The following is a 72,089-nucleotide window of genomic DNA, read 5'->3' on the forward strand; positions in this document are numbered from 1 at the left end:
CTCAAGATTGGATATGTCATTATTTAAACCAAATGGCTCTCAACTGGGGATGATTCTTTCCTTTCAGTGACCATTTGGCAATGTTCAGAGACATTTTGGTCATAATTTAGAGGGTGCTGCTGGCATCTGGTAGATGGAGGCCAGCGATGCTGCTAAAACATCCTACAGTGTACAACGCAGCCCCTTCTAACAAAGAATTATCTGGCCTAAAATGTTAGTGAAACCCTGATTTAAGCAGATATGTATTGACTACTTTCTCTGTGTTTAATATTGTGCTTAGGAGTGTTGGGGGATACAATATAAGCCAGGTAATCAGTACACTCAAGTTGAAATCCCAAAGAAGAACTGGGTTGAAAGTCCAAACAAAGATGATGGTGGTAGCAAATTGATTAATATATCACAAAAAGACAAAATAAAAATCCATGAAGGCTTGGCGGAGCCCAACTCACATTTGTTTGGGGAATTAGTTTTATAGAAATTGTAACAGTTATGTATTCCCCCCCTCCCGACTTTTTCAAAGTAGATAATTCTTGTCCTTGGTTTTAAAATACTAAAGATAAAAAAGAGAACTCATTGAAAAATAAATTTCCCTCTCTGGTCATCCCAATCACCACTTATTTCCCCCCCTTCCTTTTTGTGGATCCTATCCATGGCCTACAATTCCTTTAAGATACATGTATATCACCTTGTATGGATGCATTATAATTTATTTACTAAGATTCCTATTGATAAACATTTAGGTTATTTCACTTTTCTGTGACTGCTAAAGCGTGCTGAGATGAATATATCCTTTTGTACATCAGAGTGCATATCTGAAGGATAACTAGAAGTGGGACTTTGGTTTCAGAATTGATTTGAAATTTGCATTTTGAAGAGTATTTTTCAACTTGTTTCCTGTGGCAGCCAATCTCCAAAATGATCCCCAGTGATCTTTTTCTCAGAAATAGATGCTCCTCTGTAGCCCCCTCCCACAGTGAACAGTGCTGACTCATGTGACCAATAGGATATCAGGGAAATGATATGTGACTACAGAGGCTGGGGCATAGAAGACATAGCAGTTACCACCCTACCTTTTTTTTTTTTTTAAATCTCTGGCTCTAGGGGACTCTAGTTGCCATGTCATGAGAACCCTCAGGTGTCCCAGGGAGAGGCTTGCATATGGAGGATCTGAGGATTCCCACCAACAACCAGCACCAACTTGCTAGCCAGCTGTGCGAATCCCTGTAGGAGTAGATCACCCAGCCCTACCTAATCCAGCCTTGAAATGACTGCAGCCCTGACTAACATCCTGGCTGCCGTCTCACAAGGGCCCCTGCGCCAGAACTTCCCAGTCTAAACTGCTCCCACAGAAGTTGTCAGACAAAATAAATGTTTATTGTTGTTCTAAACCTCTGGGTTTTAGGGCAATTTGTTAAGCAGCAGTAGAAAACTGATAAACATTCTTCATGGAAGCCATTACAATTTAGGCTTCTAATAGCAGTGTATGAGTTTGTCTGATATCTTATACCTGCCCTTTCAGTCAGTGTGGCATCTTTTTTTTTTTTTTTTTAAATGCTTTCCATTGATAAAGGTAAGTAATAAAGTGTCATTGTCAGCTGAATTGCATTCTTTGAATGCTATTGAGCGTATTTTCATGTATTTAAGAATCATTTTTTAAAAAAGATTTTTATTTACTCATTTGAGAGAGAGAGAGAGAGCGTGCATACAAGCTGGGGAGGAGGGGGGCAGGTGTAGAGGGCTGAGGGAGAAGCAGGGGTGGAGGGAGGCTGCTTGATGCTAGCCTCCATGCAGTGCTTAGTCCCCCGACCTTGGGATACAGCCTGAGCTGAAGGCAGACGCTTAATGGACTGAGCCACCCTGGCGTCCCTATTTAAGAATTCTTTAAATCAATATCATATCTATTCACAATTTTGCTAATTTTTCTACTTTTTTTTTTGTCATTTCCTTATTTATAGGAAGTGATCCTGTTTTGAGAAAATTTGCAATTTGTGTGTGATACCAGTTGCAATTTTTTCCCCTTCCTTTGCTTTTTTAAAAGTGATTTTTTAAATTAAAATATTTAAAATTTTTTTTGTAGTCAAAGTCTTCAACATTTAAAAATGGTTTCTGGGCTTTATGCCATAGTTATAAAACTCATCCCATTTTTCAGATGATTTTTTAAATTCTACCATGGGTAGAATTTTTTTAGTATTTCTGGGTGTCCTTTTTATATTAATAAATATTTAAAAATAAAATCAATATATAATTTAATTAATAATAATTTAATATATATTATATTATATATCTATATATAGATATATATCTAATATATTATATATAATATAAATATAATATATTATATATAATTATATATTATATATAATAATTTAATTAATAAAAAATAAAATTAATATATTAAGTAATTAATAATACTTAATTCATCTGGAGTTTAAGTTATAAGGTAAGACTTGTGCTTAATTTTATTTTCTTATTCCAAATGGATATTCATTTTATTGAAATGCCAATAATTACAAAATAACCTTTCTTCTCATTTAAATTTTTTTTCTTTTTTATACTAAATGGCATTGTATTTGATCAGCTTCTGGTCCTTAGAGTATGTTTCACTGATTGAGCTCTTTACCTGTGTCATGCTGGCTTAGGGTTACATTATTGTTCTTGTGATATGCTAATTTTCAGCATGATTCTGACTCTACTTATTCATTTCAATATTTATTGAACAGATTTTAAGATTTTATTTTCCAGATTTTAAGTGGTCAGGAGTTTCTATTTTTGTGGAAATGCACCTCCTAGTAGAGAAAAATAACAGCCCCCAAACAGATCAGTCTATGATAGGAGGAAACCAAAACAGTATACACACCCAGGTTTTTATAGGAGTTTCAATGACAGTGTCTCTGAGGAGGAGTGAAGGTGATTCCACAGAGTATGGCTGGCAGATAGAACACAGAGTGTAAAGGCTGATAGGCTGGAGCTTGAAAAGCTTGTTTGTGGAATGTGACTGGAGAAAAGTGGAAAAGCCGAAAAAATGGAGGAGTTAATAAGTAGGGCGCTGGTAGGAAATGTGGTCAGAGAAAGATCCAGGTACTAGAATGCCTTGCAGACCATGTTAAGAATTTTGGATCACATTTTGAGTGCATGAGAAAGCCTTTGGAACAGGTGAATGAAAGTTGGGATTTGACTGATATTATCAAAGGAACACTGTTCTAGAGACTTGGTTAATGGGTGAGGGGTAGGAGAATGAGGGAGAGGAGGGCCAGAATGGAAAGCAGTCAAGGTAGGCTATTTCGGTAGCCAAAATGACAGGTGGTGGGGGCTTGGGACAGTTGTGAAAGTGGCAAATGTGATTTGAGTCCAGTCAAAACTTGTGGAACAGCTAATGCAATTTGCCTTTGAATCAGCTTGCTTTACCAGAAAAAAAAAAGTCCTGTTTTTATTTTATTGACATCACCTTAAGATTACAAATTAATATAGGGACAATTAAAATCTTCATATTCTTCACTATTTTTTAAAGACTTTATTTATTTGACAGACAGAGATCACAAGTAAGCAGAGAGGCAGGCGGCGGGGTGGGGGGGGGGAAGCAGGCCCCCTGCTGAGCAGAGAGCCAGATGTGGGGCTTGATCCCAGGACGCTGAGATCATGACCTGAGCAGAAGGCAGCGGCTTAACCCACTGAGCCACCCAGGCGCCCCCATATTCTTCACTATTTTTTTAAACTCAGAAATGTAGTATGTATTTTTCTATTGATTGATATCCACAGTAAAACTTTAAATTTTTCTTCATAGGTATCTTTCATATTCCTTGTTCTTTTTTCGTCTTCCGTTGCTCTGACAGGTGGAGCTCTTATGACCATTCGGATATCCTCTAATTTGTTGTGAACCAGCATCAACTGCCAGAAATGTGAGTGAACATGTCTTCAGGTTATTCCTGCCCCAGATTTGGAGACTCCTCACTGAAGACCTGAACACTGTGGAGCCGCACACAGTCATCTCTGCTATGCTTTGTCTGAATTTTTGATGTACACATCTCTGAAGATAGTAAGTAGTTTGGAGTAATTTGTTATGTAGCTATAGTAACTAGAATAGAAAGTTCATTCTCTCTCTTTGGGTTGCAGAAGTCAATAAATAGAAGTTGAAGTCCCCTTATCAATTATTTTTATGGAGGTATATCATTAGGAAAAGGTACCTAACAAATATACAGATCAGTGAATTATCACAAACGAATACCTAAGTCACGCACATTTAGGAAAAGAAGCAGGGTTCAAAAATAATGTTATCAGTTTTTTCCCCCACTCACCCTTGCCTTCTACCAAATGAAGTATTTGAAGGCTCTCACTGCTTCCCTGCTTACTTATTCTTTTTCCCTTATTGTAAAGAAATAATTTTTTTTTTTTTTTATCCAAAATGAGACACTTATTTGGAGACGTATATTCTATCAGCAGTGTCAAGGACACACAGCTGGGGGCATCCTTTCTCCACATTTTCCTGCATTCTGTTTGACCTAGGCTACTCTTCGCAGTCCCTAATCTGTTCTGTTATTTTGTCAACAATGAGATTCACATCCCTGTCCTTTCCTAGCAATTTTTGAGGGGGATTGTGATTTTTTTTAAATTAAAAGATTATTTATTAAGAGGCAACAATAACAAAAAAATCAAATAAGGTGTTATTGTGCCATCAAAATTTGCTTCCTTATTGGTCTGAACTAGAATTTTAAAATACTTGGTGGTAAATTTGCATTAGTCTATAAATTGATGAAATCATAGTAGGTAATATACTTAACTTCTAGTTGAAGAATAAATGTTTGTGAACCTTATATATTTTAAAATGGCAAATTACACAATATTCTCATGTTTAATTTTTTAAAGATTTTATTTCTCTGAGAAAGAGTGAGAGAGAGCAAGCAGCAGGGTAGCAGAGGGAGAAGGATAAGCAGGCTGCATCCTGAGCATGGAGCCTGGTGCAGGGTTCAATACCATGACCCCAAGATTATGACCAGAGCCAAAATCAAGTCAGACAATTAACCAACTGAGCTACCCAGGTGCCCCTACTTAACGTTTTTTTAAACTTTTCAAAATTGAGGTATAATTGACATGCAGTATTATGTTCCTTTCAGGTGTACAACATAGAGATTCAATATTTGTACAGATTGCAAAATGATAACCACAATAAGTTTAGTTAACATCTGTTGCCATATGTTGCTAATGAATTTATTTTTCTTGGAGTAAGAACTTTTTAAGATTTACTCTTAGTAACTTTGAAATACGCAATAAGTATTATTATCTATAGTCACCATGTTATACATTATATCCCCATAACTTATTTATTTTATAACTGGAATTTTGTACCTTTTGACTCCTTTTACCTATTTCATCCATCTCTGACCCACCAGCTTGGCAACCAAACCACTAATCTATTTCTGTATTTATGAGCTTTTCTTTCTTTCTTTCTTTTAGATTCCACATGTAAGTGAGATCATATGGTATTTGTCTCTTTCTGAATTATTTCACTTAGCATATTACTGTCAAGGTCCATCCATGTTGTTGTACATGGAAAGATTCCATTCATTTTTATGGATGAATAATATTACCTTGTATAAATATATCACATTTTCTTTATCCATCATTTGTCAATGGACACTTAAGTTGTTTATGTATCTTGGCTATTGTAAATAATGCTGCAGTGAACATGTGGATGCTTTATGTTTTTGAATTAATATTTTTTTTTATAAATGCCCAGAAATGGACTTGTCATATGGTAATTCTATTTTTAATTTTTTGAGGAACCCCTATATGTTTTCCATAGTGGCTGTACCAACTTATATTCCCACGAAGAATGCACAGTGGTTCCCTTTTTCCCATATTTTTGCCAACACTTTTTAAATATCCTTATAAAAAGGAGGGATCTTGTATTCAAGTGTCCTCTTGTCAAGGAGGTCCCAGTATGGCTAGAGGAGGAATTAGCTTGACTGAAATCATGAGTACCCATGGAGATCCAGTTAGGTTGGTGCCAAGTTCTTGTTGAATGTTAATGTTACTCATTAGCAAACATGTAAGTCAGTAAACAAAGGGAGCATACTGGGGTGAAGGTTGTTAGGTAGTCATTATAGCCTTTTGAGTAAGGGCTTTAGGGTAAATTTCCTAAAAGAAACATAATTTGCCCTAGTAACCAGATACTTCTTTCATCTGTTACAGTGTGAATGCACAATTCACAGTTAAAAACTTTGTCCAGGGCATAAGACATCCTTTGTTTTCATATGATTCAAATTCAATAAGAAATGATTAACAAAAAATTGAATAATATGTTTTGGTAACGTTCGGGCTACTTTCTCTTTAAGGCAGAACAGAAAGGAGAGAGATACCACCTCATATTCTGCTGTTGGGAAAAATTATTTTACTAGTATATGCAATTGTAATGAAACACTTGTATATTTCAAGAGTTTATTTTTTAACTCCATAGTATTTTTAGCATTGAGACACATCATCACTTTGTCAAGAATTGTCGTATGAGTAGATTATTATAAAACATTTTATCCACACTTTGTCTTTTATTTCCTTATAATAGATCTATATATATTTAAAAAAACCAGCAAAATTAGAAACAAACTTCCAGGTGTGCCTGGCTGACTCAGTCAATAGAACAGGAGACTATTGATCTTGGGGGTTGTAAGTTTGAGCCCCATGTTAGATGGAAAGATTACTTTAAAAAAAAAAAATTAAAAAAGCAAAGCAAAACAACAAAGTTCCAATCCTTATAGCTATCTCTTTCATGGTGGAACTCAGTTCAGTGTTTCTTTTTTACTCATTTAATACTCACAATTTATCTCCTGTTTAAAAAGGAATAGTCCTGGGGCAACTAGGTGGCTCAGTCATTGGGCGTCTGCCTTCAGCTCAGGTCATGGTCCCAGGGTCCTGGGATTGAGCCCCACATTGGGCTCCCTGTTCAGTGGGGAGCCGCTTCTCCCTCTCCTACTCTCCCTGCTTGTGTTCCCTCTCTTGCTGTGTCTCTGTCAAATAAATAAATAAAATCTTAAAAAAAAATAAAAATAATAAAAAGAAATAGTCATATTTATGTTGCTTTATATATTAATATACATTAGCTTTAGCATGCTGTGTTCAACTCAGACTCACATTATAATCTGATACCTTTATAATCCTGTACTATGATAAAGATACAGTTCCATGTCTGTACACTTCAGCTGTTAAATAAACTGTTCCACGGTCATAAGCAGTAAGACGTCCATGAATGTCTGATATACACTCTGAGTCCCTTGCAGAAAACATGTTTGAATGGTCCCAATAATTTAAGGTCATTCAAAAGAGGCACATTTCTTAGTTTCCACCAGCTATGGCATTTTCTGATATTATTTTTTAAGACCTTGAAAGTTTTGAGGATTACTAGTAAGATATTTTGTAGCACATTCCCCAATTTGAGCACATCTGACGTTTTCTCATGATTACACTGAGATTCTGTGTCTTGGGGAAGAATACCACACAAATGAAATGCCCTTCTCATTGCATCCAACCAAAGGTACATGATACCAATATGCACAATGTAAACTCAATCTTATTACTTGTTTGAGATTGTATCTACCAGCTTTCTCCACTGTGAAGTCACAGTTTTCTTTTCTTATATATTATTTTCCTATGTTCCAACTGAGTCATTAAATCCAGCCCATACAAAAAAGTAGGAGAATTGAACTCAATTCTCTGGAGGGAGGAATATCAAATTTTGTGTCTGGGTTAAAATGACTATAACAATATGTATGGGGAGGGTATTTTGATACCATGCAATTATCCTGTTTTACCTTAAAATTTTGCCATCTGTCAGTGAATCTTGTTTGCTGTAATTATCACTGTTGTGTTCTAATGCTGATTTTCTATTTCTCACACTTCTATATTTAATCTTTGGAATTCTTCTGTAAGGAAGGTTTATCCTGCAGTGGTAGAAAACTTTTATCATCCTCCCTAGGTTCTTTGACTACTCTAATAATTAAATTGACATAAGACAGATTTACAAAAGAAAAACAAATTTAATTTCATATAGTATAAAAGCACCAAAGACATGAGAGGCTCCTGGATCCTCAGGCTAATTGAAGTTTATGTATTATCCTGAGCTAAGGAGAAGGGGGTGGGGGGGTGGGGCTTCAAAGGCCTGGAAGACAATTCATAGGAAAATGAGAAATGCAAATGTGTGGTAAACAAAAGTTTGTCTTGCCACGCAGATAAGTCTTCCTGATATTAAAAGTCATCTCTGGGGTTAATAGCTCTTCCTGGTATGGGGCCTCTATAAAAATTCTCTTAGGCAGTTAGAGGGGAGGTTAAAAACAACAACAACAACAAAATCAACTTTCCTGAGTCTGCTGGGTCCTAGTTGCCTTTGTTTCAAAGCAATCCATGTGCCAGTGTGGCATATTTTGGGGTGATGTACTCTTCTCCCCCTTAGTCCTTTCTCTCTCATTTGTTTATTTATTGTAGGAGCTGGAAAACTTTTTTTGATAAGAGCCAAATAATAAATATTTTAGGCTCTGGAGGCTGAATTTTGTAGGAAGAATGAAAAAATATCTACTTACTAACTTACTTGGAGACCTTATTCCAAAGTTTGTTACCTTTGTGATTCTGGTTCTGTTAGTCTACTGTTAATTATGTATCTGCAGAAGAGTATTTCATAATAAGATCTTTGAAAAAACTGAGACATTTAGGGGCGCCTGGGTGGCTCAGTGGGTTAATAAGCCTGCCTTGGGCTCAGGTCATGATCTCAGGGTCCTGAGATTGCATCGGGCTCTCAGGCTCTCTGCTCAGCAGGGAGCTTGCTTCCTCCTCTCTTTGCCTGCCTCTCTGCCTACTTGTGATCTCTGTCTGTCAAATAAATAAATAAAATTAAAAAAAAAAACAAAAACCCCGAGACATCTAGACATTATTTTAATAAATGGAAGGTAAAATCTACTCTTGGGTGAACTTGTTGGTATTTAAACATTTGACAATTGGGCGATATCTTTTCTTACTGGAAACACAATCTTAAAACTTAGGCCGACTTCAGAGGTCGGTTCTTATATTTTATAGATTATAAAACTGAGGCTTGGAGGACTTAAGTAAATTGTGTGAAGTCATGTATAGGGCTGGGACCAGAATGTAGACTCTAATACTAGTGAGTTGTTTCTTCCATTACCCTTTGTTGCCAAATACAAGAAGAAATGAATATGTCAGATAAAAAAAATGTAGGGTTAAACTATTCTTTAAAAAGTTTTGCAACTAAAATGATTTAAAACTGACCATTAAATATAATATTGGAAAAAGAAAATCCTTGTCTATTTGGTCTTTATGACTGCTTGCTCACTGCTGTGAAAGGTGGCGAGCAATAAAAAAAGTTCACAGAAATAAAACAAGCGCTCTGGCTACCATTTATTTAGGCAATTGTCAGGAAAGATGAATTAGCTGTACAAATTCCCCAGAGGTGGCATGATGTGTAAGACTAATAAAACGATACCTGATGATTCCCTTGGAGAAGGAAAGCATAACCTCAAAGAAGAATCAGAATTAACAAGAAATGAGACCAATCTTTCACAGCAGCATGAAGGTTAGAAAGATAAAGCTATAGTACTCTAAAAGCCATGAAATTACTTCTAAAGGCAATAATCGATTTAGTGGGAAACATTAGAAAACTACAAGTCAAAAAACAACATCAACAAGAATGGTAAGCCCTGGAGGTCACAGACATGGGAAAAAGTGCCTGGTAAATCCTGTTTCCCTCCCCCTGCTCTTCAGCTAAGATTGATTCTGTGCTGAATCCTGAACCTGAAACAACTCTGCTTCCTGAGGAGAAACCCTTTTAACTTACTATGAGTTACTTTTCCTTCACTTGCTCCTTGCAGAAAAGGAAGGAAGAAAGGATGAGGGGGTGGGGTGAGGTGGGAAGAAGGGAGGGAGGGGGAGAGAGAGGGAGAGAGGGAGGGAGAAATGGAGCAAGGGGGAAAAAAGAAGAAAGTAAGTCTACCACTTTCCATTTCCTTTTGTGATTATTTTCTTTACTAGGTTGGTTGATCAAAAAGCCTTCAATGGAGTAGATTAATGGCCCATTCTTGCTTGTCACAAGAATACAGTTGTGTAAATCATCACAGGTAATGGTTTTCTTGATCATTTCAAGTCTTTTCGGAATAACATGCCTTGCTCCGTGGTCTGATAATCTGCATCGACTCTTCTTACATTTGTCAATTGGAAATTTTCCATTTATAATTAGTTATTTAGCTGGCACTTTGTGTCCTGTGGAGACTGAGGTGGAAGAAAGTCTCAGGGTTCGAGCAGAACATGATCTTTAGGTAAGTGGTTCTTAAATTCATTTGAGATCATCATTTCCTGTGTGAGGAACAACTCTAGACACTGGCTAGGGAAGTGTAGCCAAGTTAGAATGATAATTTTCTGTAATTTCTAAGGTTTAAAAAATGAGCACTTATTTTTCTTTGATAATTATAATAATATTAAACATTAAAATAAAGACATCAGAACAAAGTTAGATGATTAAAAATGAGAAAGTGTAAGCTTTTGTTTCTTTAATTTTATTTATACAATTTAACTTTTGTTAAATAATAGTTGTATCTTTTTTTGAAGGACTGATTCTTCTGTACACTTCTCCATGCTCTTTACTCCCAAATCCCTTTACCCAGAGACAAACACTTTAAGTCATTTCATTGCTTTTTTCTAGTGCTTTAGTCCATGTTTCTAAATAAGTACATAGTGATATTTCTGATTTTCAATGGCAGATATCTATTGAATTCCTCTTTAGTTGAGGTTTCATTTTTTCTCTTTGGCTCCTCCTCTCCCATCACACACCTTTTTCCTGCTCCTGTAGTTGTAATACACATACTCACAGTCATTGGTTGAATCAATACCTAAATATCAATCACAACAAAGCCTGTAGATTTTCTAGCCACATAAATATAACTTTGGCTTATCTTCTAGGAAAGAAATTATGTTGGTTGCCTCTCATTGGTAGCTTTTGGTTTCTTCTAGTGGGATCCTTGAAAAAAATTTTTTTTCCAGTCCCTGAAAGTGAATACACTCACAGAGTAGTGAGAAAAACAGATTTTACTAAAGACCCGTTAGAGGTGCTGGGGAGGAAGAATTTCCTCTAGTTTTCAAGGTCCTACCTGGACTTAGAATCAAATTGACATGAGACAGATTAGCAGGAGAAAATCAAATTTAATAGCATCTCTATGGGGGAATCCACAAAGAAATGGAAATTCCAAAGACAGGCAACATGATGTATATATGAGCGAAGGAGAAGGATAGGGGCCTGAAGATGGAACAGGTGAAAGACCATTAACAGCAAAGTGAAAGGAGATGTTTGAAAAACAAAGAAGATCTGTTACACAGGTAAGTTTCTCAGGTACTAAGAGGCATCTCTGTTAACAGCTCTTTCCCTGATAAAGCAGGCAGTTGAGCTTTTTCTGAAAACGCTGGCTTTGGATTGCTTTTGAGTCATAATAATGTTTATGCCAAAGTGGCCCTTCTTGGGGTGGGTACACTTGGCCCCTACAAAAGAGAAGGCTTTAAGGGGGCACAGGTCATATACTATATTAAACCACATAATATTTTTACCTCTCTAAAAATCTCCAGAGGAATCAATTTTCATGTCTTCTTTTCTCACTTGCCAGACAATGAAGATCTCTTTATTTGTTTTTCTCTCTGCAATAATTTATATAATTCTCTATGCATAGATCTCCCTCTGATTCTCCCATTTTTTGCTTTGCCCAGACTATTTCTAACACTTTTATATTTTCAGGCTTTGGGCTTCTCTGCCTTTGTGTTCTTAGAAACAAAATATGGTATGAGGTGGATTTATGTTTCCATGATCATGGCAACAGCAAGAAAGGTGACACATATTATCTCCACTCATATGTTATTAGAAAAAGCAAGTCATATGTCCACACATGTTTTGGTAGGTCCAAGGAAGTGTAATACCCTACTGTGTGCCAGGAAGGACAGATGGAATATTTTTAAATAGTTCTAATGACAACCCTAACCACTAGAGTGAGCATAGAGACTCTATGGAGGCTCCTACAAATAACATATATTTTAAAAAGTTATCGTGAAAATAACTTTTTTTCCATTACATATATTTTGAAAGCTTCTAGGAAAAAGGTTCCAGGGTGCCTAGGTGGCTCAGTCGTTAAGCGTCTGCCTTTGGCTTAGGTCATGATCCCAGAGTCCTGGGATCAAGCTGCACATCTAGCTCCCTTCTCTGTGGGAAGCCTGCTTCTAGCTCTCCTACTCCCCCTGCTTGCGTTCCCTCTCTCACTGTATCTCTCTCTGTCAAATAAGTAAAATCTTTTTAAAAATAAGGTAAAAGGAAAAGGTCCCAATTAACCTGACTTACTTACTTCCATCTAAGTCACCCATTGGATCACATGTTAGTCTAATAGAGAAAGATATTGTTCCGCTTATTTTGAAATGTCTTCAGAAAACATCCTTTTATGAATTTACTTTTCAATTACTTAATTAATGAATGAATTTAAAATATTAGAACACCTTGGGGTATCTGGATGGCTCAGTCTGTTAAGCAGCTGACTTTGGATTTTGGCTCAGGTCATGATCTCAGGGTCCCCGGGATGGAGCCACAAGTCAGGCTCCAAGCTCAACAGGGAGTCTGCTTGAGGGTTCTCTCTCTCCTTCTCCCTCTGCCCCTCTTCCTGCAGTCCCTTTCTAAAATAAATAAATAAATCTTTTTAAAACATATTATAAAAGCTATTTAAGCTCTACAAAAGGTGACACCCTAACTTCTGAGAACTGAATATAAATTTGAGGCAAAATCTTAATTATTATACACATAGTTGGTTTGTCTCTATAAGGGAGGAAAAAATAAATTTACCTTACCCTTGTAGGTTCTTGGCTGAGACATCCCCAACTCCCACCCCCTGTAATAACTGATAGAATAACAGGAGAAAAACTATTTTAATAGCATGTATACCTCTTGTATATATGGGAGAGACTCAGGAGAACTAAGTAGCTTTCTAAAATGACCCAAGCCACTACTTTAAATAATATCTTCAGCTAAAGACCAAAAAAAAAAGGGGGGGGGGAATGTTGGGAGGAAGGGAGAGTCAGTTATGGGAGGTTACCAGGCAAAGTACAATAAACAAGCATTATGTTATGCAGATTTGGCTGTTGTCTTCTCCATTGATAAGAGTTTCTAGGGATTTAGAGTCTTCCTTCTCTTCCTGGTACAGAGAGGCAGAAACCCTAACACAGGAGACTTCCCTTATAAATGTAAAAATGTCTCTTACAAAAGGGTAACTTCTAGGCTTACAGAGCTTTTCCTTTGTGGTTTAAAAAAATAATAATTAGCTTTGAATAATCCTTATGCCAAAGAGACATATTTTGGGGTAGCCAGTTCTGCTCTTTCTTACTGTATCACCTGTAAGTTTTAATTATTAAAAATCTAAAATAGGACTTATTTAGTATTGAGAACATTGAAAATACTGAAGGTAAATTTGCCTCAGTAAAATTCTAGTCTGAAACTGAATACCAGCCAGTATCATCTATTAACTTCAGGGCCTTGAAAAAGAATATTACTATAATGATAATGTAGGTCTTTACTCACAGCGTAATATATTTCTAATTCAAGTAACTATCATTTCAGGTCCAGGAAGCAAATAGAGACTTCCCATTCATTTCATGCAAGCCTCTGAGCTGTCTGCAGAAACAAATGTCTCTCATTGCTGGACTAGGTTGGGTTCAAACTGGTGACTTGCAGGTGAAAGGTTGTGGATTCTGTTATCAATCATCTAAGCTACCCATTCCTCAAGCAGAAAGGCACTGTATCAGACAAGAGAGGGGAGAATTTGACTAAATTCATTAACACATTACACTACTCTGTTGGCAAATAATCTTCTTGAATAAAATAACCTACAAAAAGCTTCTTCCTTTTTTTATTGTAACATATGGAACATATGTGAAGAAAATGTGCCAATTACAATGTTCTGCAAATTGCTATAAATTGTTAGTGAGAAAATTCATTTGTAATTTCTAGGTATTTCTTCTTGTCTGTGACTGTCAAACAGTGACAGTATGATGGATAGTGTCACCACAAGCAGATCTCCTATAGACACAGTCTCTGGCCTCTGTCGGATAACACTACAAACCTGACTTTTATACTCACTATTAGCATTCTTGGAGAACAAGCTATTTACTTTTCTGCTGCACTGTTTTCTATTTATTTGCATTAAATATACATTGTAGAGTAAAAAAATGATTGTTGAGATGTAGCTTGGTTAGTAAAAAATGATTGTGGAGATATTGCTGAGAGAGAAATCAAGAGCTATAGTAGGGTTACTCATGACTTCATGAGGATAATTCACTTAAATAATTTCTTAAAGCAATACAAAAAGACAAAGACAGAATTTAGTTTTGTGGTTAGTTAGCATTAAATTTCCAGTGAAAGTTTGAAATGTACTCTTGCACTTTTCTATGAGATATTTTGGACTTCTTAAAGCACTATGGCAGAATATTTTTTCCTGGAAGGATTCCAAAATGATTTCAACAGCAATTTTATGCAAAATTGGTCAATTACTTACTTTTTACCATGTAGTGTTCCAGATTATGGAAATGAACAAAACCAGGCATTACTAGCATTATGTAACTTATATTCTACTGAGAAGATAGAATATAAATGGATAAACAGATGATAATGATGTAGGCAGGCCTGATCTGAGGACTCAAAGAGGGTGTTCCACAAGACCAGCCAAGAGGATCCTTGGCTTCATGAATGATAGAAATCAAATGCAAGATGAGAAGAAGTGAGAGCAGATTTTATTGAAAACATATAATGTAGATACAGACAGAGCAGAAAAGAAAGGAGAGAGAGTTTTATCTCTTCTTGGGGGTCCAGGGGTTTTCATTGAGGATTCTGTTTTGGTGTACATGTCCTCTCATGCATGTAAGAACTGGTCAGAACAAAAACAAGGGTCCAGGTGTCCTCTGTAAAGTCACTTATTTCTTACAGCCACAGGGTGTTGGTGTTGAGATATCTAATGCAGTGGTCTGGAATACATACAGCATGGCTTCACTTGGTCCTTCCTTAGATGTTTTCTATTGTGCTGGAAGTCTCCGAAGAAATTACTAACACCTTGATCCTTACAAGGAGGACATAAAATGTTATTTCTGCTGTGAGACACATGTAAGGCAGGAGTACTGGTCCTAGCAAGAATATAGGCAGTAAAAAAGCAGTCTTTCCTGGGGTCCCTTAATTTTCCTTATCTCAATAATAATGATAGGTTTTTTTTTTTAATTTTTAAAGATTTTTATTTATTTGACAGAGATCACAAGTAGGCACAGAGGCAGGTAGAGAGAGGAAGGGAAGCAGGCTTCCTGCTGAACAGAGAGCCCAACGCGGGGCTCAATCCCAGGACCCTGGGATCATGACCTGAGCTGAAGGCGGAGGCTTTAACCCACTGAGCCACCCAGGTGCCCCAATAATAATGATAGTACTATATAGTACTATAAAAAATAAAACATAAGGCAAGTGAAATGGGAGTCATGCAGTTTTTCTCTCTTAGATGAGTCATTCATAAAAGGCCTGTATGAAGACATAATATGTGAGTAGAAGTTTGGGAAAGAAGTAATCCCAGTTGTGAGAGTATTTAAGGGAAAATTATTTAAGGCAGACCAAATTGAAGAACTGTAGTAGAGAATTTGCTTGGAGTGTTCAATAACTGGCCAGAAGATCGGTATGGTTGCAGAAAAATTAATAAGGGAGGAAGAGTAGGATATGATTTTTAAAAAAAGTTACTCATGGGCCAAATCATTTGGGCCCCAACTCATATAAAAGATTGGGATTTTCTTCCAAGTCTCATGGGAATGTTTGGAACACTTGAGAGCAGGGAATTGAGGAATGATTTACCCGTTAAAGGATGTTGTGTGGAAATAGACTCTAGAGGGTCAAGAATTGAAGAAAAGAAGCTATCGCAGTAGCCCAGGCAAATGATTAGAACCAAGTGATTATAAAAAGTGTAACTTTTCTGGACATAGCTGATAGGATTTTTCCATTTGAGAGGCACAAAGGCATCAAGAATAGTTCCAAGATGTTTTAACTAATCAGCTGGGTGAATGGTGGGACCATTAACTTCAATAGGAAACACTAAAAGGGAGGCAGATTTGAATGTTAGGGGGATGGATGCTCTATTTTGGACAGGCTTAATTTGTGAGAAGGTGCTTGTTAAATCCCTGTATTTATTTTCTATGCTGCATTAAAAAAATCATCACAAATTTAGTGACTTAAAACAATACAAATATATTATTTCACAGTTTTTGTGGGGTCGGAGTCTGGACATGGTTTAGCTGGGTTCTCTCCAAGCCTGCAAACAACATATCAGCCAGCTGGGTTTCTCATCATGACATGATCCTGGAGGAGGCTCTGCTTCCAGGCTCATTCAGGTTGTTGGCGAACTTCCTTTCCTCACAGCCTTAGGATTTATGGAATCTTGCTTTTTTAGAATCAGCAGGGAAAGCAAGACTCTAGAGCAAGTCAGCTAGGAGGATGGAGACTTATATAATGTAACATGATTACAACAGTGATATCCTAGTATCTTTGTCATATTCAAGTCACAGATCCTACTCATATTCAAGGGGAGGGGACTCTGCAAGAGCATGAAAGCCGGGAGATCAGGATCATAGGGACCACTTAAACATCTATAGAAACCAAAGTAAATACACTGGGTTGGAAATTGAATATACATTCCAGAAGGAACGCCAGGCCTGGAGATATAAATTTCAATTATCAAGGTTTTGATATCTTAAGGCCTTAGGTCTAGATGAACATATAATCAATGTTGATATGGAAATGATAGATACTTTATTCCAATAGACACACAAAATATTATAGTCAGCTAGATTAAAAGAAAGGATGCAGAAAATAATTCTTGGGCCAGTTTTGATACTTAATGGATCAGTTTCTTTGTTTTTGTTTTTTTTTTAAAGATTTTATTTGTTTGACAGCACAATCAGGGAAAACAGCAGGCAGAGGGAGAAGGAGAAGCCGACCCCCTGTAGGGCAGGGAGTCCAATGCAGTACTCAATCCCAGGACCCTGGGATCCTTACCTAAGCAGAAAGCAGACGTTTAACCGACTGAACCACCCAGGTGCCCCTAATGGGTCACTTCTTACTTGCCTTAACAGGGCTAGTGGCCATTATCAGATATTTAGAATGTGCCACACAAACGCTGTGTAAGAGCTTTGAAAAGGTCATCTCACTCTATCCCTACAATAAACTAATGAGATAGATGGTGTTACTTCTTTTTAGTTGATAAGGAAACTACATCTGTAGCTCACATGTCCACTAAGAGATATAGTCAATGAATGTGGTGTGACTCCGTAGTCCGTACACTTAACCCACATCCTGTGCAATGCTTCCCTTTGTGTCCAGCTTGCCTGGATCAAATCCACTTCTTTTTTTTTTTTTTTTTTTAAGATTTTATTTATTTATTTGACAGACAGAGATCACAAGTAGGCAGAGAGGCAGGCAGGCAAAAGCGGGGGGTTATCAGGCCCCCCGCTGAGCAGAGAGCCCAATGAAGGGATTTGGGACTCGATCCCAGGACCCTGGGATCACAACTCTAGCCGAAGGGAGAGGCTCAACCCACTGAGCCACCCAGGCGCCCCTCAAATCCACTTCTGATCATTGATGGTAAACTCTTTCTGTTTGCCTGAGTTTGTCATTCTTCTTGGTTTGTTTTCTCTTGTCCTCCATCCGGATCATGTACTTCCTCCCTCCCTTGGGAGTGGTCAGCCAGTGTCTTTGTCGCCACAACTGCTTTAACATTGCATGATAGACATAATTTTTTTGTAAACATTAGGTTTTTTCATTAAAGACTAAAATATCTGAGGAGTTAAAAACTGAGTTAGTGCACAGGAAAAACAGAAAAATCTGTAATTTTGAACCTGAAGAAGAAGGAAATCCAAGAAGAAAGAGGTAATTTTGAGTTGGAGAGAAAGAAATAAACATATTCATCGCTCTCACAATTATTATAGAAGTAGGTTATATTCTTTATAAGAGGAACAAAGGCATTGTGGCTTGAAGAATGAATTTACTTTTTCAGCATCAAAAAAAGATGATACAAAATGTTTCTCAATTATAGTGGAATGTTTTATAGTAGAAATTTTAGTTGTAAAAAATTTCAGTTGTCCTTTTTAAATTTTTTTTATTTTGCATTTGGCTCCTGCTGAAAGGTTATAATTAATACATACTATAATAATGCATTCATTTCTGTGGTTCAGATTATATGTAGGATGTGGTTTAGTATATATCTTTTACCTAAGTATTGTTATTCTTGACCCAATATTAGCATTAAGATGTTTCTACTTAATATTCAAATAAAGGTGGATAAGAACACATTTTTTCCCTCTCGCTAAGAACAGTCTTAGATAAAACAAATTATTTGAGTTTAAAAAGAGAGAACCCAAAATTTACACTAGCTTTTTTCATAGAAAACTCTAATCCATTTTTCCAGCATAAATAAAATACACATTTTATAGACTGTATGAGAATGCAATTATATCTACTGATGAACTACTCTGACTTATGCCTGTGCTGTCACACATTCCTATTCAGGATTATTTCTAAGGCATGTGATATCCTTATAGACCAGTTTCAGTTTGAAAGAACTCAAATTAAGATTATGGAAGACAGCTAATGAAACACCAGAAAAAGCACCATTTTGCCTTTAGTAAAATATCATGTCTCCCTAGGAGTGCTATATAGCAAAGCTGGATGGCTTGCTGGATGGCCTAAAGCAACACGCAGTTTCTTGTCTTCCAGCTCCAGAGGCCAGAAGTCTGAAGTCAAGGTGTCTGCAAGGCCAATGCTTTCTCTGAAGGTATGAGGAATGGAGCTTCCCCTGCCTTTCTTCTTGTAGCCTATGCTGTCCTGCATTGAAGTAGATTCATCATTCCAATCGTTGGTCTTCGTGTGACATTATTCCTGTGTATCTTTGCCTCCTCTTTCCTTTATTTGTGTCTTTGTGTCCAAATCCCCCCCCCTTTTTTTTTTTAAAGATTTTATTTATTTAACAGAGAGAAATCACAAGTAAGCAGACAGGCAGGCAGAGAGAGGAGGAAGCTGGCTCCCCACAGAGCAGAGAGCCTGATGCAGGGCTCAAACCCAGGACCCTGGGATCATGACCTGAGCCTAAGGCAGAGGCTTTAACCCACTGAGCCACCCAGGCGCCCGCAAATTTCCCCTTTTTACAAGGGCACCAGTCATATCAGATTGAAGCTGAGCGTAATGCCCTTATTTAAACTTATTTACCTCGTATAGACTTTATTTCTAAATAAGCTTACATTTGGAGGTATGGAGGGTTGGGATTTCAACATAACTTTTTATGGATACAAAGTTCAACCCATAACTTCTGTATAAAGTCACACTTTAAAATTATATGTTAAAACATTTGTGCCGAAATACTGAATGCAGATTGCTGTTGAAATTGATGTCCTCATGTTTACTGCTTCATGCAGACTAACCACATTATTTAACCTATTTTTAATTGAATTTGTTCTAGAGTCCTATACATTATCGAAATACATTTCTTTTTCTTTCCTTTTTTATGATTCAACATGGCAGAATATAGATTCAAAGAGAATTTAATAGTACTATCCCAACAATAATCTAGAAAAAAGATGCTATAAACAATATGCAAAAAATATGTATCACAAAACTGTAACTAACAATAAAATGAAGATCTATAATTATGAGCAATACTAGACATTAATTTATATTTAAATACATATTAAATAAATCACCTATGGTTAGGATAGTTTACATGTGATTTTATCTATAGGCAGGAGTTTAAAAAGTTAATTATAGAGTTAAAAAGGTAATTCCCATTCTCTAAGTTTATTTTATGTTCTTTTTATATTTATATAATACTGTTTAGAGACAAATTATTAATGGGGCACATGGGTGGCTCAGTGGGTTAAAGCCTCTGCCTTCGGCTCAGGTCATGATCCCAGGGTACTGGAATTGAGTCCTGCATTGGGCTCTCTGCTCAGCGGGGAGCCTGCTTCTTCTTCTCTCTCTGCCTGCTTCTCTGCCTGCTTTGATCTCTGTCTGTCAAATAAATAAGTAAAAATCTTTAAAAAAATTTAAAAAAATTATTAATGTTTATAACTCTGAAAGCTATTAGGAATTCATTAAGTTGTTATTATGTATGCATTTCATTTGTGAGGTGAACCTCTGAGTACATTCTGCCTTGATTAGGGTTGTCTATACAGAAAGACTTTGAACAATTGTCAAGATATGCGGCTGCTGCTGCTACTGCTCCTACTACTAGCTAACACTTAAGTAGCAGTTTTTATTTCTCATTTAATTGTCATGACAATGCTGTGAGGTAGGTACTATTAGTGTCTGCAAAATACAGATGAGGAAAAGGAGGCATAGAAAGTTAAAGTGACTTGCCCAAGGTCACACACCACAATTTGTCAGATCTGGGATTAGAAACCAGGTGGTCTGAATTTAAGGGCCCTCTAATTGTTAGTTATGACCAAGCATTACAAATAATACATATGTAATTATCATCATGCTTTTTGGTCACGTTTTCCCTAATAATTACTATTTTAAATCTAATATGGTTTGTCTTGACAAAAGAAGTAGAAAAAGAGGCATTATTTTAAAAAATTAGCAAACTTTCCTTTGTCCATGCTTACCTTACTTGATTTTTACATTCTAGCCATAAAATGGAGATTAAAACGTGTATTTTTTAAAAGCTTTTATTTATTTATTTGACGGAGATCACAAGTAGGCAGAGGTAGGGAAGGGGTTGGGGAGCAGGCTCCCTGCTGAGCAGAGAGCCTGATGTGGGGCTCGATCCCAGGACCCTGGGATCATGACCTGAGCTGAAAGCAGAGGCTTTAACCCACTGAGCCACCCAGGCACCCCTAAAGCATATATTTTGAGCTAAAACATGTAAAGATTTCTGACTATGTAAGTGGTCATATTCTAATGAAAGAAGAGTATATCAGCCTCTTAAACTTGTAAAAACTCTCTCTCTCTCTTTTTTTTTTTTGTGGTATCCATTTATCTCATGACATTGCTTCCACAGTTTTGAATCACTTTGTTGTTTTGCATTTTGACACAAAATTATGAGTTGATAATGAGAAAGTTCGCTTAGATTTGTGTCTGAATGAAATTGACTAATTTAGTAATTTACAAATTACCTTAATACAGTAGCATGAGATAATGAATTACCCTCAAATATTTTAATTTTAATGTCTTTTTTTTTTAAAGATTTTATTTATTTATTTGAGAGAGAGAGCATGAGCAGGGGGAGGATCACAGGGAGAGGGAGAAGCAGACTCCCTACTGAGCAAGGAGCCTGACATCTGGGGCCAATTCCAGGACCCTGGGATCATGACCTGAGCTAAAGGCAGATGTTTAACTGGCTGAGCTACCCAAGTGACCCCTTGAATGTCTTTTAATTGTGAATTATCTGAAGAATAGTGAAGTTTAGAAACACCAGCAGTTATTTTATATTGCAAATTCAAATTCACTGGGCTCAATGAGGTGATAGCTCATTATGTTGAGATATTTTACTCATTCTTTATGCAGAAGAGTCTGCTATAATTAAGGGGGAGAAAAATTATCATCTCTAAATCTGTTATTTCAATTTGTATGATATCTGCCCAATTTAATTAGTTCTATTATTTATGGCATTTACTCTGGAATTTATTTTACATTTTATTATGTGTTCTATGAAGAAAATGGGATTGAAGGCTTAGTTATATTTTTTTAAAATTGTAGTCATCTTTTTCTTGTTATTTTTACTTCCAATACTGTTCCAGAATCTTAAAAAGGAAAAAAAAACAGTTAACTCAATTTTTAGAACTATGCACTTGAGAGCTGGTCCCTCAAAAAACACAGAACAACCCTCCACAGATTCATGCTGTATTTGGGACAGGATGTTGCAGGTTGATATGAATTTTCTCACCTTCTAATACCCTGAAGGAGCAGAATGACACTAAATACCACTTAGCCATACTGTCATGTTTTCTAACGTTTGAATCAAATTCTGTGTACTTTCTCACAATGTACTAAAAACAGAGAAGCAATAACAGGTTTAATAACAGTGACTGGACAGTGACCAGCACCTCCCATTTTTTGTATTTTGTAGGAAAATATCAGCGCAAAGAACCACAGCTAGCTTTCTGAATTTTTTTGAAAATTTTTAATCTTCTTCTGATTGTTTTTCCCAAAAGGAATTATAATCTGTTTAAAGGAAAAACTAAAGTGGCTTAAAGAGATTTTTACCTTTATGGGACTTTAATTCTTTAGTGTGGAGGAAAATTAAATTTATATTGCAGGTGAAACTTAAGAATCCAAACCCCCTCACAGAGGCTTTTTGCTTTTTGTACTTCAGAGTCGAAAGACAGTCTTTATTTAGTCAAAGTATTCTACAGTGTTTTCGCTAGCCTTCATATTTGCATATAAATGTCCTTTTTATGGAAACTTTGAAGGTTCTTTATGCCATTTCTAATGCATACAGCAAGCACTGTTAACTCGGAAGTATAACTCGTCTGACACTAAATTAGGGCACACTATTATCTATGTGAAATTATTTAAAATATGTGGTGTGTTCTGATTTCATCCTAGAATTACTGCTTACAAAAAAATGGTGATCTTTAAGCAAGATATGATTGAAAAAGTTTTTCCAGTCTGTTCTGGCATATCTCTTTTAAGTCTGTATTGCTCTTGATCAATGTTTTGAGTTTTTGCTAGAATTATAACTTCATGCTTCAAAGCCCTTACTGTCAAGTTTTTGTACACAAGATTTCAATGCTAATTTTTTATTAATAAATCTTCGCATTATGAAATATTTGTAGGTTTATAAGATTTACAAAGAAAGCACAGAGAGTTCCTGCATACCCTTCATCCATTTTCACTTTATGTCAACATCCTACATAACCAAAGCACATGTGTTAAAATAAGCAATTAGCATTGATATTTTACTATTAAAAGAAAAACACTAGACTTTGTTCAGATTCTTCCGTTTTTTTTCCAAGAATGTCCCTTTTCTGTTCTGGAATCAAATTTCTATTCCAGGACACACAGTCAACAGGGCACTGGAGTTTTATTCATTGCCTTCTACAGTAAGCTGTGATTGGGCTTGCTTGATGGTCCTGAGAAGGTGCTTGTGTTCCTGCTGCTCTTGGCAATTGCACACTCATTTGAACTCCCTTGTTTTAGTAGCTTCTGTGTCCAAACTGTTGAATTAATGTTCTTGGTGGAATTCATAGCCATCAATGACTATAATGATGGTAGAAATGAGATGATGGCAAAAAGAATGTAGAAAAAGAGGTTTAGTTAAGTTGTTTTTAGTAGATAGATCCTTTTCATGAATCAAATCTCAGTTTATAATATATGTCCATCATTGCAGTGTCATGAAAAGACCTAGGACAGTGGTGCCTGGGTGACTCAGTGGGTTAAAGCCTCTGCCTTTGGCTCAGGTCATGATCCCAGGGTCCTGGGATCGAGTTCCACATCGGGGCTCTCTGCTCGGCAGGGAGCCTGCTTCTTCCTCTCTCTCTCTGCCTGCATCTCTGCCTACTTGTGATTTCTGTCTGTCAAATAAATAAATAAAATCTTCAAAAAAAAAAAAAAAAAAGACCTAGGACATTTTAAACATTCACAAGGCAAAAGGAGCCAGGACATCAATTAAAACCACACACTCTACCTTTGTAACTGTAGGCTTAGTTTTCCCAACCATTCAAAAATGGAGATTATTTTTATCTAGAATGTGTCATTTAGAAAGTTAGTAGATTAAAAATCTTAAGGATTATACATTAAAATATTTTGACATATGTCTTAGTTTTATGTATGTATATATATGTGTGTGTGTTATATGTTATGTATATATGTATATGCATTATGTATATACTTAAACATATAACAAATTTTTCAAAATATTTTAAAGTTTAACCCTTAAGATTTTTAATTCCCTTAGCTTTTAAAAAAATACATATGTAGGGGAGCCTGAGTGGCTCAGTGGGTTAAGCCTCTGCCTTCAGCTTAGGTCATGATCTCAGGGTCCTGGGATCAAGCCCCGCATCGGGCTCTCTGCTCAGCAGGGAGCCTGTTTCCCCCCTCTCCGCCTGCCTCTCTGCCTACTTGTGATTTCTCTCTCTGTCAAACAAATAAATAAATAAAATCTTTAAATATATATATATGTGTGTGTGTGTGTGTGTACCTACACACGCATACTTATTTAATGCTAGAAATTTTTCTCTCAGCACTGCTTTAGCTGTGTCCATCAAATCTTGATTTTTTTTTTTTTTTTGCATTTTTAGATTACCATTTGAATTTATGTATTTTTTTTTCCAGTTTTCATTTGTTTTTGACTCTTGGGGCAATGTTATCTTTTCAATATGGAAACAAACCAAGTTCAACCGAAAATAGAAATTTGAAGTATAGGACAGGATAAAACCAAGAGAGAGGATGGGGACGGGGAGGGGGTAGGAAGGGAATAGTGAAAGGAAGAGATGAGATGTTGCCAAAAGACAGAGGGTCTCCTTGTCCCCTCTCTGGTGGAATGGCCCAAGTATTTACATGGTAATACATACCTTTCTATACGTACACAGCAGGGCTGGGTTTTTGTTAAGAAAAGATGGGGATAAAGAGGGCCTTTCTGGAGGCATTAGGGACCCAGGTTAGTCCCTCTTCCCTTTCTTGGCCCCCTTCTCTGACCAGGGGAAAAGGAAGGAATTCAACATGTGAAGAAGGTTAAGTTAGAGAGGGAAGGAATCCACTCAACAGGGTGGGGCAGACCACTGCAAAGGAAACAACTCAGGACAGAGCTTGGAAGAACTGAAAATGGAGATACTACTGTTAACAGCTTTCCTGAAGCTGAGAGAGGAGCAGGTAGATTCCTGGAAATGAGGATTTCTTTCTTTCTTTCTTTCTCTCTTTTTTTTAAGATTTTATTTATTAGTTAGAGAGAAAGATCACAAGTAGGCAGAGCAGCAAGCAGAGGAGGGGAAGCAGGCTCCCCGCTCAGCAGAGAGCCTGATGTGGGGCTCAATTTCAGGACCTTGAGGTCATGACCTGAGCCAGAGGCAGAGGCTCAACCCACTGAGCCACCCAGATGCCCCAGAAATTAGGATTTTGATAGCCTGTATCCCTCTCCAAAACTGCTCTAGAATAGATAACGCTTCCTCTTCCTCCTACGTACCTCTACCTGCTGTGAGTTAGTTTGGTTTCCTTTTCACTGAGTTAATACATGGGCTTAGGATGGTGGCCATCTTTCCAGGTTTTCAGCACATGATTCTAAATGGGATCTGATGAGACCCAGCTTCTTGGAGAATTATCTTAAAAAAGCAAAGGGAAATACCAGTTGGTAGGGTGGGAAAAGTGGACACCAAAAGAAGTACAGGGTTACCTAGATTGGCAGAAATGTAGGTTTCCCAAAAGTGGGAGAGGGGACCTTGAAAAAAACAAAAAATATTGAGCTTCTTTTATGTGCCAAACACTAGTCTAGGACCACACACTCCAAAAAAGGAAACAAACAAAATAAAACAAGGTAGAGGCAGAAAATGCACATTCTGGGGGGCAGTTGAGGAAGACTGCTGAGGGAACTGAGAAGCCTGAGGTGATGGTCTCTGCCTTATTTTTTCTCTTCCTCTGCGGTGGCATCCTGGTACTGCTGGTACTCAAAGACAAGGTTGTTCATATTGCTCTCAGCTTCAGTGAATTCCATCTCATCCATGCTCTTACCTGGGTACTGGTGCCAGAATGTGGTCCTAAACTGCTCTGAGATGTGCCTGAAGAGCTCCTGTGGGGCCATGCTATTTGCAGTAAAGGTGACTGCCATCTTGAGGCCACAGAGTGGGATGTCACAGACAGCTGTCTTGACATAGTTGGGGATCCATTCCACGATATAACTACTATTCTTGCTTTGTGCACTGAGCTTCTACTTCCCTCATGGACATCCGACCATGAAAGTTAGCAGCTGTGGTAAGGTAATGGCCTTGGCTGGGGTCACAGGCAGTCATCATGTTCTTGACATCAAAGACCTGCACAGTGAGGGCCTGATATGCTGGCTTCCATGGCTGGTCAGAGGGGCAGACGGAACCAGGCATGAAGAAGTGGAAAAGTGGGAAGGGCACCATGTTAACTACCAGGTTGCAGAGGTCTATATTATCTTTGACTGTATTTTTCTGTATGGCTGTTTGGTGGTTGTTGTTGTTGGTGTGTGTGTGTGTGTGTGTGTGTGTGTGTGTGTGTGTGATATCTATATATTTGTGTTATATATTTTTTATCTTTGTCCATTCTGTGATATGTCTTACAGTCTTTTGGAGTTATTTCTTCAGCAGTTTAAGTTAAATGTAGACAGCTCATTTCCCTTTATCTCTTTTTATTCTCCCCCATTTATAATTTTTAAAAATATTTCCTTTACATATATTAAAAACCATAACAGTGTTAGAACAGTGTTAGTTGTTTCAACTATCAGTAATTTTAAAAACTAAAGGGAAGGAAAGTCTATTTTATTTACCATAATTTTCCTTACCGTGTTCCTTAGCATCACATTTTCTTAGTTTTCCTTCATCTGATAATATCTTGAATTTTTCTTCATTGTTGAAGGATAATTTTATTGTGTATAGGACTTTTTTATTGTGTATAGGACTCTAGGTTGACAGAGTTTTGTTGTTGTTGTTGCACTAGAAAAATACGGCACAACTCCCTTCTGCCCTCTGTGGTAAAGTATTCTTTTTCTCTAGTTATTTCCATGGTTGGTCGTTAGTTTTTAAGCTTTCATTATGGTATGTCTTGGCATAGACTTCTTTGGGCTTATCCTGTTTAGGGTTCACACAACTTCTTGAATATGAAAGTTTATGTTCCTTGTCATATTTGGGAAGTATTTAGCCATGATTTAGTACTTTTCCAGCTTCCATGAAGCTAGAAAGTCTTCTCTTCCCCTGAGACTCTGATAACCAGAATGTTAAATTTTTTGTTATAGTCCCAGAAATACCTGATAGTTTGTCTGTGGATCTATATCTATCTATCAGTCATCTATTGGTGTGTATATTCTCTTTGTTGTTCAGACAAATTAAAGGGTTAGATAAGAAAAATCCATTAAACATTCTCCCCTGTGAGGTGCAAATAAGACTGAAAAAAATATAGTGATAGAACACAATGTGTCTCTGTAATGAACAATATTTATATAGTTATAATGAGATAAATGCTGTTATGGAATATAAGCTTTTATGATAACTAATATTCAAAAGACTGCAAGCTTAATGTTATTGAATATAAGGAAAATATTACCAACTTTGCAATAAAAGTATAACGTACTGGTGGCAGAAACTGGATGATAGAGTGATAAAAGGTGGAAAAAATTGTAACACTATCATCTGGCAAAGTAAGGAATCAAAAAATCAAATCTGAGAATGATGGAATAAAAAATGAGTTTTAGCTGTTACCTATTTCACAGTAACTGTGTAAGATATGACTTAGGTGCTCATCAAACTGTATTTTTAGTAATAAAAAAACAACTAATCCAAGTTTCTAGCTGCAGCTTGCCACAACTGAGTTATAGACAGTAAATGTAGAAAAATGTAATATACACTATATGTTGACTTCTCAAAATCATATCATGTTTTAATTTTCTACATTTTTCATGCTTTTCTAATACAGCTTTATTTTCTCTAGAATTGCTTATTATCTTTTATCTTTTCTTTTTGAAAGATAAAGTATTTCCCTTCCTCCTCATATCTTTATTATTTTCAGCATCTTATTTAATTATTCTGTTTCTTAGTATTTGTTGCATTCTTCTTCCTTACACCTGCTGACTTCTTACTCTGATTTGAACACTTTACATCATACTTGGACTGTGCCTTTCCTGGATAGCTTTTAAAATTTTTTTCCAGAAAATTCTACTTTTATTTGTTCTGACATTCTATGCTTTTGTAAAATCTGCAAGATTTTCTGAACTTATGAGTAAGAAGAAGTGAATATCTGTGCCAGATTTGCCATCTGAAACCAGAAGCCCATGTTAGTATTATAAATTTTACATGATTCAAATTAATTGCAAACACCAGGCCAGGAAATATATCACAGAAGCAATAAAGTATATGTGATCCATTAATGCATCCTAAGATTTTATCTCATTTTTATTCCCCTTTAAAAAGTTGACAAATATTTTATATTTATATATTTATAAAATATAGTATATAAGATTTAGTGTATCTTGCCCAAAATCTGAATAGAATTGTATAGTCACTAGAAAACAACTTTCAAAGGTTAGGCGGAACAAAATGGTGTCCTCATTTAGGGGAATTGTTAATACCGTATCTCTTTTTTACAGTTACTAATCTTAAAATGCCTCTTATCTCTAATGATCCTTCAAGGCTGGCAGGAAGTGAAAGTGATGGTGGTGAAGACATATCCACGTGTAAGTGTTAGATTGATTAACTTGTAAGTGTTTGAATGCATAAAAATGTTGAAATCAGGCTCTGTATTTTATTAGCTAATGTAAGTTTTCAGTATGACTACTAAATTAAAATGCTAAAATCTCTTAGATTTTATCTTATTGTTTGTCCCTTTATTAATAGAAGAGACGACTGTGCAAGCCAGTAAGATTTACGTAGGCCTATATTAGAAATGCTTAATAGTAACAGTAAGTTAATTTAAAACTTGGTGCTAATGGGGCACCTGGGTGGCTCAGTGGGTTGGGCCGCTGCCTTTGGCTCAGGTCATGATCTCAGGGTCCTGGGATCGAGTCCCGCATCGGGCTCTCTGCTTAGCAGGGAGCCTGCTTCCCTCTCTCTCTCTCTGCCTACTTGTGATCTATCTCTGTCAAATGAATTAAAAAAAAAACAAACCTTGGTGCTAATAATTTTACACTTGTATAGTCTTCCTAAAATTGTATGCATCCTCTGCTATCAATCCAGCAAGATTTCAAATGTTGTGAGATTTGTATGATTCAGCTCAGCACTTAGCAGACCGCTTTGCTCAAGATAAGTATTATACTAAACCTAAATAAGTGGTTGATTTTTGGATTATTGAATTCAGATCTGTGGTTGTAGTATAGTATGAAAAAACCTTTTGAGGTAATTAACCTGGGCTTTATTTTAGAGAAAGGATATTCAAAACCATTTTGGGGTGAGCAGATGGCAGCTTTTGGGTTTATGTGTCTGGAAGAGACATAATGTCAGAGCCTATTGTGTAGAGAACACAGAATTCTAAGCCAAAACTGAAAATTACAGTGGTGGAGTCAGTAGCAAAAGGGATAGATGAGAAAAAATGGCTTAATACTCGTATTGTTTCCTGATATTATTTCCACAACTAGAAATTCCTCTTATAATTGTGAATTTAGCAAGATGTAAGATATACATGTTCAGCCTTTCTTTTAAACATGACATTTTTTTCTTCATGAGAAATAAATTACTGATCACACCCAGATTTGAAAATAATTCTGCTTTATTTTAGATGCCTTAGATGTTCACCCAAAACTGGAAAAGTTTCAGTGAGAAAAGGGCCATCTGAATCATCTACCCGGAATTCTTATAATCTGTAAGAAGGGCAGTTAAAATCCTTGATAATTAAATACTTAATATTCACCTAGCTGTTTAGTTTTAGGTCAGCTTTATGTATTCCTATCTAAGAAATTTGCTTTCTAGTTTTCTGAAATTCAGGAAAACTCTCTACTATCTATTATATACTTAATCCAAAAATATAAGCATAATTTTAGACTCTTCTGCCCAATTTAATTTATTCCACCACCAAAATAAGCCTGGAATCCATTCAGTTCTATGTGCATTTATTGTCAGTGTCCTCAACTAGACTGCAGTCGTGATAGCCGTACTACCCTGTCTCCTCTTGTCCATTCTCCAGTATATGCCCTTTTTAAAATACAGATCTGAATATGTCATTTCTCTCTTAAAATCTTCCAACAGCTTCCAACAGGCCTCTAAATAAATGCCCCCCCCCAAATTCCAACAATCTGACCTTTAGTTTCCTTTGCAGTCTCATATGCACAAACCTACTATTTGCCGAGTTCGTGCCCCCCACTTTGGCTTTCTGTTTGCGCAGACGATGCTTTCTACTGTTTAGGGCTTCCTTGCATACTATTCCATCTTCCTGGAATCTGTCCTTTCTCTTTAACTTATCTAAATGGCAGTCCTCCTTCACATCTCAGTAGGAACATTGCTGTGCCAATAAACGTCTCCTAATACATGGAAATAAGCAAATTATACATTTCCCTAGCACTTTGAAAATCTACTTTCAACATTTTGCTCATAACAGCTTCTCAACAGTTAGTAAAAACTGGTGCAGTTTTCCTTCACTGCTAAATGTTGAGAGTGAACTCCATAAGGAAGGGAACTATTTTGTTAACCAGGTCTACATCTGAAGCATGATATTGTCTGGTAGGTAGCAGGCATGCAATAAATATTCATTAGCCTAGTGACAGATCAAGTAATTTAGAATTTAATACATAGTTTTATATACCTACAATATTTTCTTCCAAGTTTACTTGCATCCCTTACCATGCTGCGCGTGGTCAGGGTAGCAGATGAAGCAAAGGGAGAAGGTTGGGTGTAAAGACTGGATGAGGAACTGCAGAGTGAGAAAGCAATGAGAAGGTAAGAGAGAAACACTCATATTGGAGAACATCTTCTTTAAACATAACAAAACAAGATCCAGAAGGCTTTTCCATTTTTTTTCCCTTTCAACACAAACTTTGCCATAAAGTTGAATATTACCATTTGAAGGTAATTAGAGTATTGTCTCCATATCTTTATTCCTATTGACTTTTGGCATTCATGTTGGTCATTAACACTTCCTCTGCGAAGTGACCATGGGAAGGGAGGCAATTTGCTTCCTGTTGACAGAGTTTGTAATATGATTGATGGGGGCAGAAGGTGAAACTATGTGGTAAAATGAGTTTTTTGCATTATCTGTGGATTTCATATATCAATGCCAGTATTTCTCAAACTGCAGGTCAAGACTCCAGAGGGAAGGGTTACAATATAATTTAAGGGGTTTCATATATGGGAACTATTTGGAAGTGGAAATTGTGGGCTATCCTGAGAATATGAGTCTTTTTTTTCCCCTCAGCTCTCTGTATTTCCTTCTTCCTAATCTATTACAATTTCTTTTAACAAAATCCTGCCAATCAGAGGATAAAAATTGTTTAAGTCATACTAGTCATAGTGTAAACCATTTAAAACGAACATTAGAGTGTGTTAAAATCCCTGGTCTTTACAGTGCTGCTTGCAGAACCTTGCATAGTGCCTTAAAATTAATTGATATCTTTAGGTTGATTTGCTTTCCATTTATTCACAGGAAGATGACTGTTTTATGAAAGAAAATAATAAAGATGTGGAAGAGATGGTCGCTACTTATTTTATTAAATACTGGTTACATTAGAGAAGGAGAAAAATGAAAACTGAAAAAATTATTTTTACTTGATGAAGATGTTTTGAGTTTCTGATATAGTATTAAACCCAGAATTAACCATATTTCCCAGGGTATGTTTACATTTTGTGTTTGATCTCAGCCTTCAGTTTTGCTATTGTGTTCCATTTTGCTATTTTGCATCATCTCTCTATTTTATCTAAGAAAAAGTCTTTTTTTTGTGGACCATGAAGATTTCTATTACTTCTCTAAAATTTTATTATCTAATTAACACTCATGTTGGGTCAAACAACTTTGGTTGACTATTGAACCCATGTGAACATTTTTCTTTTCAGTACATAAACATGGAAAATAATGGAAGAAAATATGAATCATTTTCCTTATCTAAATATTTCCAAAAGAAATAAAAATTATGATAAAATTTAGTTAAAATTATTTGTTATAGGTGATGTTATTATCAACTGACAGTCCACCTTAAGAGCATCATAGGTAGATAAGCTGATACCTGTAGTAATATATTCTATTTTCTTATTATGCATCATTAAAATGAAATTAAAGGAATTCTTTTTTTTTAAGATTTTTATTTATTTATGTGACAGACAGAGATCACAAGTAAGCAGACAGGCAGGCAGAGAGAGAGGAAGGGAATCAGGCTCCCTACTGAGCAGAGAGCCCTACGCGGGGCTCGATCCCAGGACTCTGAGATCATGACCTGAGCCAAAGGCAGAGGCTTTAACCCACTGAGCCACCCAGGCACCCCAGAAATTAAAGGAATTCTTAAAACTCCAGTTAGTTATTCTTTTAAAAATGTTTTAGTATTTTTGTATCAACTTCTAAGGACAAGTTTTGACTGCAAGTGATAGACGCCCTATTCAACCTCTCTAAAGCATGAGAGAGGATTCATTGGCCAATAAAACTGAATTGCTAAGGTGACTGCCAGTTGGAAACTGTGATGAGCACCAGGAATCTCTCAGTTTACGTGTTGGTATCATGTGATTTCTCACACATTGCTTTCTTCACAAAACCAAAACCATGGCATATGATAACACTTTTCTCACATCCTTAAAGATTTGCAAGAAAGAAAAGTAAGAACTTTCCTTTTCCAAATCGTGGGAAGAAAGTCTTGCTAACATGACCTGAATTAATATCCGTGGCCTGACATAACAGGAAGTGGTTGCATTATGATTAGCCCTGTTTGCGTTTCCTGCCTGTTCCCAGGTAATCAGAAAAAGAGAATTTAGTACAGAATGGGGAAATTACTGTGAGTTCTGGAAGTTGCCCCAGTATGCATCTACAAAATTTTCATATGCACTTAAATAATCCAAATTATATAACACATATGCAACACACACACACACACTGGCAAGCCAAAAGCTCTGAAAAATATTGTGTGCATTAAAATCTTATGACACAGGATTGTCTGAAGTAATTCAGTGGTATATTTCATCACTGTTTATTAAATTAAGATTTTTCTCAAACTTAGATTTTAGGTAGTTAAAATATAATGCAAATAAAATATAATTTAGGTAGTTAAAATATAATGTATTAGTTTCTGGAGTAGAAGCCAGTGATTCATTACATAAAACACCTAGTGGTCATCTTAACAAGTACCCTCTTTACTACCCATTGCCCATCTAGCCCATCCTCCACCCACCTCCCTCCATCAACCCTCAATTTATTCTCTGTCATTAGGAGTCTCCTATGGCTTGTGTCCCTCTATCCGTTTTTTTCTTTTCCCCGTTCCCATATGTTGTTCATCTGGTTTCTTTCTTAAATTCCACATATGAGTGAAATCATATGTATTTATCTTTTTATGACTGACTTATTTCACTTAGCATGGTAAACTGTAGCTCCATCCACGGTGTGGCAAATGGCAAGGTTTCATTCTTTTTGATGGCTGAGCAATATTCCAGTGTGTGTGTGTGTGTGTGTGTGTGTGTGTGTATACCACATCTTCTTTATCCATTTGTCAGTCAGTGGACATTTGGGCTCTCTCCATAGTTTGGCTATTGTTAATAATGCTGCTGTAAACATCAGGGTGCATGTGCCCCTTCAAATCACTATGTTTGTATGCTTCCAGTAAATACCTAATATTGCAATTGCTGGATCATAGGGTAGTTCTATTTTTAACATTTTGAGGGACCTCCACACTATTTTCCAGAGTGACTGCACCAGTTGGCATTCCCACCAGCAGTGCAAAAGCGTTCTCCTTTCTCTGCATCTTTGCCAACACTGGTTGTTTTTTGTGTTGTTAATTTTAGCTATCCTGACAGGTGTGAGATGGTATCTCATTGTGGTTTGGTTTGTTATTTCCCTGATGATGAGTGATGTTGAGCATCTTTTCATGTGCCTCTTACCATCTAGATGTCTTCTTTGGAAAAGTGTCTATACATGTTTTCTGCCAGTTCCTTAACTGGGTTATTTGTTCTTTGGGTGTTGAGTTTGATAAGTTCTTTGTAGATTTTGAATGCTAACCCTTTATCCAGTATATCATTTGCAGATATCTTCTCTCATTCCATAGGCTGCCTTTCAGTTTTGTTGATTGTTTCCTTTGCCGTGCAGAAGTTTTGTTTTGTTTTTTTTTTTAAATCTTGATGAACTCAATAGTTCATTTTTGAATAAACTACTAGTTCATTCCTTAAACCAGTAGTTCATTTCTGCTTTTGTTTCCCTTGCCTGTGGTGATATGTCTAGTAAGAAGTTACTATGGCTGGGGTCAAAGAGGCTGCTGCCTGTGTTCTCTAGGATTTTGATGGTTTCCTGTCTCACATTAAGGTCTTTCATCTGTTTTAAATTTATTTTCATATATGGTGTAAGAAGGTGGACCAGTTTCATTCTTCTGCATGTTGCTATCTAGTTTTCCCAGCAGCATTTGTGAAGAGACTGTCTTTTCTCCATTGGATATTCTTTCCTCTTTGTTGAAGATTAGTTGACCATACAATGGTGGGTCCCTTTCTGGGTTCTCTATTTTATTTATTTATTTATTTATTTGACAGAGAGAGAGATCACAAGTAGGCAGAGAGAGAGGAGGAAGCAGGCTCCCTGCTGAGCAGACAGCCTGATGTGGGGCTCAATCCCAAGACCCTGAGATCATGACCTGAGCCAAAGGTAGAGGCTTTAACCCACTGAGCCACCCAGGCACCCCATGGGTTCTCTATTCTGTTCCATTGATCTTTGTGTCTGTTTTAGTGCCAGTACCATACTGTCTTGATGACTACAGCTTTGTAATATGGCTTGAAATCTGGAATCATGATGCCTTCAGTTTTGTTTTTTCTTTTTCAGAATTGCTTTGGCTATCAAGGGTCTTTTCTGGTTTCATACACATTTTAGGATGGATTCTTAGCTTTGTGAAAAATGCTGGTGGTATTTTGATGGGGTGAACTAAGATGTTTTAAAGAAGGAGCCTACTACTGACTTTTAAATTTAGGCACTGATATATTTCAGGTAAGTAAATATATTTGTAAGCTGAGCAGAGGAAGTATCAAAGAATGTAATTTATTTTTATAAAATATTTTAAATAATCTATATGTGAGACAAAAAAATTTCAGAAAAATTCTTCATGCAACATCAGAAATATATTTACTTCATATTTATTTCAATGCATTCATTAGACAAATATGAAATACAGAGAAAAAAATCCCTTATAGCTTAAAACCAGTAAACTGTCAAATATCTTTAATAGAATTACAATGTCAAATCATACAATAAAAGAGAAAGGTCTATAGGATGTATCATCATTAAAGATCTATCACATTGCTTAGAGAGACCAGTATTGACTGGTTATCATAATAAATAGATTCAAATGAGTTTTTTTTTAATATGTTAGCGTATGTAATCTTGTTTTTAGACTTATTTCTGAGGTCCTAAAGGATGATTTGCTTTATTTGTAAACCCATCCATTATTTCATTTAATCATAATATGATTGTGAGTAAAACACTTCTTCCCTGGATAAGAATCATTATGGGCATAAGGAAGCTGCTGAGAAATAATTCTTAACATCAAGTATAGATATCTTAAAGTGTAAAAAAGAAATTATCAGAGTCTCTATTAATACAGACAGCAGAGTATTTAGAACAACGCACTCAATGCAAACAATTAAAAATTCCTAAGAAAAAATATCTTGGCAAACTTCAGCTTTGGGTCAAGATGGAATGACAGAGATTGGATTTATCCTCCTGTCTGAAGAATAAAAACAAAATCTATACAGGATGGTTTTCAAGACAGTGGACATCAGGCAATTAAGATGAAGAGTAAAAAAAAAAACTCTTTGAGAGGGTTTTCAGTTTACAACACAGGGAAGGGGAAATTAGGTGGAGTTCAGTAGACATAGTGAGTCTATGGAACTGAGTGTTCAATGAAACCAAGGCAGCAATAGTTCACAGAATAGATTTTTGGAGAGAAAGGAGTAGCACAGAGAGAAAACTCCAGAGATTTCCTACATTCAGAGGACCCTCCATCAAGAATTCAGCTGATTACCAATCAACACGTGTGTGTGAGGACGCAAGGCTGGGGAAATAACCTTCCAGATATAATGATGCTCAGTGCTCACATAGGGCCAGGGATAGTGTTTACTAAACACACTGGAAAATCTCAATTGTAATGGAGCATTGGGCAGATTACAGAGAATCTTTCCTCAGTAAAAGAACAAATGACACTAGATTGACCACTGCATTGTTCTCATAAAACAAATGTTACAAGAAAGACCAGAAAAGGTAATATTGTTTCCAAGTAATTTAACTGGTTCCTAGAAAAATAATACTTAAGAATATTTACAGGGACAAAAAAATTTTTAGCATCCAACAAGTTAAAATTTACAATAAAAATTTATCAGTTTTTTTTTTCTAAAAGCAGGAAAATGAGACTTATACTGGCAAGATAAATCTACAAAACTGATTAAGGGCTCAAGGACTTTAAAAAAGTTACTAAAAGATACTCCATATGATCAAATTTAAGTGGATATGTAGAAGATATAAAAATGACCCAGATATAACTTCTGAAGATGAAAACTGTAATGTATGAGGTGAAAAACACATGGGATGGGATCAATGGCAGATAACCCTTGGCAGAAGGAAAAAATTAGTGAAATTGACGATACAGTGATAAAAACTACTCAAAATGAAACCCAGAAGGAAAAAAAAAGGAAAAAAGCACAAACTCTGTTAACTTAGAATTCTATACCTATAAAAAATTCCTTTCAAAACAAGGCTAAATACTTTGTTAGCATACAAAAGTAGAAAGCATCTGTAAACTGCATACCTACACTATAAAATAGATTAAAGTAATTTCCTTAGCCAGAAAGAAAATACCACGTGAAAATATGAATCCCCAAAAAGACATGAAGTTCACAGGAAATGGTAACTAGATAAATAAATACTTAAGATTTGTTTCATATTACTTAATTATCTAAAAGATAAGTAACTGTTTAAACAAAAATAATAACAATGTAGTGTGAGGTATATGATATATATATATAATTGAAATGAAAAACAATAGCGTATATTGAGAGAGGGAAATTGAACTATACTGTTCTAAGATTCTTACACTTTCCACGTAGTGGTAATAGGTGAAAAAAGATTGTGAAAACTTAGACATGTGTCCTGTAAGTCCTGAAGCACCTATTTATGACAAAGTTATAGTTAAAAAGCTTATAAGGGTGATAAAATGATAGAAATCTTAATTAATCTAAAAAACTGTGGTAAGAGGAAAACAAACAAGGAAAAGATGGGAAAAATAAGAAAGAAATGGCAAGATAATAGATTTGAAGCTAACCATATTAAAAAAAGATTAAGTTTAAATGATGTAGAAATTTCAAATAAAATACAGAGATTGTTAGAGTTATAAAAGGAAAGAAAAAGGATCTATAGAAAAAGGAAGGAATGGAAAGAGTGTTAGATCTATATAAGGAAAGAGGAAACATCTCAAATCAATGACTTCAATATCTACAATGAGAAAAAAAGAACCCAAAAATGGACCCACAACTATACGGTCTACTATTTTTCAAGAAAGCAGGAAAGAATATCCAATGGGGAAAACAACAACAACAAAAGAGTCTCAGATAAAAAAGTAAACCTGCAGGCTGCCTGTGAGAAACAAATTTCAAACATAAATATAGATAGAAGTAAGTTAAAAGTAAAAGAATGGAAGAATTTATACCAGCCCAACACGTTATAAAACAAAATCTGAGTCATCATTTTAATGTCAGACAAAATAGCATTCAGAGCAAAATATCTTAATTAGAGATAAACAAGTTTATTTTGTAGAGATAAAGAGGTCAATTTACTGAGACTTATGTACCTAGTAGTGGAGCTTGAAAATACATAAGGTAAGAACTGCTAAAACCACAAGAAGAAATAGACTAACCCACAATTATAGTAACAGATCCTCTCAATAACTGGTAGAACAGAAAAAAGAAAGATTATGAAGAAGGTAGAAGATTTGAACAACGTTGTGAATTGACATCATGGCATTGCATTTATGAAATGCTCTACTCAAAACCAAACATTCTTTTCTTGTACTCAAAAAACAAAACATTTGCCAAAATAGACTGCATTGGACCATAAAACAAATCACAAGAAATTGAAAGGGATCTAAGTCATCCAATATATATTACTGACCACAGTGGAATTAAGTTAGAAATCACTCATAGGATGCTCTCTGGAAAAATCCTCCAAAATTTAGAAATTCAGTAATATCCTTCTAAATAACATGAATCAAAGAAAAAAAATCTTTTGAATTGATAAAGAAAATGTATCAGTTTTGTGTAATGGTACTAAAGCAGTATGAAGGGGAAATTTATAGCACCAAAAGCCTATATAAGAAAGAAGAAAGATCTCAAATCAATGACTTCAGTATCCACTATAAGAAAAAAAGAGCAAAATAAAACCAAAGTAAGTGGGAAAATAAATAATCAAGACCAGAGCAGAAATCAATGAGAATAAGTGCAAGATTGCAGAATAAATAGACCCAGCCTTGTTCTCCTACAGAGACATGGACTTAGCAATATATGACCAAAATATCTTTATGGGAACTCCAGGAACCACTTAAGTTGTAATAACCCAAGCAGATAACAAAAATTTAGAACAGCTACATTGAAATGAATGGGAAGAATTATTTAACTTTACTCCCAATTGTCCCACCCCCAAGCCAACACAAGTCAGTGTCATTAGAGAGAACTCTAGCTCATGCCTTCTCCCGGGGGAAACAGACAAGTGGAGCATGTGTCCAATGTGCAAGATTTTTAGAGGGCTGCCTGGGAGACTTCTTTCTCATCTGACATTGAAGCACTGGCTTAGTTGGAACCAGCATAATTTTCCATGGGGGCCACTAAAAGTAAGGGAAAATGGGAGTAGCTTGATCTTTCACTGGAGGACTTGAGGTGGCACAGAGGCCAATGTGACTTCGTGTTATTGGGAAAATGCACCCAACTCATGGCTTCTTTGGGGGAAGGGAGAGGGGAGGAGCTTTCATTTGGATTTACAGAGTGCTGCCTGAGAAACTGGTTTCTCTCTGGCCTCACTTGGAACCCTGATAGGGAATCAGGATACTTGGATGCCTCAGGGTTGCTGAGAACAAAAGGGAGTTGAATAGTTTACTACTGTAGCACCTTTGAACTTGCAGTATTGCACAGTCACCAGAGGGAGCAAGAAATTATGAGTTCCTGAAAAAGAAACTAGCAAATCCCTAATTGGGAAATTTGTAAGCTTACAGACACCATATCCCCACCCCATAAAAGGTTTCAGAGGCTCGCTAGGATCTATAGCTGGGTTAATTGGTGAAAGTCTTTCCCCCACTGAAAGCCAGCCAAAAGGACTGACAGAAGTGCTGTTTGTTTGTTTTTCAAATGCAAATGCTCAGAAAAAAAAAAATCACTGGACACAAAGAAACATAGAAACATTGTCCAGTCAAAGGAACAAAATAAACTTAAAGAAATGGAGATCTATGAGTTACCTGACAAAGAATTCAAAGTAATTGTCTTATGAGAAGTCAGTGATCTACAAAAGAACACAGATAAACAAACAATATCAAGAAAATACATGAACAAAATGAGGACACCAACAAGGAGAAAGTATAGAGAAGAATCAACAAATTCAATAACTGAATTTGGATTCAGTTGAATCAGAATTCAACTGAATTGAAAAATTCACTAGAGGAACTTCAATAGAGAATTTGACTAAACAGAAGAAAATAGTGAGCTCAATGACGGGCAATTTGAAATTATTGAGTCAGAAAAAAAATATAGAGAAAAATGAAGAAAGCTTAAGGAAATCAAAAAACACCATTAAGCAGCCAATATATATTTATGGGAGTTTGAGAAAGAAAAGGGTGGTGAGGTAGAGTATTTGAAGAAATAATGGCTGAAACCTTTCAAGTCTAAGGAAAGAAATGGACACCTAAGTTCAGGAAGCTCAAAGAATTCCAGTTAGGATGAATCCAAAGAGGCCCACACCAAAAGACACATTGTAATTAAACTGTCAAAGAGAAAATCTTGAATCAGAAAGAGAAAAGCAACTTCTCATGGACAGGGGAACCTCCATAAAATTATCAGTATATTTCTTAGCAGAAACCTTCAGGCAGGAAGGGAAGGGACAGCATAGAGCACCAAAAGATGGAAAAACCTGCCAACCAAGAACATTACCTGGTAAAAATGTCCTTCAAAGATGAAAGAGAAATAAAAAGATAAAATAAAAGCTGAGGGAGTTCAACACCATTAGGTCTGTCCTATAAGAAATGAAAGTTGAAATGAAATGAAATGAAATGCAAGTTGCAATGAAAGTATGTCATACAGAAACATGAAACCATGCGAGAATATACAGCTTGCTGGTAAAGGTAAATATATAAGAAAGTACATATTACTATAATACTGTATTGGTATAAAATAAAGCACTTTTACATTTGGACAGAATTTGAAACAAAACATTAAAAATAACTATAGCTGCAAAATCATGTTAATAAATTCACAATATGTGATTTGTGACATCAGTAATATAAAGTGGGTGTGGGATTTATAGAAGAGTCTTTTTATATATGATTGAAGTTGTTATCAGGTTAAAATAGATTATTATAACTTAAAAGATATTTTATGTAAGCCCCGTGTTTATATAACCATAAGGAAAATACCAACAGAAGATACATGAAAGAAAATGTGACAGGAATCAAAGTATGTCAGCACACACACATGAAATCAATGCAACTTACATATCTCCCACAAGAAGTATTCGTTGAAATACTTAGCAAAAGTGAAATGGAGAGGCATTTTCCAGCCTAAACTGAATGCTTTGAGATTTTATTTAAGAAGAGTTTTAAGGGCACCTGGGTGACTCAGTCATTAAGTGTCTGCCTTTGGATCAGGTCATGATCCTAGGGTTCTGGGATCAAGCCCCACATCAGGCTGCCTGCTCAGCAGGAAGCCTGCTTCTCCCTCTCTCACTCCCCCTGCTTGTATTCCTGCTCTTGATCTTTCTCTGTCAAATAAATAAACAAGATCTTAAAAAAGGGTTTTAGGTACACCCCAAAATTAAGAGGAAGGTACAGAAATTTCGCATATACCATTTGCTCCCACAAATATACATACAGCTTCCCATATTATCAACATCCCCCCACCCGCAGTGGTATATTTGTTAAAATTACTGAACCTGCATTGAAACATCATTATCACCCACAGTTCATAGTTTACATTAGAGTTCACACTTGATGTTGAACATTCTACAAATATATTATACCAATGTATTTATATAACACAACTGTATAGTAACGTGTCCATAATTATAGCATCATACAGACCATTTTCACTACCCTAAAAATCCTATTCACCACTCTGACCCCAAACCCTGCTACCACTGATCTTTTTACAGTCTCTATAGTTTTGACTTCAGAATGTTGCACAGTTGGAATCATACAGTCTTTAGCCTTTTTCAGATTGGCATATTTCACTTAGTAATATACATTTAAATGTCCTTCATAGCTTGTTAGGTTATTTCTTTTTAGCACTGAATTATATTCCATTGTCTGAATGTTTACTTATCCATTCATTGGCTGATGGACATTTTGGTTGCCTCCAACTTTTGGCAATTATGAATAGAGCTATTGTAAACACCCATGTGCAGATTTTTGTGCGATAATGTTTCCAGCTCCTATTGGTAAATGCCAATGAGCATGACTACTGGATCATATGCAAAGAGTATGTTTTGTTTTGTAGGAAACTGCCAACCTGTCTTTCAAAGTGACCATACTGCTTTGCATTCCCATCAGCAATTTTATGAGTGAGTGTTCATGTTACACCACACGCTATCCAGCATTTGGTGTTGCCAGTGTTTTGAATTTTAACCATTCTAAGAGATGTGTAGTGGTATCTCGTTGTTTTAATTTGTATTTCTCTGATGATAGTGTGGAACATCTTTTCACAGATGCTTATTCGGCATCTGTATATCTTTTTTGGTGAAATGTGTTTAAGGTAATTGGCCACATTAAATTGACTATAAGATTATCTAATCTTTTCATTAAAAAATTTTTAATGAAAACATAAAAGTCTTAACATGAATATTTTTTATAACATTACAGATAATTTTAGTCAATTGGATACACTTTCTGGCTGTTTTAAATGTTTTCTAATATAGTTAATAGAAATATATTTACATATTTTAATTTTTATTAATTTTGAAATTAATTTTGTGCTTTCAGTTACAAAAATTATTATAGCTCATAATTAAACAATGTAATTTTGGATGCTAAAAAAATCTGAATGTTGTACTTTAGAATTTTGTGCACCTTAACACATGAATTATATGACACATTGGGCATGTTTCTTCTGGCAATTAAAAGCACTTCATTAGAAATAAAGCAGGGGGCATGGAGGAAGGTAAAATTGATTTTGTATTTCCCTTGGTTGCTAAGATATAAAGAGCTAACAACTATTTTATGAAAGTACATAAATAAAAAGATCTTTAATATATGATGTGCCTAATAGAGTGTCTACAAAAGAGAATAGCTTTTTGGTGATTGAAAGTACTCTTTAAATGTGTCACAACAAATTTTTAATAGGCAATAATAATTTTTCCTGTTGGTAACTAACATAGAACTGGTAACTTTAATTCATAATAACTATAACATTTGATATCTAATCAATATTTAAGCTTTATTTTAAAAGAAATGCTAAGTTTGATGATCTAAACTAATATAGCCTTGTTTCTATTTGAAAAATATTGAATAAGTTGTATAATTAGAAGAGTCAAATTTGTTTTTCTCTTAATAGTGATACATTCATATTTTCTAGAAAGTGAAAAAAAAGGTAAAATTACTTGAAGGATATGGATGCTGTTTTAAGAAAAAAATTAATTATTTCCTGGATGTTAGGAAGTTCATTAGGTAAATGTGTTGCCCTAGAACTGAGATCTCATATATGAGAGGAAGTTATTGCAGGCTACTACTACCTGTGGAAGGATGGGCAATATTTACCATGTATTTCTACTCCTTAGGAATGGTTTATATTTTCCTACTTCAACTCCTATTTGAGTACTCATCTCTGTAGTTTTCATTTTTCAATATGCCAGAATCAATGTGGCTTAGGTGTCATTGTTACCAAATATGGACTCTATACCACTATTCAATATTTAGAAAAAATATGTAATTATTCACTACTTTAGTATGACCCCTGATTTTCCAAATAATATTCTCTTTTTTACACAAAAATGTTTTTCTTCATATAGTAATCTTAAAGTTCTATCTGTGTGACATGTAAATATATACAAATATTTCCCTTTTAAAAACATCAAATTGAGGTATATTTTATAGCATACATCTAGTTAAGTGTATAGCTCAATGAACTTTTTACAAAGTGAACACACTTGTGTAGCCATTATTCAAATCAACATACAGAAAACTATTCAACATTCCAGGAGCCTTTCTTATGTCCCTTTCAGTCATTGCCTCCATCTCTCCAACAAAAGTTGCTGCTATGCTGACTTCCACCTTCACGGTTTAATTTGGCCAGCTTAAATTTATGTGAATTAAGACCACAGAGAGTGTATTCTTTTCTCTGACTTCTGTCATTCAGCATTATGTCTGAAAGACCTGTCCACGGTGTCACACACATGTGCGAGGAAATTTGGTATGTTTACCACTTTTTGGCAATTTAAAATAATGCTGTATTTACCTATTTCACTTGCATAAATATCATTTTGGGGGATGATACCTAAGGGTAGAATTGCTAAGAGGTCATAGAATATATGGATATATATACCCCTATCATAGGATATATGGCTATAGATATAGATAGGGATACACCCACACACATACATACATATACTGTTCAGCTTTAATAGACACTGCGAAAGAGGCACCTGGGTGCCTCAGTTAATCCTCTGCCTTTGGGTCAGGTCATGATCCCAGGGTCCTGTGATTGAGACCCTCATTGGGCTCCTTGCTCAGTGGGGAGCCTGCTTCTCCCACTCCCCCTGCTTGTGAATGCACTCTCTCTCTATCAAATAAAGAAATAAATAAAATTTTAAAAAAATAGATCTAGTGGTAGGTATTGGGTATTAAGGAGGGCACGTATTGCATGGTGCACTGGGTGTGATCCATAAAAAATGAATCTTGGAACACTAAAAAAATAAAGTTAAAAAAAAAAAAACAGATATTGCCAAGTAGTTTTTAAGATGGTTTTATATGTGTATGAGGAGTATAAGAGAATAGAAGTTCTGTATCTGCTTGCCACCACTTTGTGTGGCCAAACTATTTATTCAACATTAAATGTGTAGTATCTTTTTGTAGTTTGTATTTACATGCCCCTATGACTCATAATATTGTCCACCCCATTATTTTATCATTGATCACTTAGATAAATGCATTCTCTTAAGTGAAATGCCTATTCAAGTCTCTTGCACACTTAGAAATTTACCTGCCATTTCCCCATTAATTTGCAGGAATTTTCATATATTATGGATGTGGGTACTTTGCCAAATCAATTGTCTCAGGGTCCTGGAATGGAGCCCCGCATTGGGCTCTCTGCTGAGCAGGGAGCCTGATTCCCTCTCTCTGCCTGCCTCTCTGCCTACTTGTGATCTCTCTCTGTGTGTCAAATAAATAAAAAAAAATCTTTAAAAAATATACTATATATAAATATGTTTATAGCTTGAACTAAAAAACAAGAGAACAAGGAGAATGGACATGTGATTGAGAGGAAAATGATCAACATGAATGAGAAGTGGAAAAGGTATTAATTTAAGCCTTTAAACCCTGACTTTGGCAATTAGATGATAGAACCGAATTTCTAAATAATTTTGTTAAGTTATAAGAGAGAAAAGTCAATCATCAATCCAGGCTCTTTATGTTTTTCCCATAAGCATTCAATGGGTATGACAGGTAGAAGACTAATTTCCTAATTTTCATCTAGTCATCTGTTCTTTGCCTATAAAAACACATCTTTTTATTTTCTTCTTGGTGTTCTACACATTAAATAAACTTTAAAATATGTATTGAAGACAGAGTAAGATCCTTTAACCTTAGATTTCAAAGAAAGAATTATTCTAAGTGATTAAAAACATATACTTAGAAGTTTAGATTTAGATACAACTGTCATAAGAGCTTAGGAATTCATTATAATTATGAAGGGATGAATTTTTAAAACTTCAGTTTTCTAACATAAGGGTAGGAAAGAATTACTACGCAAGGATCTGACAGACGAGCTAAATCTTACCACTGCTTCACAAAGAGGACTAGGGTGAATGAAACAATAAGTGGTTAATGAGAAAAAAATGGGCAGGGTCTATCTTCAACCATATAACATATGTGTAGGGCCAGAATGATGACATTAGTTGCCCTTGGGTTAAATAAAAAAACAGTGAGAGAAATGATAGATTTGGTTTTTGGCAGATTGAATTCATAAGAGAAAACCATGTTCAATTTATACCAATAAAATAAATTGAGGGTTGCTTAAAAGCAGTTTCTGCAAATAGTTATTATTTCAAACAGAGAGTGAGTCATCATAAGGTCTATCTGTGGTTATTATCTTGCCACTTGATAGATTGATTTCTCAACTCCAGTAAGCACCTCAGGCTTTCATGATAAAATTAAATTCTGCATTCAAGATTTGGCAACCTCGTAACTTCCTTAGAGGTATATATTTTACATAGCAGTTTAGTTTTCTTTTTTCTACCCCCCCCAGCTTTTTTTTTTTTTTTTAAACTTGTTATGCCATCAGAAATTTCTTAGGCATTATGGGAATCAGTGAAATTTGTAAATTCTAGTCTGCCTCACTATTGTTGGTAAATTTTTTTCAGCAGACCTCAGCAACCTAGGAGCAAGCTCAAAGACAGGGGATACTTACTGGGATTTTGGCAGAGGAGTTGGGGGAAAAGTCAAAGATTGCAGGGAAAGATATTGATGTGATTATTTGAAGTAATAGGTAATGGGATCTGAGCTAGATGGGAAGACAGTGGGATGAGGCCAACAGTGGAAAGTTGTAGAGGACATGGCCATCTCAAATATGTTACAGAAGATTGAATGGGAATAATTAAAACAAGAGAATGAAAATCTGATATTTACACTTAAAGTATAACATCTTTCATAAAGTAGATGCTCGATAAATATTTTTTCTGGTGCCCTTTGTTTCCTCCTCATTCAAAGGATAAAGAGAATTTGATGTGTAATATTATCTAACTTCTTTGATTTATAAAAACAGAAAATATATTATTATTTAAAATGATTCCTTAGGGATGCCTGGGTGGTTCAGTCGTGTAAGCATCTGCCTTTAGCTCAGGTCATGATCCAGGGGTCCCGGATCAAGTCCCGCATCAGGCTCCTTGCTCATCAGGGAGCCTGCTTCTTCCTCTGCCTGCTGCTCCCCCTGCTTGTGCTTGCACTCTCTCTGTCTCACTGATGAATAAATAAATAAAATCTTTTAAAAAATGATTTCTTATGTTAAATAAAAATAGAGATATAATGTCTATGACATGTTAGGAAAGGAATATAAATAGAAGAAAATGACTTTTAAATGGCTAAGAAATATTATTTTTACTTTAATATTCATTTTTAAAGTCTCCTTTACTGTAATAATTATAGCATTCACATTTTTTTGCAATGTACTGATTAAGCACAGTTGGAATTAAAACATATGAAGTACTAAACTACTCTAAAAGAAATAATATCACACCATTAGCCAGTTTGGTATTCTATGTATATTAAGTAACCCAAGGTATTAAAATTATAGATTATAAATTTAAAAATTATAAAATTGTAGATATTCAAATTCCTTTATTATCTTTTTATGGAAAATTTACTTCAAGATAGTAAAAAAATCTACCTAATATACAAGAGAATAAAAATATGCACCACAGTAAATTAACTATGATGCTGACTCTTCCTGCTTGACAAATCCTCTTTTGGAGGCTTTTATTATAAAAGTTATACTAAGAGACGAATATATAATTAAAACTGTTTTTAGATGTCAAGATAAAAACATTTAGAAAGGAAAGATTAATTCATGATAAATTATACTGTCTGATATGATCCAATTAAATCTTGGTCTAAATCTATAGTTAGCTTTGTTTAAAATGACTTAAATTTCCTTGTGGGTATCTTTATTTCCCTTTACCTACTCATGATGTGGTGCTCTCATTTTAATAAAGGAAAGGGAGGGACAGATATTAAACAAATGGTTGTGAAGAGAAATTTGCCTTACTATTTATTTCTCTTGTTGGCAAGTATGTTGAAATTTATTCATGAGTTTTGTTGGATAGAAATAGATTGAAATTTGTGGCAAAGTGAAATATGTTCAAACTTAAATGGAGTGTCTGACTGAAATTAAAGCCTATACAAATATAGAATTCATAGTAATTACTATGCCTTTTAACCTTAACCTTTGCTCATAAAAGAAATAAAATAGTTTCTACCCCCAAGAAGCTTACATCTAGAAGAACAGACAGACAAGCAAATGTGTGTACAATAAAGTGATGTTCAAGATATATGAAGCTTCAGAACGTTTTCCTCAGGCAGGAAAACTTCAAGAAAGAAACTTAACCTCGAGGGGAAGCTGCATATGGAAGGTAATAAATATTTACATAGAAACTAGTGGCCAAGTTGGGCTTAATCTGTTTGATTTGGTAAATTTTATAAATCTAAATTGTCAAAATCTTAACAGGTACTGTGACTTGTCATTCTTCAGTAGTCTCCACTAAGCCTCGTCCCCTGTCAGCATCATGTCTGATGCTGAATACATGTTGGCTGCTTGTGAAAATACAATGGCTCTTTTTACAGAGCTGTAATTAATTATGGACTAACTATTTCCTCTTATTTACCGAGAAACAAGATTATTTTTTTAGCAAGTGACACTGCTACTAACTAAATATATTTCAGGCAATGTAAATGATTATGCATTCCCAGAAAAAAATAATGAAAAATACCTATTGCAGCTGCAATCTACTTGTCCTCTTAAAGAAACCCATGCATGACAACGTGTTTAAGATTAAGACTTAAAGTTTAAGAGTTAATGTCTTAATGTTTAAGATTAAGTCTTAATCTTAACTTAAAGTTTAAGATTAAGACTATCAGTTTGTAATTTAATGCAAATATCTCAGGAATTTGAGTGATTTTAGGAGTCTACCACTATCTTCAAAAGGAACAGGATATCTACATTAAAACAAGAAAAACAACAAAGAAGGAACCTTGGTTAAGTAAAATACTGGGGACTGCTTCTAGCTTGTGCAGAGCTGCCAGGTGCTGAGCTTGATAAAGAGGTTAGTTTGTGTTTGGAGTACAATCTATACTGCTGGCAGTATGGGTTAGAGAACATAGAGATCTGGAGGGGGACCCGATGAATTATGCGTTGCACAGAGCTTGCAGTTTTGTTTTTTAATTTCATGGGGAAGCTATTCAACATTGAAAAATTGTCATTTAAAATGTTTTTAAACCAAGAAATGAGCAATCAATTCTGTAAGATTAAGAATAAAGGGAAGCATATTTTTTATCAGTAGAGAAAACTGAAACCTGAACGTACAGAAATATACTTAAATATGCAGGGATTCATAGAAACATTAATTTAATACCTAACACATGAAAACTTGAAAGAAGTATGCAAAAAATTACATATAATTAAGTTCAAAGTTTAAAAATGCTGACAGTGGTATCTCTAGTTCATGTATGCTAACAGAAACTCTTCACTGAGGGAGCGAAGCTAGCGAAAGGTAATTAATCTTCAAGAGTGAAAGTGTTGTAATAGCAATTGTCTTTTTTTGAGACATATAATTGAATTTCAAGAATCATAGAATCATCTACTTTCAAAGGTGAAAACAACATGTGTGAATTTATGATTTTCCTTGCATCAATTTATTTTTTTAATGAAGAGTCTCAAACTATTAATCTAGGTAAGAAGTCTGTAATATCGGATCAAAATCTGTCCTGAGACAGGTTGACTAAATAGCTCATGATCCTACAGTTAGTGACAAAGAGTGCAAATGGTTTGTATAAACAAAGACTTCATGAGCATGTTCTTTTCACATTCTTTTCTTTTTGAGGCTACCTCCTTAAAATATTTTTTCATGAATTATTCAAAGTTTACAGTATTACTTTGAGTCAGACAGGACTAGTATGCCCTTCACTGATAAAGTTTCAAAGAAAGTCCTTCTCTCCCAGGAGGAATGTAGGGAAGGAAAGTTTCATTCACTATTCAGCACAGTGCACAAGGCCAGGTATTGTGATGTATGACAGCTTCATATTGCTAAACAAAGTAAGAAGTTTTCTTGGACTTTGGTGTTTTCCATCGATGGAATAAATGATGATCAGGAACAAGACTGGGATGTCCACTCTCACCACTGTTGTTCAGCATAGTACTGGAAGTCCAAGTCCCAGCAATCAGACAACACAAAGAAATAAAAGACATCTAGGTGGCAAGAAAGAAGTCAAACTTTCACAATTTGCAGATGACATGATACTCTATAGAAAACCCAGAAGACTCCACCAAAACAATAAATCTTTTTTTTTTTTTTTAAAGAACAAATTGTGCTGTGTTGGTGAATGAACAGTGTTCAGGATATAAAACAATGTTCAGACTATTTAAGAGAGGATGTTTTTGGAGGGTCTTCTTGTGAAGGCTTTCATGCTAAGATTTGAGAGATATGATGGAGAAGTTGGCAGGTGTAAACAACTGAACATGGCTTATATGAAGCCAAATGAGGAATAAAAAGGATGTTGTCTAAAGTGTCACTCTTGTAGATCAGCTAAGAACAATGACACACAGTTCTCACATTTAGTAATAGGAAGGGTATAAGTTAATTTGGCAAAAGCAGTTTCCATTGAGTGGTAGAGTACTCAATTCAAATTGCTGAGGATTGAGTAAGGAATGAAGGCTGATGGTAGTGAAAAGAAAGCCATGAACATAGCCAATATCAGAAACAATTTATGTGGCCAATTTCATGTTACTAGATGATGGATAATTGAAAACACCAGTTGTAAATGTTTACTTTTCTAAAGATTTTTTTTTTTTATTTGAGAGAGAGTGTGTGGGAGCTAGGGGAGGTTCTGAGGTTCTGAGCAAACTCCTCACCAAGTATGGAGCCTAATGCGGGGCTTGATCTCATGACCTCAAGATCATGACCTGAGCTGAAATCAAGAGTCAAACACTTAACTGACTGAGCCACCCAAGTGCCCTAACAGATGTAAGTTAATAACATTATTACATTATAAGTTATAATTAAAGTATTACATTATCTCTAAAAGTGATGGGAGAGAAGATTATTTAATGATATATGAAAAAGCCCATTAAGTTTTCCAGAGGAGTTAAGATTGGTGGAGTGGTAGAGGGATCCTAGGCTTGCTTCATTCCTGGAACATAGCTTGATCAACATCAAATTATTTTGAACAACTAGGAAATCAATCTGAGGATTGAGAAAACAATCTGCACAATTAGGGGAAGAAAACATTTCAGATGTGAGGTTTGGAGACATAAATTGGGGGAGAGAAAAGCTGAAGTGCCACGGAAGGGTGGGATTCCTTTTTGTAGAGAGAAGTCAGGGAGAGAGAGTGTGAGAGAGAGCAGCATGTAGGGTTGATGTAAGGTGCTATGTTTTGGGGATCCCCTGCGTCACACCAGAGAAAACATTCCCCTTCCTGGAGTACATTTGGAAGAGGATGTATTGCCTCTCCAGTATAAAAGACCTGCTGGGTGGCATTGAGAAGCCACTCAACAGCAGGGAGCAGAGGTATGTGCAGAGGGCAGATAACCTGGTCACAGCTTTTAGCTGTGCTTCAACATAGACTCCAGGAACTTGCACAGGTGTGCAGCTGCTTTTCTGGGACAGAAAGGTACTGGGCAGTTTTTCTTCCAAGGGATAGGAGAGGGTCCCAGCCTTGCAGGATACTTTAGATTTGTTGTTTTGAATCCAGCTGCCAGCAGAGATTAAAAACACAAGAGAACTGTGGTGCTAAGCATGTTGACAGCCAGTCACAGACAGGTTGAGGACAGGATCTGAAGAAAGCCTGGACCACAGAAGAGGATATTGTTCACTTTCCTGTGAGAGTCTCCTGAAGAGTGGTCCTATGAGTTCCTCTCCCTGGGGAGGAGAGAGTGCAGTGATGCCATCTTCCATCCCTCCCTCCCAACCCAGAAGCACAATAGGACTTCAGAGAGAAACACAGCACCTCAAGTGGAGGCTGAGGTTGCTTACACCAAACCCCAACCCCTGTGCCCTCAGGGGCATCTTTACAAGGGCAGACCTGACTGTAAGCCAGCATAGCAGGCTTCTTCCTCTGAAGACCAGCATAGGCCCTCCACATGCACCAACATTACCAATCACAGAGTGCTCCGAAGTATTAGCTTCAGGTTCTGGTGGAAATAGGACCAGGCCTTTTTTCCTTTTTTTCCATTTTTTTTATCCTTTATTTTTAAAATGTATTATTTATTTACTTTTAATTTAAAACTTTTTTTCCCTTCTATCTGTGAAATCAGGCTTATAATTTTTTGTTCAATTGTTGGTTTGTTGTTTCCTTTTCTCATTTTTTGGATGAAGCTTTTTTTTCTTCCTTTCTTTTTTTCCTTTCTTTCTTCTTCTTTGGAACCAGGCTTATAGTTTGTTTGCTTGCTTTTTTGTTCCTTTTCCTTTTCTCTTTTCTTGAATCAGGTGGCTTTTTTAAAAAATCAGGTTTAGCTTAACAAATCAAGGCACACCTACTTAAAGGTCCAAACACTGCAAGCAGGGAGGAATTCTACAGAAGACTGGCCTGTGGGAAAGAACAGCAAAAATATAACAGCAGGGTGCATACAACATATACCAGAAACATCTCCTGATACACCAGGCCCTGGAGAGTGCAGGACCCCTTCTTAATATAGTATTACTCTCAGGAGCAGAAAATATAACAAAATTGTATAGCACACAAAAGACAGAAATCCAGACATAATAAGAAGATGGAGGAATTCTCCCCAAAAGAAATATCAAGAAGAAATCACCACCAGGAATTTGCTCAAAACAGATATAGGCAATATATCTAAACAAGAATTTAGAACAATAGTCGTAAGACTACTATGCTGGGCTTGAAGGAAGTATAGAACCAGAGAAAGCCTGGCTGCAGGGACAAAAGACCTAAAAACTAGTAAGGCTGAAAAAAAAATGCTGTAACTGAGAACCAAAATTGACTGGATATTATCACAATAAGGATGGAAGAAGCAGAGGTACGAATAGGTGATATAGAAGATAAGATTGTGAAAAATAATGAAACTGAAAAGTAGAGGGAAATAAAACTATTAGATCATGAATATAGACTTAGAGAACTAAGTGATTCCACAAAGGACAATAATATCCATATCATAGGAGTCCTAGAAGAAGAAAAGTGAGAAAAAGGGGCAGAAGGTCTATTTGAACACATTGTAACTATGAATTTTCCTAATCTGTGGAAGGAAATAGGCATTCAAGTCCAAGAGACACAGTGAACTCCACTCAAAATGAAAAGAGTTCAAAACCAAGACATATCATAGTGAAACTTGCAAAATACAAAGATAAAGAGAGATTTCTCAAAGCAGCTAGGGAAAAAAGGTACTTAACCTACAAGAGTGGATACGTAAGGTTAGCAGCAGACCTGTCCACAGAAACATGACAGGCTAGAAGAGAGTGGCATGGTATATTCAATGTGCTGAATGGAAAAAATATATAGTCAAGAATACTATATCCAGGGTGCCTGGGTGGCTCAGTGTGTTAAGCTTCTGCTTTCATCTCAGGTAATCATCTCAGAGTCCTGGGATCAAGGCCTGCATCAGGCTCTCTGCTCAGCAGGGAGCCTGCTTCCCCTTCTCTCTCTCTGCCTACTTGTGACCTCTCTCTCTCTCTCTGTCAAATAAATAAATAAAATCTTTAAAAAAAAAAAAAGAATACTATATCCAGTAAGGCTGTAATTCAAAATAGAAGGAGAGATAAAGAATTTTCAAGACAAGCAGAAACCAAAGCAGTTTGTGAACACTAAACCAGCTGGGCAAGAAATATTTAAGGGGACCCTTGGAGTGGGAAAGAGAGACTAAAATGTAACAAAGACTAGAAAGGAACAAAGACAAACTGCAGGAACAGTGACGTTATTGTAATACAATGGCTCTAAATTCACATCTATTAATAATTACTCTGAATGTAATTGGACTAAATGCTGCAATCTAAAGTCATAAAGTATCAGAATGTATAAAAAAGCAAGAGCCCCAATGTGTCTCTGCAAGAGACTCATTTTAAATACAAAGACACCTCCAGATTGAAAGTGAGGGGGTGGAAAACAATTTTTCATGCTAATGGATATCAAAAGAAAGCTGGAGTAGCCATCTTTATATCAGACAAACTAGATTTTAAGCCAAAGACTTTATTAATAGATGAAGAAGGACCCTACTTCATAATAAAAGGGTCTATCCAACAAGAAGATATAATAATTGTAATTATTTATGAGAGCAGAAATAAATGATACAGAAATTTTAAAAAAAAAACAGATCAATGAAACTAGGATCTGGTTCTTTGAAGGAATTAACAAAATCAAGAAATCCCTAGTCAGAATTATCAAAAGGAAAAGAGAAAGGACCAAAATAAACAAAATCACAATGAGAAAGGAGATATCATGACCAACACTGCAGAAATACAATTATAAAAAAATATTCTGAGCAGTCATATGCCAAGAAATTTGGGAATGGATAAATTCCTAGAAATACATAAACTTCTAAATCTGAAACAGGAAGAAATAGAAAACCTGAACAGAACCATAATCAGCAAAGAAGTTAAAGTAGCAATCAAAAGTCTCCCAACAGGGGCGCCTGGGTGGCTCAGTGGGTTGGGCCTTTGCCTTCGTCTTAGGTCGTGATCCCGGGGTCCTGGAATCGAGCCCAGAATCGGGCTCTCTGCTCGGCGGGGATCCTGCTTCCCCTTCTCTCTCTGCCTGTTTCGGTGCCTACTTGTGACCTCTGTCTGTCAAATACATAAATAAAATCTTAAAAAAAAAAAAAAAAGTCTCCCAACAGACAAGAGTCCAGGGCTGGATGGCTTCCCAGAGAATTCTACCAAACATTTAAAGAATGAATACCTATTCTTCTGAAGCTGTTCAAAAAAAACCAAAAACCAAAACAAAACAAAACAAAAAACAGAAAAGGAAGGAAAACTTCCATACTCATTCTACAAGGCCAGCATTACCATGATCCTAAAACCAAGACCCCACTAAAAAGAAATACAGACCAATATCCCCAATGAATATGGATACAAAAAATCTCAATAAGATACTAATAGAATCCCACAGCACATTAAAAGGATTATTCACAATGATCAAGTGGGATTTATTTCTGGGCTGTAGGGTGGTTCAATAACCACAAATCAATCAACTTGATACATTATATTAATAAAAGAAAAGATAAGAACTATGTGATCCTCTCTATATATGCAGAAAAAGCACTTGACAAAACACAGCATCCTTTATAAAAACCCTGAAGAAGGTAGGGATGGCTCAGCATAATAAAGTCCATATATGAGATACGGCTAATGTCATGTTCAATGGAGACGAACTGAGAGGTTTTCCCCTAAGGTCAGAACACACCAGGGATATCCACTCTCACCACTGGAAGTCCTAGCCCTAGCTGTCAGACAACAAGAAGAAATAAAAGGCTTTCAAATCAGCAGGAGAGAAGTCAAACATTCACTCTTTGCAAATAATGTGATACTCTATGTAGAAAACCCGAAAGACTCCACCAAAAAATTCCTAGAACTGATACATGAATTTAGCAGTCATAAGATATAAAATTAATATATACAAATCTGTTGCCTTTCTATGCACCAAAAATGAAGCACCAGAAAGAGAAATCAGGTATATTATGGAATCGATCCCATTTACAATTGCCCCCAAAATCATAAGATACCTCAGCATAAACCTAACCGAAGAAGTAAAAGATCTATACTCTGAGAAGTATAGAACACTTATGAAAGAAAGTGAACAAGATACAAAAAAAGTTGAAAAATATTTCTTGCTCATGGATTGCAAGAACAAATATTGTTAAAATGTCTATACTAGGGGCGCCTGGGTGGCTCAGTGGGTTAAAGCCTCTGCCTTCGGCTCAGGTCATGATCCCAGCATCCTGGGATCGAGCCCCGTATCGGGCTCTCTGCTTAGCAGGGAGCCTGCTTCTCTCTCTCTCTGCCTGCCTCTCTGCCTATCTCTGTCTGTGAAATAAATAAATAAAATCTTTAAAAAAAAAGTCTATACTACCCAAAGCAATCTACACATTCAGTGTAATCCCAATCAAAGTAACACCAGCATTTTTCACAGAGCTAGAACAAACTTTTCTAAAATTTGTATGGAATCAGGAAAGACCCTGTATAGCCAAAGTAATGTTGAAAAAGAAAACCAAAGCGGGAGCCATCATAACTTCAGACTTTCAGCTCTATTAAAAAACTGTAATCATCAAGACAGTATGGTACTGGCACAAAAACAGACACATATGTGAATGGAATAGAGAACACAGGAATGGACCCTCAACTCTATGGTCAACTAATCTTTGACAAAGCAGAAAAGAATAGCCAATGAAAAAAAGACAGTGTCTTCAACAAATGGTGCTGGGAAAACTGGGCAACAATGTAAGAGAATGAAACTGGACCACTGACTTACAACATATACAAAAATAAATTCAAAATGTATGAAATATCTAAATGTGAGACAGGAAACCATCAAAATCCTAGAGGAGAACCCAGGCAGTAGCCTCTTTGACCTCAGCTGCAGTAACTTCTTACTAGATATGTTTCTGGAGGCAAGGGAAACAAAAGCAAAAACGAACTGTTGGCACCTCATGAAGATAAAAGCTCCTGCATAGCAAAGGAAACAATCAAGAAAACTGAAAGGCGAGTGAAAGAATGGGAGAGATATTTTCTTTCTTCTTCTTCTCTTTTTTTTTTTTTTTTTTTTTTAGATTTTTATTTTTTGACAGAGAGAGAGAGAGATCACAAGTAGGCAGAGAGGGGAGCCTGATGTGGGGCTCAATCCCAGGACCCAGAGATCATGACCTGAGCTGAAGGCAGAGGCTTAGTCCACTGAGCCACCCAGGTGCCCCTGGGAGAGAGATTTTTCAAATGACATACAGAATAAAGGGTTGTTATCCAAAATCTATTAAGAACTTATCAATCTTAACACCCAGAAAACAAATAATCCAGTTAAGAAGGGGCAGAAGATGTACCTGGGTGGCTCAGTTGTTTAAGCGTTTGCCTTCAGCTCAGGTCATAATCTCAGGATCCTGGGGTGGAGCCCTGTGTCAGGCTCCATACTAATTGGGGAGTTTGCTTGAGGATTCTGTGTGTCTCTCTCTCTCTCACCACCCCCACCTGTCCCCCAACTCATGCTCTCTCTGTCTCTCACACAAATAAATAAAATCTTTAAAAAAGGGGCGGGGACAGAAGACAGGAATAGACATTTTCCAAAGAAGACACCCAGATGCTAACAGACACATGAAAAGATGCTCATCACTCATCATCATGGAAATACAAATCAAAACTACAATGAGATACCACCTCACACCTGTCAGAATGGCTAAAATCAACAACTCAGAAAACAACAGATGTTGGCAAGGATGTGAACCCTTTTGCACTGTTGATGGGAATGCAAACTGATGCAGCCACTCTGGGAAAGTACAGAGGTTCCTCAAAAAGTTAAAAATTGTACTATGAGGGATTTATCCAAAGGATACAAAAATGTTGATTCAAAAGGGCACATGCACCGCTATGTTTATAATAGCACTATCTGCAATACCCAACTTATGGAAAAAGCCCAAATGCCAATGAATGGATAAAGAAGTGGAATGTGTGCATGTGAATGTATATGTATATATCTATACATATATATAATATATGTATATATAATATATGTATATATAATATATATATTAGAATATTACCAGCCATCAAAAATAATGAAATCTTGCCCTTTGCAGTGACATGGGTAGAACTAGAGAGTATTATGTTAAGCAGAGTAAGTCGGTCAGAGAAAGATAAATATCTTATGATTTCACTAATACGTGGAATTTAAGTAACAAAACAGATGAACATAAGGGAAGGGAAGGGAAATTAAACAGATAAATTAAATTAAAATAGAGAGGAAGGCAAACCATAAGAGATTGTTAACTGTAAGAACAGACTGAGGGTTGCTGGAGGGGAGGTGCGTGTGGGGATGGGATAACTGGGTGATGGCTATTAAGGAAGGCATTTATGATGACTAGGAATTATATGTAAGTGATGAAACACGAAATTCTACTCCTTTTTTAAGAAATATTTTTATTTATTTATTGGACAGAGAGAGATCACAAGTAGACAGAGAGGCAGGCAGGGAGAGAGGGGGAAGCAGGCTCCCTACTGATCAGAGAGCCTGAGTGGGACTCGATCCCAGGACCCCAAGATCACGACCTGAGCGGAAGGCAGCAGCTTAACCCACCGAGCCACCCAGGCGCCCTCCTTTTTTTTTTTTTTTTTAAAATAAATATTTTATTTATTTATTTGAGAGGGGGAACACAAGTAGGGGGAGCAACAGGCAAAGGGAGAAGGAGATGGAGATTCCCCGCTGAGCAGGGAACCTAACTTGGGGCTCGATCCCAGGACCCTCGGATCATGACCTGAGTTGAAGGCAGAAGCTTAGCCGACTGAGCTATCCAGACACCCTTACTAAATTCTACTACTGAAGCCAATGCAACGCTATATGTTAACCAAGCAGAATTTAAATTAAAAAAAAAAAAAAAAAGGAAAAGACAAAGCTCACTAACTTGTAAATTTAAAAGTAGAATATAATATTGGATATACAAAAATGTGTAAAAATATATGTGACTATAACACATTTGCCTATGAATATGTATAAATAGATAATGTCAATATTAGGTATCATATAGTGTGTCAATATATGTATATGTATAGATATAACTGCAAAAGTTTAGAGTCATTGAGTATAAATAGGTTTTATATAAATATAAACAGGTGTTATCTGTGTGATAGTTTTGATATGAATACTTTACAATAAATTACTTTTATAATAACTATTTATTTTTAAAGATTTTATTTTGGAGAGAGAGCGAGAGCACATGCACATGTGGGGAAAGGGACAGAAGGAGAGGGAGAGAGAGAAAATCTCAAGCAGATTCCACACTGAGCTTGGACCTGGAAGCAGGTCTAGATCTCATGAAATTGAGACCATGACCTGAGCTGAAACCAAGAGTTGGTGCTCAACTGACTGAGCTGCCTAGGTGCCCCTATAATAACAATTTAAAAATTATGTATTGTAAGTAAAGTATAATAAGCTCTAAAATTACATGGACTTGGGTCACATTTATGCTGTGGTATTTATTAATTTCTCCGAGTCACACTTTTATCTTCTATTAAAGTGGAATTATAATAGATTCCTTACAAGGTTTATAAGAAGATCATATTGACAATATATGAAACTTTAACACTTTATTTTTTAATCTTTTTAAAAGATTTTATTTATTTATTTACTTGACACAGACAGAAAGAGACAGCGAGAGAGAGAGAACACAAACAGAGGGAGTGGGAGAGGGAGAAGCAGGTCTCCCCCTGAGCAGGGGGCCCGATGCAGGACTGAGCCAAAGGTCCTGAGCCGAAGGCAGGTAGACCAACTGAGCCACCCAGGCACCTAGCTTTAACACTTTAATAAATAATTGGATCTCGGAGCTTATGGGTGGCTCAGTCTGTAAAGAGTCAGCCTTCAGCTCAGGTCGTGATCTGAGTCCCAGGATCAAGTCCTGCATCAGGCTCCCCACTCAACAAGGAGTCTGCTTCTCTCTCTGACCTTCCCCCCACCATGCTTGCTCTCTCTCTCTCTCTCTCTCTCTCTCGCTCTTTCTCAAATAAATAAATAAAATCTTTAAAAAGAATAACTATACTCTTATAACTTACTGCTACAGAGTGAATGTTTGTGGCCCTGTCAAATTCATATGCTGAAACTGAATCCCCAGTGTGATGGTATTTGGATGTGGGGGTATTTGGAAGGTGATTAAGTTATGAGGGAAGAGCCCTCATGAACTGGATTAGTGCTTTCAGAGAGTTCCTGGCCCGTTCCACTCTATGAGGACCCAGCAAGAAGATGGGTTTCTATGGACTAGGAAACATGCTCTCACTAGGCACCAAATGTTTTCGCATCTTGATCTTGGACTTCCCAGCCTCCAGAATGGTGAGAAATAAATGTTTTTTGTTTAAGTCACTTGGACCATGCTGTTTTTAGGCTAGTAGCCCAAATGGACTAGGACACAACTTTCCATAGTTTACCAAAAAATAAAATTATATGTATATGTAATATATTTATATTATAAACACACTATGTATGTTTTAAGTTATATTTATAAAATATATACATTAAATTAGATATGTAAAAAGAACAATGGTGGGATAAACTAGCGAAAGTTCATAGCATTGTTAGTGAATATTTTTATTAGATAAGTTAATGAGTATAATATATAACATTAGTGAGTCTGATGGCCTCATTTTTGGAATATAAATAGTAATTTTTGTTAGGAGAAAATCTTTTTTTTAAAATATTTTATTTGTTTATTTGACAGGCAGAGATCACAAGTAGGCAGAGAGGCAGACAGAGAGAGAGAGAGAGCGTGGGGCAGGGGGGTGGGGGAGCAGGCTCCCTGCTGTGCAGAAAGCCCGATGTAGGGCCAGATCCCAAGACCCTGGGATCATGACCCGAGCTGAAGGCAGAGGCTTTAACCCACTGAGCCACCCAGGTGCCCCAGGAGAAAATCTTTATCATCCATAATATATATCCTTTGAAAATTTTCTGCATTTGTAAGTATTTCCATCATTGACAATATGCTTATGTATCCTATAGAAACCAGATGTGATACATTGAGATGTTCAAGAGATAATTGTGCTTCTGGAATTTGGAGAATAGAAGAACTTTAAAAGGTTAACACAGTGAAATGCAAAGAGCAGTTATAAATTGGGCCCACAAAAATGAAAAGTGGGGATTTTCCTATAAGACTTTATGAAAAGCAGACCAGGTCTTTTTGTTTTTAGTTTAAGGTTGGGTTAGAAGATAAACTAACTCCTTTTTTTCTCACAATTAAGTTTGTGTAGGTGTTGTAGTAAAATTTATCCCTTCCTTAAAAGTAATAGCAAAAGGGAATAAAGTTTTCTATACCTAGGGCTAATATAAAATTGCAACTCAGATGAAATTTCTCTTTCAAGTACCCTCTAATATAAATCCAGATTCATAAATTTCAGCTTTCTGTTTGGACATTCTATAAAAAGATAATCTAAGTTGAGTTTAGTAATGTCTAGTTATATTAAAAAATCTCTACATACCACACATGTGCATTAATGATCTTTTATTATAATATTTATTACTGTTCAACAACTATGATATCTAGGTCATGGAGGAAGATATTGGCAGACATAGTTCCTCCCCTTAAGGTAGTTGTAGTTTATGATAACATGGATAAGAACAGTCACATAAAGTGTATTTGGGCAAATAATACTAGTATCAAATAAGAAACTTAAGAATAATAAACTGAAGTTTTGGTGCATTTTGGAAGAAAGAAGCAAAATAGTTATTCATATTTAAATAAATTTAAAAATTGTTACTTCTTCTATGGTCCTAGGTAGAAATTCAAGGAAAATATGACTTTAGTGATAACTTAAATAGTAAAAGGAAATAGGTCAGAGAAAGCCAGGAGATAGATACACTTGATATTAGAGAGATTTCTTGCAGTACAGTGATGAATTTTATCCATTGAGAATATAATTAGATTATATATCACCTAAAAATGCAGTAATATGATGAAGTCATTAGTAACCAAAAATTGAGAGTCCCATAACTCGACTTGTTGAGATGGCAGGAAGCATTATTGATAAAACATCTGATTTTTTAAAAAAGATTTTATTTATTTATTTATTTATTTATTTGACAGAGACAGAGGCAGAAAGGGAGAGGGAATCCAAGCAGGGAGAGTAGGAGAGGGAGAAGCAGGCTTCCTGCTGAGCAGGCATCCCGATGCAGGGCTCCATCCCAGGATCCTGGGATCCTGATCTGAGCAGAAGGCAGACACTTAACGACTGAGCCACCCAGGTGCCCCAACATCTGATATTTTTAAAAATATCATTCTTTTTCTTTATATTAAGAGTTTTATTTTCATTATCTTATCTATTTTTTATTTTTAAGTGTATTTTTAATTTAACTTCAGTTAATTAACATATAATGTAGTATTAGTTTCAAAGGTAGAGGTCAGTGATTCATCAGTCTTATATAATACTCAGTGGTCATTACATTACATGCCCTCTTTAATTTCCATTACCCAGTTACCCCATCCCTCAACCCCCCTCCCCTCCAGGAACCCTCAGTTTCCTATGATTAAGAATCTCTAATGGTTTAATCTCCCTATCTGGTTTCATCTTGTTTCATTTTTTCCTCTCTTCCCCTATGATCCCCTCTTTTGTTTCTTAAATTCCACACATGAGTGAGAGCATATAGTAATTGTTTTTCTCTGATTGACTTATTTTGCTTAACATAATACCCTCTAGTTCTATTCAGTCATTGCAAATGGCAAGATTTCATTTTTTTTGATGGCTGAGTGATATTCCCTTCTAGTGCAATTGCTGGGTCATAGAGTAGCTCTATTTTCAACTTTCTGAGAAATCTCCAAACTGTTTTGCAGAGTGGCTGAACCAGTTTGCATTCCCACCAACAATGTAAGAAGAGGTTCCTCTTTCTCTGCAACATTGTCAACATCTGTTGTTTCCTGAGTGGCTAATTTTAGCCATTCTGACTGGTGTGAGGTGATATCTCATTGTGGTTTTGATTTGTGTTTCCCTGTTGCTGAGTGATGTGGAGCACTTTTCCCAGTGTCTGTTGGCCATTTGTATGGAGAAATGTCTGTTCATGTCTTCTGCCCATTTCTTGATTGGATTATTTGTTTTTTGGGTGTTGAGTTTTATAAGTTCTTAATAAATTTTGGATACTAGCCCTTTACTTGATAAGACATTGGCAAATATTGGGACGCCTGGGTGGCTCAGGTGGGTTAAAGCCTCTGCCTTCGGCTCGGGTCATAATCTCAGGGTCCCAGGATCGAGCCCCATATTGGGTGGGCTGTCTGCTCAGTGGGGAGCCTGATCCTCCCTCCCCCCCACCTGCCTCTCTGCCTACTTGTGATCTCTGCATGTCAAATAAATAAATAAAATCTTTTTTAAAAAAGGCATTTGCAAACATCTTCTCCCATTCTGTCTGTTGTCTTTTGGTTTTGTCTACTGTTTCCTTTGCTATGCAAAAGCTTTTAATCTTGATGAAGTCCCAGTAGTTCATTTTTACCCCTGTTTTCCTTGTGCTATGGCTGAGGTCACAGAGGTCACTGCCAGTGTTCTCCTCTAGGATTTTGATGGATTCCTGTCTCACATTTAGTTCTTTCATCCATTTTGAATTTATTTTTGTGTATGTTGTAAGGATGTGGTCAAGTTTCATTCTTCTACATGTGGTTGTCCAATTTTCCCATTACCATTTGTTGAAGAGGCTGTCTTTTTTCCATTGGTTATTCTTTTCTGCATTGTCAAAGATTAGTTGACCATAGAGTTGAGGGTCCATTCCTGGGTTCTCTATTCTGAGAAAGAGAAGTCCATTGATGTATATGTCTGTTTTTGTGCCAGTACCATACTGTCTTTTTTTTTTTTTAATTTTTTTATTTGACAGACAGATCACAAGTAGGCAGAGAGGCAGGCAGAGAGAGACAGGAGGAGGAGTCAGGCTCCCAGCTGAGCAGAGAGCCTGATGCGGGACTTGATCCCAGAACCCTGAGATCATGACCTGAGCTGAAGGCAGAGGCTTTAACCACTGAGCCACCCAGGCGCCCCAGTACCATACTGTCTTGATGATTACAGCTTTGTAATCGAGCTTGAAGTCCAGAATTGTGATGCCTCCAGTTTTGGTTTTCTTTTTCAATATTCCTATGGCTATTTGGGGTCTTTTCTGGTCCCATACAAATTTTAGGATTATTTGTTCTTGCTCTGTGAAAAAAGTTGATGGTTTTTTGATAGGGTTTGCATTGAATGTATAGATTGCTATAGGTAGCATAGACATTTTCACAATATTTGTTCTTCTAATCCGAGAGCATGGAATGTTTTCCTGTTTCTTTGTGTCTTCCTCAATTTCTTTCATGAGTGTTCTGTAGTTTTCTGAGTACAAATCCTTTGCCGCTTTGGTTAGATTTATTCCTAGGTATCTTAGGTTTTGGGAGCAATTGTAAACGGAATCAATTCCTTAATTTCTCTTTCTTCCGTATAGGAATGCAACTGATTTCTGTGCATTGATTTTATAGCCTGCCACTCTGCTGCATTCCTGTATGAGTGTCTTTTAATTGGGGCATTTAGCTTATTTACATTCAGAATAACTGTTGAAAATTCATACTGAAAGATATGATTTTAGTGCCATTGTATTATCTGTGGAGTCACTGTTTCTGTGTATTGCCTCTATTCCTTTCAGATCTATGTTACTTCTGGGCTCTGTCTTCACATAAAGGATCCCCTTTAATATTTCTTGCAGGGCTGCTTTAGTGATCACAAATTTTTTTAGTTTCTCTTTGTCCCGGAAACTTCTTATCTCTCCTTCTGTTTGGAATGAACTTCTTGCTGATAAAATATTCTTGGCTGCGTATTTTTTCTTATTTAGCACCCTGAATATATCATGCTAGTCCTTTCTGGCCTGCCAGGTCTCTGAGGATAGGTCTTCTGCCATCATGTTCATGAGACACAGTATTTTTTGACCAGCACCAAATTTTTTAGCTTTCAGGAAGGAGAGGAGGGGAGTAACACAGCACACAAAGCAACACCATGGCAAAGGCTATTCTTCTGCATGACTAACATGCATTGCTTTTGATTGCCAGTCATTCCATACTCAGGACAATGTAATTATGAAGTAAGATGCTAGACAACCGGGACTTAGGGGAGTAGTCAGCACAGCAGTCCCTTTCACTTTTCTTAATTAGGCACACAGGTGCTCAAAATTAAACCCAATGTACAAAAAAGTTCCTTTTTTATCAATATAGATTATTCACTATTTTCTCTGGACATAAAGCAAGTGCTTGGTTTAGCATGTAGTTCTTGGCTGGGTTCTCACTTATCTTCTATCTGGTGTCCTATTTTTTCTACAAGTTTTGTGAACCATATGAGTAGGAGACTTCACCTACTCAGGCAAAGGGTCAAATCCTCAGGAATCCCTAAAGGCAAAGAAAAAGCCACAGATACAGCTGTTAACTTTTCCCTTCCAGTGTCACCATATGGATATTATGAGAGTTGAGTAAATCCTGTAATTATAATGTTTAGCACAGTGAATGGCAGAGCTTGTTTAATACATACTTGTTAACACTTCTTATTTGCAAGGTTTGACATATAATATTAATAACTTGGTTTTGAGGTTTTATCTGAACAGATTTCATTTAGGATGTGAAATCTGTAACTGTGGTCAATGGCTTATTCATTCTGCTGTTGTTGCTGCTGCTGCTACTATTACTGCTACTGAACACAAACATTTTTTTATTTTTCCTTAGTAATTGTATTTGGAAGCAATTTTTACATTGTTTTTAGTTAAGAACTGAAGATACCTGATTTTCCTTTGTTTCCATTTTTATTACTAAACAAACATTTAGATATATATGTAAGTAGCTATTATGGAGAAGAAATTTGGTTAAAATATCAAAAACTATGTTTATTTTATAACATTGGACTTAATTCTGGTAGGCAAAGTCATTCAAGATCTTTTTTTCTGACCTCAGCAAATTACCGGAATAATTGTCACATTCTAGTGAAATTTACAAATAGAAATTTATGTTCTATAGAGTTAATTTATATGCATGCTTACCCTTTGGCATCATTGCTCTAGAAGCTAAGCAGACAGGGAGGTGATAGCATTTTGCATTATTAGTCTTCAGAGGACTATAGAAATAGAGCAAGGAAGGGAAGCAAATAAAGCTACTGTGTTGTTTCCAGGGCTACTTTTCTCCCATGATTTCCTGAATCCATAAAACAAAGAAATATCACACTTTCAAGTATCTGGGGGTCCTCTGACCCTGGGCAATCTTATTTTTCACATTTTAAAAGCTTTTGGAGAAAGTTGTTAGAAGAATTTTAGTTTTAGTTATGACATTGTTTCTTGTCTCTCTTCTGTTTCTGCCATTTCTCTTGCCCCTGTATTCATCTTGTTTCTAATTTAGTCTGATAGTATTACAACCAACCAGTTCAATTTAGAAAATCTTAAGGGGATGGCATAAACAAAGTCTTAGAAAAGTATAAGATAACAATCATCAACCCAAATCAACCCAAACTGGGACAAATTCCCTCTTATCTAACAATTCCTATATATATTTTCTCTTAGAAAGATGCTTCTTCCCCTAGGAGGAGAAACTTCTCTATGAAACTCTTTTTGGTAAATAATCTACGAATTTCTAAAGGAGGGAATGAATGTTTTTAACGATTGCCTTTAAAAGGATTTGTGTCAGGAGATCAACAGGGGCAATGCTTTTGTCTTCAGTGTTTCTGTGCTTACACAATATGACTGTTTATTTCCCAGCAAGAGTTAGAGATTTTAGACTCTTAGTAACAGATAATGGCATTAGTTTCCCAGTGAGTTCATGACTTAATCAGGACTTAATCATGTCCTAGCACATAGAGGTTTAATAGTAACACACACTGAGGCCTGAACATCTCAGGCTGATGAAACAAGGAGGAAATTTAGATGTAGCTTAATGGGGGCCAGAATATGAATACAGTTATAGAGCTAAATCTTGCAGCGAATAATCTTCTGCATATTATCTGAATGGCTCAGAATATATATGGATATAGAAACTGTGTCCAAACGATAGAGCCATATGCTTTTCTCAGGTTCAGCAATATGGAAAGTCTAGCTAGCACAATGTGAGATTTGGTGTCTTCCTGGTCCTGATGATCTGTCTACTGTAGAAGAATTCTGACCATTGGAATTGAGGTGGGGGTATGTAGTGGTTCTGTTCAGCATCTTAAGGCGACAGCAAGAATTAAGGAAGATAGGACCTCAATACCAAGCAAAGAAGTTATGATTCAGGTAAATGTTCCTTCCCTATTTGAGAGCTGGAACTCAGATCAGCATTGGAATTAGAATTATAGGTTTGCATATATTACTAGCTCATTCTTGCTGAGAAGTTCATGCATTCTGTGGCTGTGCTGGCCTGGACACCATATAATGTATTTACACTGAGAAATCAGTTATAATTCTTGTAGAACGGTAAGCCAAGGAGACTGGAGACAAGCCCACCCACCATCTCCTTCATAGCACTCATTTCTATGCTTCCATGGGATTCTTAGGAACCCTTGGAACACAGTAATAAGATGAGTAATTTTAGGAAAAGATAGCCAAAATATATAAACATCAGTTTTATAGTTCTTCAAATAAGCTTGATTTAATTAATCAAATTATTTCAAATTAGAAATATGGCCAATAATTATGCTAACCTGTTGGTGTCCCGTTTGTTTTTCAAGCAGCAGAGTCCAGTCCATGATGTGAGCTCTGCAATGGTTTTGTATATTTGATACTCATTCTGTAAACTCTTCTCTTTGATTTCTTTCAAATACAAAGAATACTCAGATTCTCATTGCAGAACTCTAGGGTTCCTTGGTCTAACATGTTTAGAGACTATTTGGATGATATAATGGGTATTCTTCTGACCTTGAGAAGATGAAGCAAGCTATTTAATTAAGACTATAGGTTTATGACTTTGTAACTTGCTTCCACTTTTTTTTGCTTCACTCTTTAGAAATAAATCTGCAGAAAGATTACATTTTAGACTCAATGGTAAGCATTTATACTGTATTATACTGCACTCTGTTTAACCAACTGAGTTAACCATATACTGCACTTTGTTAAAATGAATCAGATCAGTTATTTAATGGAAATTGTCTCCAGTTGTAGGTTATCCCTCCGCTTACCTAGAAAGAAAACTTTTGTGGTGAATGTGAAATATTATTCAGGTGTCTGTGTCTCAATTCCCAAATTTTGGTGTCAGAATCACCTGCAATGCTTATTTAAAAAGCAGATGCCTTTGTCTAACCCTCAACCTACTTCATAAGGCGACTCTGCTCTAATACCAAGCTTAGGAGTCAGCTAGTTGTAGACCCATTCTTCACCCCAGCACTTCTTTACTTGGCAGTTGAAGACGGATATATTCATTCAGTATTCAGCAAACATCTGTTGATTGTCTATTGTGTTCTGGGGACTGTTACCCTCCAGTGGCCCAAAATGAACAAGACATATGTCAGTCTTTAAGAAGTATATCATACATGGGAGATAGAGTTCTAAAGCACATCGCAATGTGAAACATGGTGCATTAGATAAATTCAAGGTGCAATAGGAACAAAGGAAAAAAATAGCCAATTGCCTTCGGAGAGAAGAGGAGGGTATGTTAATTCACAGAAGATATGACATGTGAGTTGGGCTGGAGCAACTTCCCAGAGAAGCAGACAGATGTCTCAGGGAAAAATAAATATCCCTGTGTGCTCAGAAAGAATGAGTTCTCCTGGAGCCCGCTATACATAAGCAGAAATCCAGGGCCTTAATTGAGAAGGGTTCTGTGACTTACAGTTAAGGATACTCTGCTATCTATAGGTGATGAGAAGTACTGAAAGATTTTGAGGAAAGTGGTGATATGATTAGATGGAGAGCTATAGCTGCTTATGCATGAAAAGGAAAATAATCTCTTAGAAGGCAGTCTGCCTTAATATCTCCACTGCATCAAAATAGCAAAACAACATTGGCTTTATGAATGAATTTACAATAAAAAATAATCGGCTTTGATTTTTTAAATGGAATTGATTGTATAACTGCTATCTGAGACACACAAAGATTCCAGTTATCTTGCTATTGGCAATGTTCCAAATGACACAAATTCTGTTTTTATATAAAGTAAACAAAAATGCAGTTATTAGGTATATAAACATCTGAATAAAGTGGTGTTATTTTTAAATTCTCCTCTTTCCTATTTGAATTTTGTGTTTGTATGTGGAATTCTTAAATGCAACTCAGCTGTGACAGCCGAAACTCTCATATCCCACCCAAAAGTGGCCTGTCTCCACGTTTGTCCTTCATCATCTCAGAGTTCTTGTTCAATCTTCAGGGACAGAGGAGAAATGAAAAAAGCCTAAGGACAGGCCAAGGAGATTCACTGACTATTTATAGAATAACCTTCTGTTAGAGAGAATCAGCTTTTCAAAGAGAGGGAACTAAAGCTTTTTGTGCATGTTTAAAAGAAACAACAGCATTGTGAAATAAAAGGAAACAACTCCTAAATCAAAGGAATACTCCATAATTCTAAAAGTAGAAGGTAGGAGATAAATGTAAAATTTAACAGTGAACTAAAGTGAAATGATTCTTACTGTCATCTGTTTTTTCTTATTGTTCTCTTGGGATATTATATTTTGAGAATATTAGGCAAGTTCTGCTGCTTCCCCAAGACCTGCCTAATAAAATACTAGGAAGTGAACATCACTTTTGCACCTTGAATCCCAGCTATAGACGACAGCTGAATTTTTTTGTAAGTACAAAAATTGATAAATGTTGTACAGTGGCTTCAAAGTAACTATACCATTTAAATAATATTTAGCATAATTTTTAAGATTACACTCTTGTGGATCATAAGCCTTGCCCAATTTCAACATTGGAATTGTGAGAGATAGGTTTTCCTTTTTTGTTTGGAACTAATTTCATGGGGCTGTAGTTTTTCGCAACACTTTTATTATATAACCAGGCCCAGAAGATTCCCCCTCCCCCATCTTTTCACTATAATGTTTTCTTCCCATTTTATTCCAGAAGATGCCAAGACAGCCTCCTGGTGGGTTACCTTGGCAACCTCCGTGTCATGTTTTAGAGTGTCCCAGGGCTGCAGTTTTATTTCCATTTGCATGCATTTCAGGCAGCTAACTGTAAATTTAAAAGACCTGTTGTAGAATCAATCCTTTATTTTTTTTTTCCTTACGGAATGAAAAACAGATCATTAGGATTACTGCTCAGTAAAATCCACTTAGGTTTAGTACAGTTTGTAGGAAATCTTGGTCTATCTTCGCTGAAGGCATATTTTTCACGTGCCTCTTCATAAACTGATGCCATAATGCCACCTAATATAATACACAGTGTCTTATATACATAGTATAGTATTCAGTGTGACAGCTTGATCTCATCTTTGAAAAGCATGTCACTTTTCAATCTTTTGATGACAATTGTACAAGGCTTTACTCAATGGAGCTTTTGACATGTCAATCAGGGTAAGGCTGCAGTGACTCAAGATTATTTTATTATATCAAGTTACAAATTTCAAACAGCCCCAATCAAACAAATACTAAAAATATATCATTTTAATTTTCTTATCTAGAGTCACATCTTTTTAGCTATATAGTTTAAAAGCTACTGACATAATTGCTTTTTTATGAGTTTAAAATTCTTTTAAACATATTTTTGTAGAAAATAGTTTACAGTTTGTATTAATCTTCAAAGACGACTTCAGCAGTTTTATAAAAAGCAAGCAGTATAGTAGGCCTGAAATTGGAGCAAAGGTGTCTATAAAAGCCATAGCGAAGCTGAAATGAAAAGTCATTCTCTTTGAAACGCCGGTATTTCTTAGGCATCAGAGTAGGAGTGATGGATTGTTGTTTTTGCTTCAGGAAGAAAACCACCGTTGTGCATGCTCCACAGTCTGCAAGGTATTTTTTGCTTCTCTGTAAAGACTTTAGGTATTCTGTGATCACTTACAACATTCTAGGAGGATGTTTTGCTATGGAATAGTAACATTTTTCTGTTTGACCCAGACTCAATGTTACCTTGAAATTAATAACCTTCTCTTTCAAAGAAAGAGTCTCTGAAGAGCTTTGCTGAGTAAATTTGAGTGCTGCCATAAATTGAGCTATATTTCCCCTTTCTTTCTTTGGAGGTATTGTCTGAGCACACTTCGATATGTGCAGGGTAATTCAGTTGCTACTTTCTTTCACAGCGTTACCTCCTAGGCTTGATTATTTTTAGCATGTCATATTTTAGCTTCAAATTTGATAAAAAGTGTGGAAATAGATTTGTTCATCTTTGTTCATGATATTCTCTTTTCCAAAGTCTTCCCCATCCTAAGAGTGTTAGGAGAATCTTCTAATATGGTACACCCATTAAGGATGTCTGTGTGTGAATATCATTCTTTCGTAAATATCCTTAAAACAGCATGATTCCTTTAGACATGAGATTGTGACAGACCATTCAATAAATAACAGAGCCTGGACAAGACTTGCCTCGTGCCCCCCCTCCCCCCCTCCCCACCCCTTAACTCCAAAGGGGAGTAAAACTATCTTGAAATCTTAACTTGTTGATGTCAAAATCCTTTGAAGTAGATAATGAGTAGGGGTGCCTAGGTGGTGCAGTCCATTTCACTCTTGGCTTTTGGCTCAGGGCATGATTTCAGGGTCCTGGGATCTAGTACTGAGTCAGACGCCATGCTCAGCATGGAGATTCTCTCTCTCCCTCTGTTCCTCCTGATTGTGCTCTCTCTCTAAAATAACTAAATAAATAAAATCTTTTTTTTTTTTTTTAAGATTTTATTTATTTGACACAGCAAGACACAGCAAGAGAGGGAACACAAACAGGGGGAGTGGGAGAAGGAGAAGCAGGCCTCCTACTGAGCAAGGAGCCTGATGCAGGGCTCGATCCCAAGATCCCGGGATCATGACCCAAGCCGAAGGCAGACACTTAACAACTGAGCCACCCAGGTGCCACTAAATAAATAAAATCCTGAAGTAGATAGTGAGGAGACAGGACTGGTTCCCAGACTAACTTTGATAAAGCCATTCAGCTTGTTCGTGGTAGATAAACTAACAAAATTCAAATTTGCCTAATCCACATCTTGTTCTTAAAACACTATTAAAATCTTTCCCAAACATTAGTTCTTCATGACACCAGTGACTTCTAATTTTTTTTAAGTTAGTAGTTTTAACGCTAATAAATCAAAGGTTGCTTCTTCTATAACCATAGCAAAGTTAGCTAGCACTGAATGACTGTGGAATAGATTATCTCTGGTTCTGAGCAGCCATAATTGAAGGCATGAAACAGATCTTTTAGTCCACGATGACCTTTCATTTAAGATGACAAATGAATACACCTATGAAGCCATCAGTACAATGAAGATAATGAACGTGTCCATCAGCCACAAAACCTTCCTTTTGCCTCTTTGTGATTTCTCATTCACCACTCTCCCAACCAGAGATCAGTTTTCTGTTGCTATAGATTGGTTAGCAATTTCTAGAGTGTTCTATAAACGGAACGATATAGGATTCATTCATTTCTGTCTGCCTTCTTGTCACACAGCATGATTATTTTGAGACCCATTCATGTTGCAGTGTGTATCAGGAGTCCCTTCCTTTTATTACCGAGTAGTATTCCACGGTACAGAATTTATCAATTCATCTATTAACCTTTGGGTAGTTTCCAGGTTTTGTCTATTACAAATGAAGTTGTTATGAGTAATAACATATATTTTTGTGCGGACCTAGGTTTCCTTTCTCTTGTATAAATAGGCGTAGAAAGGCTGGGTCATATGGTAAATGGGTGTTCACTTTTTTAAGAGTGTCAGACTGTTTTACAATGTGGATATGCATTTTTACAATGTCACTATCTTTGGGCAAGAGTCCCACATTTTCACCGATATTTGGCCCTGTCAGTTTTTTAGTTGTCACTACTATAATACATGTTTAGTGGTATCCCACTGTTGCTTTAATTTGCATTTCCTAAGGACTAATGATATTGAATGCCTTGTCATGTGTGTTTTTGCCAGATTTATTGAATACCTTCTTTGGTGAGGTGTCTGTTTAAGCCATTTGCCCATTTTCTATTGGATTTTCTTATTACTGAATTTTAGCAGTTCTTTGTATATTCTAGATACATGTCTTTTAGACATGTTTTGCAGATATTTTCTCTCACCCTGGAATGGATCTTTCCATTTATGGCACAGTGCTTAGAAAAGTAAAATTTCTTAAATTAATGAAATCCAGCTTATCTTTTTTTTTTTTTTTTTTAAGAGTTTATTTATCTGTCAGAGAGAGAGCGTGAGCACAAGCGGGGGAGCAGCAGGCAGTGGGAGAAGCAGGCTTCCTGATGAGCAAGGAGCCCAATGTGGATCTTAATCTGAGGGCCCTGGGATCATAACCTGAGCTGAAGACAGACGCTTAACCAACTGAGCCACCCAGGTGT

General features: G+C 36.2%; 1 long non-coding RNA gene and 1 pseudogene across 1 annotated transcript; one reads left to right on the plus strand and one right to left on the minus strand.

Annotated features, from left to right (window-relative positions):
- The first annotated feature begins 3,854 nt into the window (after nucleotides 1-3,854).
- LOC116568845 lies at nucleotides 3,855-18,970 on the plus strand. Its single transcript, XR_004276762.1, has 3 exons — nucleotides 3,855-4,033; nucleotides 10,024-10,109; nucleotides 18,800-18,970. It is a non-coding gene; the product is annotated as an uncharacterized LOC116568845 (long non-coding RNA).
- A 6,661-nt stretch (nucleotides 18,971-25,631) lies between these two features.
- On the minus strand, nucleotides 25,632-26,136 carry LOC116568760 (annotated as a pseudogene).
- Nucleotides 26,137-72,089: the final 45,953 nt, after the last annotated feature.

The sequence above is a fragment of the Mustela erminea genome, chromosome 11 (assembly GCF_009829155.1).
Source record: "Mustela erminea isolate mMusErm1 chromosome 11, mMusErm1.Pri, whole genome shotgun sequence".
In the NCBI taxonomy this organism is placed as follows: Eukaryota; Metazoa; Chordata; class Mammalia; order Carnivora; family Mustelidae; genus Mustela; species Mustela erminea.